Source organism: Anopheles coluzzii, chromosome 3, assembly GCF_943734685.1.
Source record: "Anopheles coluzzii chromosome 3, AcolN3, whole genome shotgun sequence".
Taxonomy (NCBI): Eukaryota; Metazoa; Arthropoda; class Insecta; order Diptera; family Culicidae; genus Anopheles; species Anopheles coluzzii.
In genome coordinates, this window is record NC_064671.1 from 52,140,258 (window position 1) to 52,195,929 (window position 55,672).

General features: G+C 42.0%; 3 protein-coding genes across 3 annotated transcripts; 1 reads left to right on the top strand and 2 right to left on the bottom strand.

Moving 5' to 3' along the window:
- The first annotated feature begins 13,585 nt into the window (after positions 1–13,585).
- LOC125907484 (uncharacterized) lies at positions 13,586–15,107 on the top strand. Its single transcript, XM_049610115.1, has 2 exons — positions 13,586–13,837; positions 14,556–15,107. Exons 1-2 carry the CDS (start codon positions 13,825–13,827, stop codon positions 14,963–14,965), a joined length of 423 nt encoding a protein of 140 aa, XP_049466072.1. The 5' UTR covers positions 13,586–13,824; the 3' UTR covers positions 14,966–15,107.
- Positions 15,108–28,078: 12,971 nt separating this feature from the next.
- LOC120959309 (uncharacterized) lies at positions 28,079–32,720 on the bottom strand. The gene is made up of 2 exons (XM_040382608.2): positions 32,277–32,720; positions 28,079–32,200 (listed from the first exon to the last, which is right to left on the bottom strand). The coding sequence occupies exons 1-2, from the start codon at positions 32,315–32,317 to the stop codon at positions 31,243–31,245; spliced, it is 999 nt and encodes a 332-aa protein (XP_040238542.2). The 5' UTR covers positions 32,318–32,720; the 3' UTR covers positions 28,079–31,242.
- Positions 32,721–44,628: 11,908 nt separating this feature from the next.
- Positions 44,629–46,058, bottom strand: LOC125907473 (uncharacterized). The gene has a single exon (XM_049610072.1). It carries the CDS (start codon positions 46,056–46,058, stop codon positions 44,640–44,642), a length of 1,419 nt encoding a protein of 472 aa, XP_049466029.1. The 3' UTR covers positions 44,629–44,639.
- Between the last annotated feature and the right edge of the window lie 9,614 nt (positions 46,059–55,672).

Sequence of the window (55,672 nt, forward strand, 5' to 3'; positions counted from 1 at the left end):
CCATACACTTGACATACAGCTGTCTCGCTCATATGACACTTCCAAGGCTCGCAAGCTCTTTAATGCGAGGGCTCTGGAGCAGTGAACTTGTATGGAGTGCGAGCCCTCGCGCGCCCTCGCAAATCGCTGTCACTTGCACTGCGGGTTATCACTACTAACGAGCATACTATTGGGTAAAGAATCATCAGCCCAAGTTTCAGTGAAAACAATCACATTAAAATCATCAGCATCGGCCGCTAGCCTCAAATCAGTACATTTTGATCGTAACCCACGAGTGTTCTGATAGTAAATACTTAGCTATTCATTTGTTTCATTTGACAACGACGGTTGTCTGGCGTGATCACCACGGGTACGCTTAACAGGGGCAGGCAGGTTATCTGGAGGCGACCGATCCGAAGGTTTACGAGAGGATCCAGTCGTTCTCGCAGGAATGAACACCGATGAAGACGATGACGGAATCGACGAGGTTGATTGAAGAGCAGGAAGCACGGAAGTAGGCTCGGAACAGGTGTCACTCAGTGGATGAGAGAGAGCCGAAGGCAGAGAAGCACTCTGAGAAGGCATGCTGGCCAAGCGTGGTGTACTCAGAGAGCCGAAGTTAGATGGATCGTTTACGGGAGCATCCAATCGGGCGACGATAGATTTAACGGTATTAGTGTTGCTTGCACTATCGATATTTTTGGCCGACTCATCTGTAAGCGTGTCGTTCACTGACACTACAGGGAGATGACGATTTTGGTAATCGATGAACTCACGGACCACGAGAGATGGAGGCCAAGTAGCCGGAGAGAGAGCTTCTTCGCGCTTGCTGGAAGGTACACCGACCTTAAACGATACGAATGACATCGTTTCGACGTTGGCGCCAAGTTTTACGAAACGACGCACCACAACGTCCGATGGAGCAAGCGCAAGTCGATTAGTAACCATGGTAATGACATGCTTATCCGTTACAGATGTGTCGAAGCGCGACATAAAAATCCACGACAATGACTGTGGCCTTGGAGCCACAAATACTGGATCATATGTACTCCCCGATCCCGTTCCTTGATGCATTGCAGGCGCAGGAGGCACTGCCGGCCAGGGAGCCGGAGGGAGGTGACGAGATGGTAGATCGAGGGGTAGTGATGTTCGGAGAGGGCACCATGCGTCTCTCTTACCATATGCAGAATCAAACGAGGCACTCTCACTAAATAGATCCTGCTTAAGACGGTGAAGCAGATCCGCTCTTATCGAGTTAATGGCGTTTCCTAGAGACAAGAAAATGCCATCCATTGAATTGACCAAGGCGGCCTCAATCTCCGGAAACAATACAGGCTTTTTCGATTTTTATTTTTTATTTTATTTTTTATTTTATTAATTGCTCGGCCACGTTGGGTTACAGCAATAGTGCTTACTGACTATAGTGTACAATTATTCACGAAGGAGTTGGAAGGAGTTTATGGTACGGAAAAGGAGCGAAGACGGGATCGGTAGACATGATAGGATATGTTGAAATCGAACAGATCAGAAGTACTATTAAAAGACGACATAGCTCTTACAAAAGGCTCATTGCGAGCAAAACGTGTACGACATATAGGTAACTGGAGACGAAAACGATAACGTAAGGTGCGACATACAAATGTAAGCGCGACAGAAGTGAAGGAGTATCAATCGTATTGAGCAATATGCCAGCGACGAAAGAAGCCTGAGCGACCGAGAGGCGGTGCTCCAACTTGGCAAGGCCTAATAAAGTGCATCTATCGTCATACGAAGGAAGCGGAATAGAGTGATGACCCAGCGACCTACGAAATACGATCCTTGTAAAACGTCTCTGGATCCTCTCAATCCTTTGGAGCAGAGATAGTTGGACAGGAGACCAGATGACACAGGCATATTCCAGTACGGAACGGACCCAACAACAATAAAGGGACTTAAGACAAAAAGGATCACGAATTTCAGTGGACATGCGACAAATATAACCAAGACTTTTGTTGGCCTTGTTGATGACATAGTCCGTGTGCTCCTTGAAAGAAAGACTCGGGTCAAAGAAGACGCCAAGATCCTTAGACAAGGACGCACGGGGAATAGGGGCATCACAGACACTATAAGCATGAGTTATACTTGTAGGAGATCGGAAGAAAGACAAGACAGAACATTTTTCAGGACACAGGACTAAACCGTTAGAAGCACACCATGTAGAGAATTTACAGAGCCAGGATTGAAGGACTAGACAATCAGCTGTAGAAGTTACAGGAAGAAAAATTTTAACGTCATCCGCATATAGCAAGAAGCCGTTAGGAGGAAGGATCGAAGTACAGTCATTGAGGAAGAGAATGAACAGTAAGGGACTAAGGACACTACCTTGAGGGACACCCGAAGAACTAAGAAAACATTCAGAGAAAGAGCCACAGATTTTAACTGCATATGAACGATTCTCAAGATAGGAGTTGAACCACGGCAATATAGAGCCACCGAAACCTAGTTTTCGAAGCTTAGCAACAAGTAATGATAGAGGTATACTGTCAAATGCTGCTTTGAAATCGGTATAGATAGTGTCTACTTGCTTACCACTAGACAGATAGTGATATAGAGAAGACAAAAAACACATTAGGTTGGTGGACACTGAGCGATTGGGCATAAAGCCGTGTTGTTCCGTAGAAATATAATTTTTTACACAAGGCATTACAGATAAATGGACAATTGACTCGAGGATTTTAGAACAAGCACAAATAATAGAAATGCCTCTGTAGTTTGATGCTAGTGTGCGGTCACCTTTCTTATAAATGGGAACAAGCCAAGCTAGTTTCCATTGACTAGGAAAAATCCCTACACTAAGCGAGCGAGAAAAAAGACGAGTGAGAATAGGAGTGAGGGTATTGCCACATTTTTTCAAAACACAGGCAGGGATGCCATCGGGGCCTGGTGAAAACGAAGTTTTAAGTTTGGATAAAGCGGATTTTACTAGGCTTTCACTAACAAAGACTGAATTACATGATATCACATCAGAGGGCGTGTAAGACAAGCCTACGTCCAAAGGAACCTTAATAGTACTAGGATCGACAAATACACTAGAGAAATGTTTGGCAAACAGGCTACATATATCAGGATTGGACGTAGCAGAGGACAGATCAAGAAACAGGGTGGATGGAAGGCTGGTAGAGCCTCGCCGAGAGTTCGCAAAACGAAAGAATGACCCAGGATCAATAGTGAAGCGCATTTGAAGACGCCGAACGTAGCGACGATACAGATGGCGATTAAGAAGACGATAAGCCTTAGCCGCATATTTATATACACAAAGATTGTGTAAAGTATTATTTAAACGGTAGGCGCGATGAGCGCGGTTTTTGTCCGATTTTAATAGACGTAAAGCTCTGTTCGACCACTTAGGATTAGGAGCGGGTTTAAGGAGAGGACAGCAGGAAGGGAAGGCGGAAGTGATTACATTAGTAAACGCTGCTACAGCTTGATTTATGTCACAGTCAGCATCAATAAAGGACCAATCGGTATCGGCTAATATACGATGAAGCTTTTGGTAGTCCAATTTCCTAAAATTGAACATACGAGCCGTAGGTATTCGTTGAGAGGATGCAGGGCGAGAGTGCGTAAGGAGCACGCTTGTCTCAAGAGCAGGATGATGATTGTCTAGCGCGACGAGTGGTACAGGTGAAGCTATGACGGGGGAGCAGCACTCCAAGAAGGCAGCATTGGCAAATAGAAGATCTAATTGTCTTCCGCGTATATTTTTTATGCCGGATAATTGCAGCAAGCCGTTTACCGACATTCCATCAAGCAGAGAAACATTTTCACGAGATACACCAGTAGGAATGAACTGATTAACGCACGATGCCGACGGTTGCCAGGAGAGTGATGGTGAATTAAAATCACCAAGTAACACCATTAGATCATTTGGTTTAAGTTTGCCAGCAACGTAACTAACACTCTCATGTAAATCGTCAAGGACTACTTCGGAAGAACGCAAATCGGGTGGGATGTAAACGGCGCCGATATAGATTGCAAGGTTTTGAAGCTTAACAATTGTCCAAACAGACTCCAGCGAGTCGAACGGCAGTGATAAAGTTGACGTGTTCAGCACGGAAGAGCAGGCAATGAGTACACCACCACCACGGCAACGGTTACTGTTGAGAGAATTTCGGTCGCAGCGATAGATGACATACGCATCCTCCGAGATAAGAGAGGACGGAATTGAGCCATCGAGCCATGTTTCAGTTAACACCAACACATCCATATCAAGCTCAGATAGAGAGAGGCGTAACTCGTCTAGTTTTGTGCGCAATCCTCTTACGTTTTGATAGTAGATGTTTAGTCGATCTATCGAAGGAATGAGATTTACGCAAGGCATCACATTGTTTGCATAGCCAGCACAGACCACAATATGCCAACAATTCACTTAACGTGGATTCAGAGACACCGGCACAGTGAGCATGGAACAAACGGCCACACACCCCCGAACACGACAAGTGTAATGGATCACCATTTGGATTAATTGCCGTAGAGCAAATTGCACAGATAGTCATTATGATAACACTGTTACACTGGAAAGCAGGCACACAACGAGTGATATCGCAAAGCAAATATGTACAAAAGTCACAAGCGATAAAATTTTGCCAGCCACAGGGCGATTAATCAAGCCGCGTTAAAACACTGGAATAAGCAGGAGCGATCAAAACCACGTCTGTGCGTCACCAAGCGGAGAGAGTGAGTCATTATAGACGGATGTAAGGAAAATAATTCTAAAATTATACGCATAACAGAAAAACGTTATAAATGCACCAGCATCTATTGGCGTTTTGGGAGAAGAAACTCCCAAAAGTCATGACAAACTAAATATAAGAATAGAGGGGAGTATGTTACAAAGAATATTTTGCAAGAAAGAAAATGCATCCAGAAGAACTTTTTGTATAATGAGCTGTATTTCTCTGATTCGTTAACCAGTTCAATATTAGTAGCTACACGCACTAAAACAAAGACAGAGTTTAACTTTACAAATGAAGTAAATACTTTGTTGGTAGCTATTGTTGAATTTTCATTTTTTAAAAAAGTTGTAAAACCAAGAACATCACATTTTTAGTTTTATTACCCCTTCTGAAGGCAGTGCAGGACTTGGAAAAGTATTGGATGAATATTGTGTGATATCAATGCTCAGGAATATGTGTAATTCCATTTTTTTTAAACAACAGATTTAAAATTTTAACCTTCAAAGACAAACAATATGTGCTGCTTTTTATTACTAATTAAGGAACTACTTTATTTCAATGTACCTGCTCTGTCTAATTATTCAAATACCTTTATTCAGTTCTTTAGAAATGTGAACTAGAAATGTGAAATGTGAACAGGAGCTTTTAATAGCATTCCTCTAAATTGTGTATGTAAATTTTTAATATTTGTACTAACTGTTAGTAAAAGTGATGAGAATCAGCTACAATTGTCCTATACAAAGCAGAAAATATTATCTTATTCAAAATTATTAAAATTGTTCATAAATTATGGAATCCCAAGCGCCACAGATTAAACTTAAACGACTGGAAAATTGAACATCCATAGAAAAAAACAATGAAAGCTCCATAGCTTCATTGGTTTGATCAATAGATGGCGTATTAAAACTGATTATTATATTGCTATCCTTTTCTTGCGATGTGTTTCGACAAGTTTCATCTTATCATCACCTATATAGCCTTCTAACCCAAGCGCCACAGATTAAGCTTAAACGACTGGAAAATTGAATATCCATAGAAAAAAAAATGAAAGCTCCACAGCTTCATTGGTTTGATCAATAGATGGCGTATTAAAACTGATTATTATATTGCTATCCTTTTCTTGCAATGTGTTTCGGAAGATTCTCTCCTTCCCTCCTTCCCTCCTTCCCTCCTTCCCTCCTTCCCTCCTTCCCTTCTTCCCTCCTTCCCTCCTTCCCTCCTTCCCTCCTTCCCTCCTTCCCTCCTTCCCTCCTTCCCTCCTTCCCTCCTTCCCTCCTTCCCTCCTTCCCTCCTTCCCTCCTTCCCTCCTTCCCTCCTTCCCTCCTTCCCTCCTTCCCTCCTTCCCTCCTTCCCTCCTTCCCTCCTTCCCTCCTTCCCTCCTTCCCTCCTTCCCTCCTTCCCTCCTTCCCTCCTTCCCTCCTTCCCTCCTTCCCTCCTTCCCTCCTTCCCTCCTTCCCTCCTTCCTTCCTTCCTTCCTTCCCTCCTTCCCTCCTTCCCTCCTTCCCTCCTCCCCTCCCTCCCACCCTTCCTTTTCTTCCACCTCCATGCATGTTATGCATCGCTAGAACTAGAACGGCGATACGATTGTTTAAATACTAAACTCCAACGGAAATCACCAGCACTGAAAAGCAAGTGAGATTAGAGTAATGGCCGTTGGTGTTGATGCCCACGTATCTGACCACACGACCATTCATATAGATTTTTGCTCGGAAAGTTAGAAGGCTATATAGGTGATGATAAGATGAAACTTGTCGAAACACATTGCAAGAAAAGGATAGCAATATAATAATCAGTTTTAATACGCCATCTATTGATCAAACCAATTAAGCTGTGGAGCTTTCATTTTTTTTCTATGGATATTCAATTTTCCAGTCTGTTGGAAACTGTTATAAGGTTCCAACAAACTGTCAGCTAAGGCGATGTTTTGTGTATGGACATAGGCATAAAAAGGGAGAAAACCGCGCAAAAGGGGATAATTGCGATAAAAACACCCAAGAGCGAAGATAACAGAGAATAAAGAAAAAACTAATTTTTTGGTGCACCCTCAGTGCTTACCTAACAAATTCACTTTGTTCTCTTTTTTTTTGGTTAGAGCGCCAGTTTCTAACATTCCAAAAAATTAGTTTAGAAACATTTCTACACTCGGCACTAAATCGCGAAACGAAAAATATCGGTAGCCACCGAAGTACCGTTAGTGTTGAATCGCGCGCGTGATAAAAAGGAAAACGTTCACTAGGTTGAGTAGTGCAAACACCATGGATTTCATGCAGTATTTACACGGAGTGGAACGGGAGAAAGCAAACATTCCCGTAGCGAGTCGGACGGCAGGACGCAATAGTTCCTTCACAACGTCCTTTGGCTCGCTCGTAATGTGTGAAGCTGTAGCAGAATCTTCACGTGAGGCGGGCACGAGCAGGTGCGTCACGGGCCGTGACGCGACACCAAGAATGCAGGTGCGGGACCACATCGCGACAGATTCGATCCATGACTCCAGGGCTGCAGTAATGACTACCGGCAACGTAGGTGAGACCTTTTCCAACTATCGGGACGTAGCGTATCGTGTCTATCGGGAATTGGTGCTTCAATTTACGCAAACGGAAGCGTTGCGTCTGCAAAACGCTGAGACTTAGCGGAAGATCCGCGAATCACAGAAAAGACAGCAACGAATAAAGCAACTAGAGCGTGAGTTAAATGATATCCGTGAGCTTGAAAAGGATGAGGAACGGTGCCCTGGAACGGTATCCTGATCAATTTGGCTACGGGCATCACGAGCCGCACGGGGACATGTTCCGGGGTCAAACCCCTTCCCCGCCGTGTATTGACCTCGACCGCAATGGTGATGCGAATCGGACGCACGTCAGTGGCGACACAACTACACACACATGCCCTGATAAACGTCATATCCGCGCAGTGATCCACAACACACACAATCTAAAATCGTTCACTAATACTACCAACGCGACATTACACACAAACAATGTCTTAGAAGACACGTACATCGAGGCTCATCACCGTTTCTGGCTGCGTCCTGCGGGGTTGAAAGATGCTACAAGTGGCGGTGAGGCCACCTTTGAAAGACAGGAATTGATCGAGGAAAGCGAAGTTTTAGAACCATCGGAGTCAGGTGCTTACTTCGAACCCTGCGTTGCAATCGAGCTCGATGAAGTCATGCCACGACTGAGCTTGAAACCATGGTCTGAGGTGCTGCAGCTAGGAGAACGAAGCACTGGAGGGGAGACATACTCGCGCGACGGCTCGAACCATGTCCCACGTTCGTCAAGGAACGGAATTTCTATCCCGGAATCCAGAGAGATTGGGAGGATGGAGTCTTCTCTGTCGTCGAGAAGGGATCCGGTCTGGTCGATCGTGAGGGATCTTGCCACTAAATGTTGCCTGCTGCAGTGCCACATTGGACTACCTCATGGAAAAATGAACGACTTGTGGCGGTATGTACGGCTGAAACAAAAGCTTAATTTAATTTCAGCAGCAGATAAAGGGAAGTCAGGATACTCATGCCAAATCATCCGTGCGTATCGTGGTACCATCCGGTGCTGGGAAACGTTTATAGACAGCTCTGCGAGTATGTGTGTGCGGTCCGGTTGCAGAAGCTGTGAGCGATTGAACCATTGCGTACAGAGGAGAGGTGTGAGGTACAGAAGCGTGGAGCGCACTGTTCTCCATACTGCGCTGATAGCTAATTCGCTAGGTAAAGTGAGAGGCGCCGTTACAAAAAGATTGTCCGCAGCGAACAAATTCATGTGTGTAGTATGCGATCCATTTATGTGTAGAAACAGTTTTGATCGGTTTAGGCACACAACAATATCGAGATGAATTGTAATCTGTCTTTTTTGTTCAGCTACACGAGTAAGCACGTTTATTTAGCGGAAGGTAAACAAACATTAGCTGACAGTCGGAATAGGAGCGTGACAACAGTTAACGTGGTCTAGTTCGGTGGTTAGAAAGAGAGCTAACTTTGTCGCACTGGAGGGGATAATGTTGAAAACTGTTATAAGGTTCCAACAAACTGTCAGCTAAGGCGATGTTTTGTGTATGGACATAGGCATAAAAAGGGAGAAAACCGCGCAAAAGGGGATAATTGCGATAAAAACACCCAAGAGCGAAGATAACAGAGAATAAAGAAAAAACTAATTTTTTGGCAACATCTTACGATTAAAACTAAAACTATCGAAGTGTTCGGCATTAAATTATTTTTCCGCTTCGTTTTCTAACAATCCAAAAAATTGCGGTCAACTATCGAGTCGAAATATCGTTTCGCGGATCTAAGTCAAAGTAAGTCGCGCGGGCGTTTCTATCGCGTAAATAAAACCTTGTGTCGTGAGTGATGAGTGAAGGGAAAGCAGAGTACGCGTCGTATGCGGAGGGTGAAACTAGCTACCGAGAGACGAGTCCAATGGTGGAAATCGAGAACGTGGCCATTGACCCTAGCGGAGCATCGTTCATCCTGGGAACATTGCGCAAGGCTGCCATCCCGTCGGAAGTAGATACCCCCGGAAGGTACATTCCTGTGTCAGGAAAATTGATGCCTTATGAGTGGGTGCAGAGTAAGGCGGGAACTTCACATCGCTTCAAATTCACCACGTCGGAAGTAGTCACCTTGAGGAGCATTCCCGAAGCGGGAAACGCAACACCTCGCAAACAGGTGCAGAGTAAGGCGGGTGAGTTGCACGGGTACGAGACGCAAAGATCGCGGGTCGGGACGGAAGGGACGCGATCCGCGCACGAAGGTCGACGATATAAAAAATACAAACTCCAACGAATGCTGCGGACACTCAATGACGAGGATGTCAAAAACGGCTTGACGGCCACGACGCAGCACACGGATTGTGACACTCCGGTGAAATTAGAAAAAGGTTTCACGATATGGTCTCGCGGCGTGGAACTTTCAATGATGAAGTGCTCAGCGAGAAAAGATGGCCCTTCGCGAACCGGAGGTCATGACCTACATAATTACAACACTCACACCAGTAAGGACTGCGCGACACAACATGTTCAAACTCTGTATTCGATCTATCTAACACATATACAGTATCTGAGCAACGCAACACATTTGCGACTTATGTTGCATATCGGATATGCTACAAACAGCAAAATATCGATACGCTTGATATATATGGTATCTTTGAGAAAAAAAAGAACATTATGAACACGCAACACGCACAAGTGAGAATACGCAGCAACCCACAGAACACTTGAAGGACACTAAACACTCAGGGTTCCAAATACAGCCTTCACAAACGGCCAGCATCGCAGAAGATGATGGTACAATGGCGTACCTTGATTGGATGAGAACAAGGAAAGCCCTTGCGAAGGTGTTGATCGCTGCATTATGGAGCTGGTTGATGGTCTACGCGGTGATAGTGACTTGTCTTCATTCCCGGCACGACCTGGTACATAAAGATTCAGAAACACCCGTAGCCTTAAGGACGAGTCTAGAGGAAACTCGTGTTCTCTGGTGTTCCATACTGCCATGAGGTCAGGAAGATGGCATCATCGCTAAAGACGATCTTCCTAAAGCAGTTGCAAAGCGACCGACGCAAATGCGAAGTGTTGAGAAGCTCAATTCGGGAACAAAGGTATGAAAAGTTGTTAACCTAAAACAAAAGCAATTTCATTTTAGCTAAAGCAGTGAACCGACGATGCATTAACTTAACCAAGGCGGGCGAACAAGAACTCCCAGCGGAGAGGAAACGAGCAGCAGCTGTTTAGGTTAAACAGGCTCCCAAGACAAAGCCCACGGCATACGTGTATATTCTGTGAGCGTTGATATGAATCTTGTAAATTAGGAATGTAAAGGCAAACTTGCGATAGCTGAGCTTTTCACATGGAAACCAAGTGATAAAAACGAGCTTTAAAACTATAATTTAAGATATTTGGATAATTCAGCATCGTCGAAAGCACATGTAATTAGCGAGCGATAACAACAACACGTAATTTTAACTAGACAAATCGGTATGAAGTGCAGCGACAGTTGAAGTAAAACGCCAGGAGAGTCAACTGCGCCACACTTGGGGGGACATTGTTGGAACCTTATAACAGCAGTTTAGGATGGTTCCAACGACCTGTCAATATTATCGTTAGGAAGAGAGAAAAGAGGAAAATAGAGGAGGAAAAGAGAGAGAATATGCAACAAAATAGCATAAAAAGGCTCCAAAGACAATCCGCGAGATTATTACCAAATAACCAGCGGAATAAAGAGACCAATTTATTGGCAACATCTTACGATTAAAACTAAAACTATCGAAGTGTTCGGCATTAAATTATTTTTCCGCTTCGTTTTCTAACACAGTCGTTTAAGCTTAATCTGTGGCGCTTGGGTTAGAAGGCTATATAGGTCATGATAAGATGAAACTTGTCGAAACACATTGCAAGAAAAGGATAGCAATATAATAATCAGTTTTCATACGCCATCTATTAATCAAAGCAATGAAGCTGTGGAGCTTTCATTTTTTTCTATGGATATTCAATTTTCCAGTCGTTTAAGCTTAATCTGTGGCGCTTGGGTTAGAAGGCTATATAGGTCATGATAAGATGAAACTTGTCGAAACACATTGCAAGAAAAGGATAGCAATATAATGATGAGTTGTAATACGCCATCTATTGATCAAACCAATGAAGCTGTGGAGCTTTCATTTTTTTCTATGGATATTCAATTTTCCAGTCGTTTAAGCTTAATCTGTGGCGCTTGGGAAGTCCTATACATTTTTCATGTTCGATGTCGTGTTCTATTGCTGCTTCAGCGCCGGGTTACATTATCTGTCAAATTGCATATAAAATTTTATCAGCGCGTTCGAGTTCATGAAGTACAGACACGGGCCTTAGTTTTCTCTGTTGAAGTTCTGGTTCTGGTTGCCATTGATTTCCATATAGAGTTTAATACATTAAGTGATTTGGGAAATGGTAATATGACTTTTTGGTCAGTATTACGAAAAAATCTGTGATTTTCGGTAGGATAAATGAAAAATCGGTAGTTTTAGGGGGCTCATCTGTGAATCGGTAGGCATATCAAAAATCGATAGGAATACAGATAAATCGGTATTTCTGGTCACTCTGATCCGGTGGCTCCCGCTACGCAAAGCGACGGAAGAAATCATGCCGTTCGGAGAATTTTATCATGCCATCTTTTTCCCTCCAACGGCAAATTTGTCAAGCAGCTTGTCGAGCTACCCGTCCCTGGCTCCGCATCATACCCCTCGCATATGCGCGCGCTGTCAATGGTTTGGATGTCAGACGGCCAATCGCTGTCAGCCGTCGTCCGCGCTTTTTCCCTCCATAGCGCCATCTCTTTCTCGCGTGTGGTCAATGATCATGAGTTGCTGTGGCGCTTAAAAGCCATTAACAAACATTGCGGCGATGAAGTTGCATTTTCACAAATCAAAAAATCGCAACGAGTTCAAACACTGCAATATAAAAATGACTAAGGAATCGCTCGTTTACGCTGGAGGGTTTGCTGTGCAACGCGCTGAACCCTAATTCGCATTGACACGTTCAGCCCGGCGCTGATTTTCATCAACTTTCCGTTCCGCCAGCATCAAGAACGCAAGCTGATTGTGAAACAAGCATCCTGGAAAGTTCACTGGTAGTTCCTGGGACATGTCATCGCGCTGAACGTGTTAAGCATTAAGCATAACTTTGTTACCCTAAGCTTTTGCTTTCGTATGCTGTAGATTTCATAGATATCCTGAGCCATCTGCGCGTGGGTGTGAGCGTATGTGTGTGTGCAACACTTTCGCCAAATGTGTTTTCTTCCGGAATGTTATGATCCATCGGTCAAAGAAAGGAAGGTGTTCATGAAAGGCGGAAAGACGAATTGAGGCCCCTGTCAATGGTAACTGATGACCGGGAGCAGGGGGTACTAGCACACAGCTGTTGGAAGATTGAACGGTATACTTAAATTGCCGACGGATGTGGGGGAGAGGGGGTGGCCATGGGACCCCTACGATCATTGGTCACAGGCCCTAAAATTGTTGTCGCCATGGGGAGGTGCAAATGGTTCTCCAGTCACGGAGCCCTAACGACCATCTTTCCGGGGGCCCTTGTCGCTAATAATCTGTCCACTTATAGACATACGGCATACTACAGACTAGAGATCTTCGGCGACCGCCTAGTCCGCCTACCGTTAGGTCCACTGCTGGTTCATGACGGTGTTTTTTTTTTATATTGGAGGTGCATCCTTCCCCCGTGTTGAGCCCAGGTTGCGTGTTTTCTCCACCCGCATTGGTGCAGAGGCGGGCGATTCTACAACGTATCACTAAGTCAACAAAGTAGTGATCGGAATCGATATTGGCTCCTCAATATGTTCTGACATTTAACAGACTCGACTGTCGTCGGCGGCTTATTAACACGTGGTCAATCTGGTTGAAAGATTCTCCATCCAGGTGCGCCCACGTAATTTTGAGGATGTCCTTCCGCGCAAATTTGGTACTTCTTACAATCAGATTGTTCGCTGCGGCGACCTGGATCAATCTACTACCATTATCGTTACTGTGCTCATGCAGACTGTGACAGCCAGTGTATTGGCGGTACATTGGCTCCCTATCGACTTTTGCGTTGAAGTCCCCTAGGACGATTATGAGGCCATGCCTGGGGCACGCATCTATGATTCTCGCGAGGCGGCCGTAAAACAGGTCCTTCTCATCTTCCTCTTTCTCTTCGGTAAAGGCGTGAACGTTTATGAGGCTTATTTAAAAGAATTTGCCTCGCATGCGCAGGGTGCATAGCCTATCGTTTATAGCCTTGAAATCCGGGGACCTACGGCGAAACCCGTTCCGAGGTGGCGGTCGTGGCAGCTGTAGTAGATGTCGTAGCATTGCTTACCACACCGGTTGTGCACACCGTTCCCTAGCCACCGAATCTCTTGTAGAGCTACGAGGTCCATGCTCAGTGTGGCTATGGCATCATTGTAGTTTAGCAACCTTATAGATCGATATTGACGTTGTACATATAAACCTTGTTATGTTGCTTGACAGATGAAAGATGGAAAAACAATAAAGAGCAATCGCATGTGGAACTACGAGGAGTCAAGACGTGCATTATACGATACTACATTTGGCGACGAGTAAAAAGAAACAAAGAGAACTAGCAGTGGAACAAAATCAGACGGCAAGATACAATGAATACGATTGGTAAGCTTACTTCGTTTTGTTGCTTCGGGAATGTGAAAGAAGGGAAATGTGATTGAAAGTACATTTGTATTGCAATTTGCTTAAATGCAGTGAACCCCGATTCAATTCGGCCTTGCGTAAAAGCTGATGAAAAATGAAGCCAATTGAAAATTTGCTTAAATGCAGGACTACCCAAGTGAAAAGTAAGGTTAAAAGAATGAACATTGCTCCCTTGTTAATTTGCTTTAAGGCAGAATACGGAAAACGTGTTGAAACAAGTTTCGCTTAAACGCCGAATCTATGTGTAACAAAGAATATGTATTGTTCCTTTATTTGCTTGAATGGAAAACATGTTGGAACAGGTATTGCTTCAATGTGGAATCCATATGTGAGTGTTTGGCACAAAGTAGAGTATTAATACATGCAAGGATGGCTTATGTATGAGTGCGCGTCTTTGTCAAAATGGGGAGTTTTTTTCTGAAAATTGCTTCAATGCAGAATTAAAAATAATAATAATAATATGATTGAAAGATCGAGTGTTCTACAATAAGTATTATGTTATTGCACCAGTGTTAGTGTGATGCAGTGTTGTCAAACTCATAATGCATAATGCAAAGCTGCATATGTGGATGTGTGAATAAACACAATCCTATTGTATTTTGACTATGTATATGAATTTCACAGACGCACACGTCTGATTTCTTCTGAATGACTATATACTGTTGTATTATTTTTACAGATCTATTTCGTTTCCCGGGGCTGACGCCTCAACCGTTTAATTATGAGGGTCACCGAGAAAACCTTGGAAATGAGTGGAAAAAATGGATTAAATCTTTCGAAATCATGCTTCGAGCATCTCGAATTAATGATGAGGAGTGGAAGAAAGACCTCCTATTGCATTTTGTGGGACCAAAGGTCCAACAAATTTATGAAACTCTGCCAGAACTACCAAGCATTGAGAAACGGGGACCTCTTTCAAATATTGAACAATATACTCCCAATATGAACAGCTACGAAGAGGCCGTTGCAAAATTAAATAATTTCTTCTTGCCGAGACAAAACCCCACCTATGAACGACACCTATTGCGGCAAATTAAACAACAACCAGGAGAGAATTTTGACACTTTTATAGTGAAATTACGCATATAAGCAGAAAGATGCGGCTTTGGCGACAAGACAGAAGAAAATATTAGAGACCAGATTATTGAAAACTGTCAGTCAGCTGCATTGCGTAGAGAGTTGTTGAGACTAGGCGACGCTAATCTCGATAAAATATTGAGTGTAGCAAAAATTCTTGAAACAGTTGCTCATCAAGAAAAATCGTTCATAGAAAGTCAGCATCAAGTTGACGATGTTAATAAAATTTATGTGTATTCTGTTCATAAAAAGAGAATTTTAGCTGAAACAAATCAAATGCAATGCCATCGTTGTGGGTATATGGGACATCTCGCCAAAGACGAGAAATGTCCAGCCAAAGGAAAAACGTGTAGTAAATGCGGCGGCATGAACCATTTTGCTAAGAGGTGTCGCACTAAAAACCCAGAACAAAGGACTTTCAAGGGTACCAAGAAATATCGACGAGAGGCAACAGAAGCTGGAAATAGAGAGTACAAACATGACACAGTAAAACATATTGATAACAATATTACGGAATACGTCTTCCATCTCACGCCATATGATAACAGCAGCGAAATGTGTTGTAAAATAGGTGGTATCCCTATAAACGCTATGATCGATTCGGGATCAAAATACAATTTAATCAGCCAAACTGTCTGGGAGCAACTAAAGTCCCAACATGTTGTTGTATCAAATCAACACCGTGATGCCACAATTACACTCAAGGCATATGGCGGACAGGTACTGCCGCTCGTAGGTGTGTTTACTGCTACAGTCACTTTAGGCTCAGCAGAAACTACTGCTGATTTCTATGTCGTGAAGGGTGATGGCAAAACTTTAATTGGGCGTGATACGGCTACTCTCATGGGAGCGTTGAAAATTACCGTTCCTGTAAATACGGTTGACAACGAAAAACATAAACTGTCGACCTTGAAGAATGTTGTGGTGGATATACCAATAAAATCAGGTTCAGTAGCTGTCGCTCAGCCATACCGTCGAATACCGGTTGCCCTGGAAAAGCTTGTCGATAAAAAGCTGGATGAACTACTGATTCAGGGAGTTATCGAGCAAGTAAATGAGCCATCTAAGTGGGTATCACCTGTAGTAGTTGTCCCTAAAGGAAACAACGATGTTCGCATATGTGTAGATATGCGGCGCGCTAACAAGGCGGTTGAGAGAGAAAATCATCCACTACCTACTTTTGAGGACTTCTTACCACATATGGCTAAGGCAAAAGTATTTTCCAGTTTGGACATTAAAAATGCTTTCCACCAGGTTAGTGCAAACGAAGGTTGATTAAGGATTGATTGCGATTTAAATACTTTTTGTTAACCTTATCTATTTGAATTACGTTGCTTATAACTCAATCGAAATATATTATATCAGAAACTAATCCTAATGAGTTTCATTTTAGGTAGAAATTTCAAAACAATCTCGGGGGATTACTACGTTCATCACACGTAGAGGGTTGTTCCGTTACACCAGACTTATGTTTGGGATAAACTGTGCAACAGAGCTGTTCCAGAAAACTATGGAACAAATTCTTACAGGCTGTGAAGGATGCTTGAATTACATCGATGACATTATTGTATACGGATCGCATAGAGATGAACATGGCAAAAGACTCACAAAGGTTCTCCAAAGGCTCAAAGAGTGGAATGTGGTGCTCAATGCGGATAAATGCGTTTACGGGGTATCAGAAATGAGAATTTTAGGGCATGTTATATCTGCAGAAGGAGTAAAACCAGACAAAGATAAACTAGATGCGATACGAAACTTCAGGGCACCAAAATCAGCAGAAGAAGTTCGAAGTTTTTTAGGTTTAGTAAATTATGTAGGAAAATGTATCCCTGATGTGGCAACCATTACACATCCATTACGACAGCTAACAGTTGAAAAGGAAAAATTTGTATGGAAATCAGAGCATCAATCAGCGTTCGAGAAACTCAAATCGTTTATGATGAGCCCATCAACACTAGGTTTTTTTTTTATATTGGAGATAGAACACAGTTAATTGCTGACGCAAGCCCTGTTGGGTTAGGAGCGGTATTAATACAGATAAATTCAGAAAGAAATCCGAGAGTAATTGCATACGCAAGCAAAAGTCTATCTAATACAGAAAAACGCTATGCACAAATTGAAAAAGAGGCCCTAGCGCTTGTTTGGGCTGTAGAACGTTTCCATTTTTATCTATATGGTCGTCAATTTGAACTTATAACAGATCATAAACCATTAGAAAAAATATTTAGCACAAAATCGAAACCATGTGCCAGGATCGAGAGATGGGTAATACGGCTGCAATCTTACAAAGCATCTGTTATTTATAGACCAGGGAAATCCAATATTGCTGATCCACTTTCACGCCTCGCGATCACAGAGACCGTAGAAGGTAAACCATTTGATAAGTTTTCTGAACAGTATGTGACATGGATTATTTCCAATGCATCGCCAGTAGCGCTACAGCTTACAGAGATAGAAAAAGCTTCAAAAGCCGATGGAACTATTCAAGCGGTTTGTCAGGGAATCGAAAAGAATGAATGGACCGAAGATACTTCGACATTCAAAATATTTTCTACTGAACTATGCTTTGCTAACAATATTCTGTTGCGAGGAAACAGAATAGTTATGCCTGCTTCATTAAGAGAAAGGACCTTACATCTAGCCCATGAAGGTCACCCAGGTATGAGCATTATGAAACAGCGATTAAGGGCCAAAGTATGGTGGCCAAAACTTGACTTACAAGTAGAACAATACGTCAGGAATTGCCGGGGATGTATGCTGGTCTCTGCAGCGCCCGCTCCAGAACCAATGAAGTGAAGAGAATTGCCATCAGCACCATGGCAACACGTGGCCATTGATTTTCTAGGACCTCTCCCATCAGGCCATTCGTTGTTAGTAGTAGTCGATTATTTCAGTCGCTACATAGAAGTAGAAATTATGAAAAAGACGGATTCTATACAGACTATAGGACGGTTAAATTCAATTTTGCACGATTCGGACTACCTCTATCTATTACTGCAGATAATGGGCCGCAGTTCTCAAGCGAAGAGTTCCTACAGTTTTGCACCACCAATAACATTAAATTGATCAGTACCACCCCATACTGGCCGCAACAAAATGGTGAAGTCGAAAGACAAAACCGATCCCTTCTTAAACGACTTGTCATCAGTCAATCAATGAATGCAAATTGGATCGAAGACCCAGATAGCAAAGCCGAAGGCCTTTGTATGGGAGCCATCGCGCTGATCAAGGCTCACTTTTTCGCGCGCATAAAGCAAAATGTGCGCGAAGGCGAAAAAAACCCGAAAGCGCTTCGTGTCCTCTCTCGTGTTTCTAGTTTTATTCTCTCTTGCATGTCATCACTCTCTCCCAGTTTTTCGGATTGAAATGAGAATTCACTCTCTTGATTGTGGCAGTCTAGCTGCTTCACACTCTTTATTCTCTTCTTTTTGCAGTTCCCACAAGAGGATTCACACATGTGTTTTCACATACTTACATACACACACACACGGTGGTTGGAAGCCTGGCGCGGCTGTTTCCAATTCTGTCTTTTCTTCTTCCCTCTTCACACCGCGCTGGAGCCCGTTTGGTGGTGCGCGTGTTCAGCCTGCTTGGTTCAGAAAAGATGTCATCAGATTTGGCGCGCCTCAACCGCGGTGTTGTATGAAGGCTGTTGATGAAAGTACACAATTAATAGACACACTTTGTTAAAAAGATTACACTTCATTTAAAGATGTGACAAACTTACCTTTGTGCTTGAGGATCAATTGAAACTTGAACGCCTGTGCACACAGTGTCACACTTTTTAAGTAGTTTGAGGAACAGCTAGCGGTAGCAGCACACATCTGAAACTTGTAATGTGCAATGTTTTAATTAGAATAAATGTCACATAACACTAGACACTTAGAAAAGGACACTTACCGAAACAATTAGATGATAACAATTCGTCCTCCGATAAAGCAGAAAGAACACCGCGGATGGCGCAGTATGGAAAGTGTTTCACGCAGGAAAAATAGTTCACGCAGCACACAAACACACACTCTCACATCCACGGTTCAGAGCACACTGAAGTCGCTCTTTGGCTTGGATGGAAAAGAGCAAACACCCTGATGAGTGCGATGGAAGAAAATGACGTGTGTTCAACAGGGATGGGTAGAATCAAACACACGAAGTGTGCAGGAGAATTCTCTTCGTGTGGCAAGAGAGAATTGATTGATGAGTGAGAACGCAACAAACGTTGTGGAATGTAGAAACGGGATAGGAATAGTAAGCGAAGGCAGTTTGTGGACATGAGGGGGTTGAAACTGGGAGAAAAAAGCTTCGGTTGCTACTTGGGGAGCTTAACAAATACCTATTAATGTATCGATCTTCTCCTCATTCAGTCTCTAAGAAAACACCGTCGGAGATGCTTTTTAATTATAACATAAGAGATAAATTACCATCTATATTTAATCCAATAGTTGAACATGAAGAAGTGGCAGACAGAGATAAGTGTAGAGTTCGCTAGGTTTCATATCGGTAGAGTTTGGTTGGTGTGACGCGTCTTCGAGCGTATTGGAGGCCCACCGTGACAATGAGATAAACCTTGGTCGGTGGTTGTTAAAAAGTAACTAGATTGACAACGCCAAGTACGGGGGAAATTAAGGGAACGCCACTCGAATGCCGGCGAGTAACTAAGGTGGAGTGATTTGGAAATATAGAGAACCCAACAATAAGGAAGCTAAACACAAAAGTAAAATGTATTCAGATAAACGAGGAAACGCAAAAGTTAGCTCAATATGCCCGGGTGACAAAGTTCTGGTCAAACGAATGCGTAAAACCAACAAACTATCATTTAACTTTGGGACAAAAGTTTTTAAGGTGGTTGAAAGGAAAGGAGGAGATGTATTAATAGCATCAAAAGAATCCGGTTTGAAATACCGGAGGCACGTATCTCATTTGCTTAAAGTTTCTACAGAAGAAGGTAACCCCCTTGCACCAGAATCAGTAGACAACGGAATGGTAGATCCGAATAACAAAGAAAAGAATGTTACTTGCAAAGATACCACAAGCAAATTAACTGATAGAAGTCTTAGCTATAAGCCAAGTAATGAGACCACAAGATCTAAAAGAACTATTCAAAAACCAAATTACTTAAACGACTATATTAGCAGTTAGAAATCCATTAGTTAGTAAGCAATACATTAACTATAAAAAAAGGAAAGTGAATGTAGTATAGTGTGGTGATTTCCGAAATATTATTTTTATTAATAACAGCTTTTTATTTTGTCCAATCGAGTAGTTGCATCCATCCTTGCTAAGATCAATTACAAGACTGACGATTTTCTTCCTCTCCTCGAAAAGCCTCCTATTTTGACACTTCCGTACGAACGGATGTATCGCATCTCGCTATCTCACTCTCTCTGCGATTAACCTGATTTTTATTTTGAATGCACCGATACTTTTCGTTAATCGCTATTCTATCGTAACTGTTTTCATCTTCTACTTAATAAACTTATATTTGTATGTTCCTATCTGATTATCTGATTATCTGATCATCATGAAATGGTTGTTACTTGCACTATTCGAATCTATGATATATATTTATTTTCCTTCCTGCTCTCGATCCCTACATTCTTCTCCTCCCCTACTCTTTATGTTTTAGTAGTTGTAGTTTCCGAATATGGGTTTGTAGAATATTATTCTTCAGTTTAATCTCTTGCTTAAATTTAATCTACTTTACTTTTTAGACTACGTATATCTTGCGATAACTTTGATTTTGTTCATGATTCTATGGCCTTGGTTTTTATGAGTAACCCAGACCATAGTAATCTCGTAAAGATTATATGAAATATATAATAAAAAATACTACCTTCTGCTGCTATTTCCTTATTTTCCTATAAGGAAAATTTTGCTTCCTCAATTTGCCTGAAGTTGTTTTTTTGTTATTTTCGTGATTTTTGGTTTTGTAATAGATGATAAAATCAGTAACAATGTTCGCCATTTACATCAATCCTGACTTCGTTTTCCCGAATATGGCGCTGATCTTGCAAAAAGCCGTATAATAGTCATGACATATTTCCTTGAATTCTTGAAAATCTCTATCTTGTTGTATATCCATGAGTCTTATTTTTGAATTCATGATCCTTGTGCTGCCCCCGCATTGCTCCATTATGTCTTCATAATAAAATGTTGTTGCTATCCTTCCATCGTGAAGACGTGATGTCGGTGTCAATTTTCCAAACTTTATTTGGCTGTCCTTACTGAAAAGAAAGGATAACGTGGATTATGAACATATGAATTTTCTAATACAATTCGTTTCTGTTAACGTTATTTTGGTTCCTGGTTTCCTCTATTTTGGTCCGTTCTTCCTGGTTCTATGTATCGCAGTAAATATTCAATTTCCGTTGAAGCTTGCTGTTCTTGTCGATTTTTCATTCTTCTGCTATTGTCATCGGAGTAGATCTTTTATATCTGTAATATACAATATAAACTGTAGTTTTTATTGATACGTTATATTGAAAAATGTGATTTTTCGATGTCTGTTAGCTGTAACCATTCCGCTTGTAATCATTTATTTTTACTACGAAGTCGTTGTGGAAAAAGATACTAGTTTTGTTTCCATTCGTGTTGGAATTCCCTGTCCTCTTTGTATTTGAACAATTTTGTTGTTCATTAGCTAACGTCGGGTTAGGTGCAGGCAATATGGCATACTACACTCAATATATTTTTAATAAAACTAATTCACATCTGTTGATACTCTAAATCATTATCCTACTCATTACTTGAGGGCACAGGTACAGTTTAAACCTGGTAATCTATTATATGTAAATTTTCTCTAAATTTGTTCTAGTTTTCGAATCTATGCCTCTCTCTAAATTATTTTAGTCATCAACATTTTTATCTAAAGCAACCTCGTTCGTTATGTGCTTTACTAGTGTTATTCTCATTTCTGTATTGCTCCATTTAAGGTTCCATTGCATTTAAACATCTAAAAAAATAAATTATATGCGCCGCGTTCGATCATATACCCTAGTTAAACCAGAATCCACGTCCTTTTTTGTACATTGTATGATGTTTATAATCTGGTATATAAACACAAAAAAAAGAAGAACTACTTCTTAGATAGCATCTACTTGCACATTATTTTTAGGAAATTTTCATTGATATTCCAATATTTTCACCATAGGATTGACGAACAGACAGTTATTCAGCAACCCCTTTATATCTATTAGCTTTGTTGTAAGCGAAAACTACGAATCCCTTGTAGACTATTCTTTTGTTGTCTCAATTCATTTCATTAATTTTAATTAATATTTCAATAATGTTGTGTCAATAACTGTTATCTTTTACTAGATGTTAAGAAGTTTATATTATTCTTTGTTCTTGAATTATATTTTAATTAACGTTATATTTTATCGATTGAGTAGTCTGATTGTTTTGTCAAACACTTGAAAATTATTAGCCAGCCATCAACTCTATCTCCAGAGTCTTATTGTGATTACCTTGCTGAAACAACTATTTAGACAAGTTCTGCACCGGTAAGGTGAATACTATAGTGACTCTAACTGGCTCTTCAATTTGCCTAATTTCTATTGGTTGTTTCACAGCTCTTTCAATTCCAGTTCATCTTAGAAAAGATCTCAAAACTGTATATTCTTAATTTGTCCACGGTAATGCCAGTAAGCGATTCTGTAAAGGCCTTATTAGTAGTTACCGATCTCTGGATGTTAAACATTTTTCTTTGCCATTACCTATTCTCAATATTAATTAAAATATCTGCCATAATTTTTTATGACAATTCAAGGATAAATAGATTAAAAAATAATTTCATACATTTTAAAGTTTTTTTTTTTAATTATGATTATTGACCATCAACTGGGTAACATTGCAAAAATCCATCCCGTTTGGATTCAAGGTTAAATGAAAGATGCTTTCTTTACAAAATATCAACTTAAAATATATAATTTTTCATGTTCATCGTAGGAATATATTCAATATGCGATCAATTTACGGCTAAATATAGAATTATTTCAGTCCAATTCCAACAATATTCCTACCCAAAAAAGATGTCTAAAGTAAACCATCTCGAGCAAAGCCACAATTGCTACTATGGATCGCATTAATAAAACCTCAATGGATGAACCCATATCCACTCTATGTATCGTGTTTGTACGTTAACACTTTAAGCGCCGCGTCATATGAAATCGCACGACGGCTTTGTTCACCGCTCAGCTCTGTATCTGACGCTCACCAATTCTCTTGATAATGAATGAGGTAGGAAAGAGAGAACGAGAACGACATGTGCTACGCCGCTTATCGAAATGAAACAAAAGAGTGATAATACTCGCACGAACAATTGTCGCTCTCATCGCTCTCTTGTCATGCGCTACGTGCTCACTCGCAAACTGTGACGTCAGGCCGGCGGTCAAAGTGTTAAATCAGTAACTCTAGAAGTTTCTCCTCTAGTCCTCCTAGTCCATGTTTTAGTTCAATGTTTGAAATGTGATATTCAAGCAAACTCAGATGAATATAATGTAAATTATGTAATCCTGGTACGTCTTACAGCATCAATAATATTTCTTTCATTATTTTTTATTATTTCTATATGTAGTGCTCCCAGAGGCGTCATTGTATAACTATTTTTTTTTTTACTTCATGTAGCCCTCCCAGAGGCGTCCATGGTTTTGTTCTTTATTGCAAGTAGAGCCCTCTCAGAGACGTCATTGGCTTTTACCATTTTTTGATTATTTATTCTTATTAATTTTCGGTCTTAATATTGTTTCTTTCATTTTTTTAAGTATAACTACATGTAGCCCTCCCAGAGGCGTCCATGATTTGATTTGTTATAACAAGTATAGCCCTCCCAGAGGCGTCATTGTATAACTATTTTTTTTTACTTCATGTAGCCCTCCCAGAGGCGTCCATGGTTTTGTTCTTTATGGCAAGTAGAGTCCTCTTAGAGGCGTCGTTGTCTTTCACCATTTTTGACTTATTTATTCTTGTTAATTTTTGAGTCATAATATGGTTTCTTTCATTTTTTAAGTATAACTACATGTAGCCCTCCCAGAGGCGTCCATGATTTAGTTCGTTATAACAAGTATAGCCCTCCCAGAGGCGTCATTGTATAACTATTTTTTTTTTTACTTCATGTAGCCCTCCCAGAGGCGTCCATGGTTTTGTTCTTTATTGCAAGTAGAGCCCTCTCAGAGACGTCATTGGCTTTTACCATTTTTTGATTATTTATTCTTATTAATTTTCGATCTTAATATTGTTTCTTTCATTTTTTTAAGTATAACTACATGTAGCCCTCCCAGAGGCGTCCATGATTTAATTTGTTATAACAAGTATAGCCCTCCCAGAGGCGTCATTGTATAACTATTTTTTTTTACTTCATGTAGCCCTCCCAGAGGCGTCCATGGTTTTGTTCTTTATGGCAAGTAGAGTCCTCTTAGAGGCGTCATTGTCTTTCACCATTTTTGACTTATTTATTCTTATTAATTTTTGAGTCTTAATATGGTTTCTTTCATTTTTTAAGTATAACTACATGTAGCCCTCCCAGAGGCGTCCATGATTTAGTTCGTTATAACAAGTATAGCCCTCCCAGAGGCGTCATTGTATAACTTTTTTTTTTTTACTTCATGTAGCCCTCCCAGAGACGTCCATGGTTTTGTTCTTTATTGCAAGTAGAGCCCTCTCGGTGGCGACATTGTCTTTTACCATTTTTTTGACTTATTTATTCTTGTTAAATTTTCAGTCTTAATATTGTTTCTCTTTTTTAAATTAAGTATCAATACATGTAGCCCTCCCAGAGGCGTCCATGATTTAGTTCGTTATAACAAGTATAGCCCTCCCAGAGGCGTCATTGTATAACAAATTCTCACTTCATGTAACCATCCTGGAGGCGACCATGGTTTTGTTTTTTTTTTATTACAAGTATAGCCCTTCCAGAGGCGTCATTGTATTTAATCTTTTTTTTTGTTGTTGAAATTATTCATTGTGGTTCATTTAACAGTATTAATATTGTTTGAACTATTATTTTATTTATTATTTCTGCATGTATCCTTCTAAGAGGCGTCCAGGGGTTTGTTCTGCATTGCAAATATAGGCCTGCCAGAGGCGTCATTGAATTTGAACATTTTATTTGATTCTGTGATTAGTTATTAGTTAGTTATTTAGTGTTTAATATTTGTTAATTTATTTATTATTACTTCTTCTAGCCCGCCCAGAGGCGTCCATGGTTTGTATGTATACATTTTTCAAAAACAGATGCGTTCATATGTCGCTCTCGAGTGAGCAAGTAGGCACTCTAGCCATATCTCAAATATCCCATTCAGAGGCGTTGATCAATTCTTTAGTACAATTTTAACCTTACCATAGGCTTAATTTCAATTGTTTCAATAGGCAATAATTTCAATTTCCGTTATTTAACACATTTTTGTTTTGTTTTTTTTTTTGACTTTTTTTAAAATTTGAACTCTTGTTTTACCATAGTGATCAATTTGCATGATCGGATTATGACCATTAACATCACAACTGTGCGATCAACTCCAAATGTCAAAATAATCTTTTGTTTGCCGTGCTTCGTCTCCCCAGAAGCAGTACCGCATGCAAATTTAACAATTCTTTACCATCAAACACAAACCGATCCGTTTTCAAAACTGCACTAAAACAATGAAACTTCCACTCCGTCACAAGAAGCAAAGAAAACAAGGAACGTACATACCAATTTTCGTCATTTCGTCGCACAATTCCACCACCAGCCATCTTCGAAATGCCGTGGCAACAATGATGCATCTATGAACCGTTTGATGCGAACGTACAGCCGGTCTCCGTATCGATTCCATTTTCTCAATCCGCTGATCATTTTTATTGTTTTCACCAGAAGCGTTCGATGTACCAACTTGCGCCATTGTGGTGATTTCCGAAATATTATTTTTATTAATAACAGCTTTTTATTTTGTCCAATCGAGTAGTTGCATCCATCCTTGCTAAGATCAATTACAAGACTGACGATTTTCTTCCTCTCCTCGAAAAGCCTCCTATTTTGACACTTCCGTACGAACGGATGTATCGCATCTCGCTATCTCACTCTCTCTGCGATTAACCTGATTTTTATTTTGAATGCACCGATACTTTTCGTTAATCGCTATTCTATCGTAACTGTTTTCATCTTCTACTTAATAAACTTATATTTGTATGTTCCTATCTGATTATCTGATTATCTGATCATCATGAAATGGTTGTTACTTGCACTATTCGAATCTATGATATATATTTATTTTCCTTCCTGCTCTCGATCCCTACATATAGCAACCTTATAGATACGTTGTATATATAAACCTTGGTATGTTGCTTGACAGATGAAAGATCCCAATTGACATTTTCGAGCACGAATAATCGGGAATTCGAGCAAATTCGAGCACCAGTTTAAGGGAATTTAGAAAAAGGCCTTTAAAATCAATTGTGACACGGCTTTTTCGTTGTTTTTGTTGTAAATTACTAGGGTAATTTTCGGAGCTGAGAGAAAACACGTCTTGTTTGGTTGGATGCAGTAACGGAAGAGAGTTTTCTTTATTCCTAATTTTGACAATATAATTCTCTCTATTTGCTATAAGATTTTGTTCTATGTTTTCATTACTAAATCCAGTTCTCATGAGAATCATCTTGCGTTGGTTCATAACAACACTCCTCCTCAACGCAAGTTCCCTTACTCTGTCGTTGTATATCTCACAGTGAAACACTTAACCCTATCAAGCTTACTAACTTCTGTATTCTAATCCTGGCTAATGGTTTAGTTAATAGATCCGCGATCATTTCTTCTGTTGAACAATAGACGCAGCTGATTTGTCCTTTCTTAATTAGATCCTTAGTAAAATGATAGCGCGTTGCAATATGCTTAGTTCTATTACTCAACTTTTCGCCTGATAAGATTTTCAAACAGCTCTGGTTGTCTTCGTGAATAATAACTTCCTGTACATCGTTTAATTCCTCAAGAAGTAATTTCAACCACAGTGCTTCCTGTATCCCTTCTGATATTGCGACAAATTCTGCTTCGGCTGTTGATAACGTTACGCATGATTGCTTTCTACAAGTCCAACTAACCGTACCGCCGTTTACTTTAAAAACATATCCACTGTTGGATTTTCTATCTATTCTGTTCTCGGCCCAATCTGAGTCACAATAGCCAATTATACCATTATCGCATCCTTTTTCGCTCAATCGTAGACGATAGTTAATGGTTCCCTTTAAATATCTCACAACTCTCTTTAACTCACACCAATCGCGTTGTGTGGGTTTACTTATCTTTTGGCTAAGTATTGATACGGCCGCCGATACATCTGGTCTCGTGTTAATCGCAATATAAAGCAATTTGCCTATTAACTGCTGATACTCCTTATTATCAGAAAGTTCGATTTCTTCTGCTTCGATCTTTACCCTGGATCAAGAGGAATACTAGAAGGCTTTGCTTCTGTTAATCCACTAGAGATAATTACATCTTTGATGTAGTTGCGCTGATTAACAAAATAATCTCCTTGCTTATTTTTCTCTACTTCTATTCCAAGAAAGAATCTTATGTCGCCCAAAATGTTAACCTCAAACGACTTTTTCAATTCAGCAAGCAATGACTCAATCATGTCAAGATTATCTCCCGCAACTATCAAATCGTCTACATATACTAAGACGTAGCACCATTCCTTTCCGCATCTTTTCCTGTACAAGCAACTGTCTGCTAAGCAATTCGTATATCCCTGGCGCTTTAGTTCTTGATCAAGTCTCTGATTCCACGATCTTGGTGATTGTTTTAAGCCGTATAGCCCTTTCTTCAATCTACAAACCTTGTTATCTTCCACTTTCACACCTTGTGGAACTTTCATAAAGATTTCTTCTTCTAAATCGCCGTACAGAAACGCGGTCTTAATATCGTACTGCTTTACCGCCATTCCCCTTTTTGCCGCAATCCCCATTAGCACACGGAAAGTCGTCTGCTCAACAACCGGTGCAAATACCTCATCATAGTCAGTTCCAAACTGCTGACTAAACCCTTGCGCAACAATACGAGCATTGTAACGCAACAAATTTCCATCCGCATCTCTCTTAGTCTTGAAGACCCATTTGCTGCCTATCGCCTTCCGTCCCGGTGGTAGGTCTACCAGTGACCATGTATTTCATTTCATTTCATTTCATTTCATTTATTTCATACAATATCCGCCATCAAGGCTAAATATAATAGACTTAAAACTAATTTAATACTAACAAATAAACAAAATAATTCATGAAAAACTAAGCCTAACTAACCTAGTCTTGACCTAGCAAAAAAGAAAAGAAAAAAAACAAGAGTAGAGCGTAGAGACTATCATAAACTTAACAAAAACAAAAAAAAGAGACTAATAGAAAACTAAGGAGAATAATTAAAGGGAATTAGAAGAAAAAATACGGTTACGGAAAGAGTTGAGAGAGGAGTCGAAATCAAAGAGATAGTAAAAGTGGTTAAACAACCTGAAACAGGACAGAAGAGGGTCATTGAAAGTATAAAGAGTATGACGTGTTTCAATTGACAGAGGATCACGTGGACGAAGAGAACGAGAGGGAACATACAGCGAGATGGACGAGAGTAAATCAGGAGCATCAGTAGCAGAAAGTAATAAGCCACCAATAAAACAAGCCTGAAACACTTGGCGGCGGAAGCTTAAGGAGTGAAGATTGAATAACTGCAATCGCGTTTCATAGGGAGGTAGTGAGGCAGCACCGAACAAACGACGAAAGGCAATCCTGGTAAAGAGGCGCTGAATGCTTTCAATTCTCGAACAGCCATCAATAGTGGGAGGATTCCAGATGATACTTGCATATTCAAGAATAGGCCTTACCAAAGCACAATAAAGGATTCTTAGGATGCTTTGATCTCTAAAAATAGAGGTAAAACGTAAGATAAACTCAAGGGTTCGATTTGCTTTTAGTAGCACCTCATCAAGCTGCAGTTTAAAGTTAAGACGACAGTCAAGTATAATACCAAGGTCACGGATGGACATAACACGAGAGAGGGAAGCGCTAGAGAGAGTATAGTTAAATAAAATAGGAGAAAGAGAGTGAGAGAAAGAAATAACAGAACATTTTTCGGGACACAGGCGAAGTAAATTGGATGAACACCAATGAGCAAATGCATTGAGGTAATGCTGAAGTCTCAGACAATCAGAAGAAGAAGACACAGGTAAAAAGATTTTGATATCATCCGCATAAAGGAGATGACCATCAGGAGGTAAAACATTACAAACATCATTGATGAACAAAGAAAACAGAAGTGGACTTAGCACACAACCCTGAGGGACACCTGACGTACAAAAAAACTCCTCAGATAAGTACGACCCGGTTTTAACCCTGCATGATCGATTACTTAAATATGAGGACAGCCAGCTAATAATGCCATCACCAAAACCAAGTTTAGACAATTTAGCTAATAATAAAGAGTGAGGTAAACTATCAAAAGCAGCATGAAAGTCGGTGTATATTGCATCAAGTTGGGTACCGGCCTCAAAAGATCTAAAAATATAGGAAATAAAAGACATGAGATTAGTTGAAGTAGACCTACCAGGCATAAACCCATGCTGTTTAGGGCTAATAGCTGAACTACAACTATGAAGTATGGTTGGAAGGATACATAGCTCAAAAGTTTTGGCTGTGGCGCAAGTTTGGGTTATCCCACGATAATTAGAAACAATGCTACGGCATCCCTTTTTGTGTACCGGAAAAAGCCAACAGGATTTCCAAAGAGCAGGAAAAACCCCAAGAGAAAGTGAAAGGTTGAAAATTTTAGCAAGGTGTGGAGCAAGCACGTCCTTACAGTTTATTAAAACAGAGGCAGGAATGCCATCTGGACCAGGAGTAAAAGAACGTTTCAACCCAAATAACACCTGTACAACTGTTTCAGAGCTAACCGAAATATCGGAGAGATTAATTAAGTTCTCTGGCGTGTAGAGTAGCCCACCCTCAATAAGGTTAGGGTCACTAACCGGTGGCTCAAACATTTGGGAAAAATGTGCAGAGAATAGCTCACAGATCTCAACAGGCGTAGAGGCAGTTCGAGAATCAAGTACCATTTCATTAGGTAACGTATTGCACCCTCTTCGAATCCTAACAAATTGCCAGAAGGATGCTGGATCAGAACGGAAACGCGATTGCAGTCTACTCGAATAGGCCTCAAAACAAGCCCTGTTGTATAGTCGATGCGCAGAGGCAGCGTACTTAAATAAACGAAAGTTGAAAGCAGATCGGTTCAGACGATACCTCCTAAGATATTTCATTCTATCCTTTTTCAGGTTGCGAAGAGTACGATTGGACCAGGGAGGATTAGGAGGGGAACGAAAAATAGGTGTACATGAAAGGAGTGCAGAGGTTAACAAAGCATTAAACGATTGGACAGCCTCGTCGACCGATGTACATTGATAAAAAAAAGACCAGTCGGAACGAGATAGAATTGAATTAAGTTTACGATAGTCTGTGAGCCGAAAATTATAACGAACTCTCAATGAATTAGGAGCAGAAGGTAATACATTCATAACCCTACTAGCCCTAAATAAAGAAGACGGTAACGCAATTTCTAGAGCAGGATGATGGGCATCCTGGGGCAGGAGCAGTGACGAAGCAGGATACACAGAACAACAAGCAGCTGCAGCAGAGTTGGAGAGCACCAGGTCCAAATAATGATTTAAATGGTTATGCACCCCGTTCAGCTGATAGAGTTCATGCAGGTTTAACATATCCAAAAAGCAGGAACTGGATGTATTCGAAGAAATATGTGGCACATAATGTCTTATAGCTGAAGATGAATCTGGCCTTACTACGGTAGAAAGCGACCACTCTGACGCAGGTTGATTGAAGTCACCCAGAAGGATAAGATGATCATTCGGTTTCATTAGCATTTATGCATCACTGATGAAAGCAGAAAGGGATTCCAAATAGTTGCGGTCGCTGCTCAAATACGGTGGTACATAAACAATCCCCACATAAAGACGAAACTTAGAAAAAGAAACACGTATACATAAAGCTTCAAGCGTGGGTTGATTAATGTTAAGTGCCACAGAAGGATATCGAACGGAACATGCAAGTAGCACACCACCCCCACGCGAACGTTCGTTGTTTAACCTGCTTCGATCACAGCGGTATATGTTGTAGTCATCACTATCATGGTCCTTGATTGGATGGAATCGATTCATTTAACCAGGTTTCAGTAAGGGCAAGCATTTCAAACCCTGATTCATTCGCAGAAAGGCGCAATTCATTGTATTTGGTGCGAAGGCCTCGAACATTTTGGTAATATATCACAAATGGGTCTATTAATTGTGAGCTATCCGTTTGGCAAACGGGCTGATCTGTGGTGAGCGGTTCGTGTTGCTGAGATTGGATTGTGATTGAAGCCCCACCCCCGGTGATAACTGAGGCGGTGTGGGAGGAAACTCCAGTTGAATAGCCTCTAGGATCTCGGTCATCTGGGATGGTGATAGAATCACGCGCTGTGGGGGTGGCGATCGATGTTCCAAAAAATGATCCGGATGAGCGGTAGTTTTTGGCACAGCTGAAGAGCAATTTTCACTATTTGTACGATGCGAAATAAGCTCAGAAGGGTCAAATCGAGCCCTTTCATGTACACGTTGCTTTGGTAGGCCACGAGCAACAAACTCCCGAACAGTAAGTGAAACTGGCCAAATAGTAGACTGCAGCGCAAGCTCCTTAAGAGATTTAGGAACACTCACTTTGAACGATATGAAGGACATCGAGTCCAGGTTCACACCCTTTTTCGTGAGACGGTAAACATTAATATCGTCCGTTGGTAGCACAGCTTTAAGCCACACACGCATATCATCAGCCGAGACATGCGATTTGATGTTCGTGAAGTATAACCATACTTTCTCGGCTATGCCCGTGTTGGTGGTGTTTTGGTTCAAAACAGGATCAGAAGATGCTTGTGTATTTGTTCGATAGTTTCCAGCACTAACATCACTAGTCGGCTTAGTACGATGATTGTAGTGGTTACAGTTGTCAGAATCATCCACAGTGTTGGTATCGTTCGCAGCTTGGATATCATCAGTGAGCTCCGTTGAGTTAGTAAATGTACGGCGAGCGGAAGCTGTTTTAGTCGTTCTGGATGTATTTGTGGCATTGAGCGACGATACATTAGTGGATGTGTGCGATCGCGATGCGTTGCTAACAGACGGCTTAGCTAATATGGGTGTTAGCGCTCGCTTATCAACGAGAGCGAGGATCTCAGGAAGCAAATCGCTCTTGATAGCCGATCTAAGAGAAGAGAGAGATGAGTCAATTGTGGTGAGAATATCTGCTTTCACCAATTCGAGTAGGGCTGCTATCTCACTTGTGAGAAGTGAATTTGTGCCAATGCGAAACTCGTGACATGTTTTGCACAACCACAACAATTGATTATTACGCCCAAGCTCACGAGTAGAATCACGGGACAACCCCGTGCAATGGGTGTGATGCTTGGAACCACAAACACCGGCACAGGACACCGAATTAGCACTATCGGTGGGTGCATTGCAGGTTGAGCACTGCATAACGATGACTCAGCACAATCTGATGAGTGACAGGAGCAGAAACGAAGCCAAACACTTTCTCGGCAAAAATGTTGAATAAACAGAAGCAGCTTTATATTAATCGAAGGCACGCACTAGCCAGTACGAACAACTCAGTAGCACCACTGTTGCAAATGTTGAGATTCCAGAAATAACACGGCAAAACAGCGTATAAAATCAGGAGCACGAGGAAGGCACATCCACTAAGTTTGACAGTCAATCTCTCTCTGAGCTCTTCTTGGATAGCATCCGTCTACTGTTTAGCATCTTCAGACTTCATAGCTTCAGCATAGTTTCTGGGATCTTCTCGCTGCGAGAAAACAACTAACGCTTCATCAGATTCGCTCTCTGGTGTCGTATAGTCCGAGTCACTCGATACGTTTTCTGCTTCGTTAGCTAATGTTGATGAAGGAACAAATTTGCGATTAATGACATAATCTTTGTACTTGCTTGGAAGTTGGTGTTGTCGTTGACTGCGCCTTGGAGTTTCATTGCTCTGATCAGACCTTGTCGGGGTTTCTTCTGTCTGACCATCCAATGCTTCTTCTGTTGGTGAAATATTAATCGGATTATTACGTGTACTATTTGACTCATCCTTTCCTTCAGCAAAAAACAGCTCCAGAAACTCAACAGGAGTTGTTTGTTCCTTGCCAAAACCTTCACATTGGACTTCATCAACGACAATAATATCACGACTGATAATTATTTCGTTGGTGGCAAAGTTAAAAACTCTAAATCCTTTTGTGTTGTGTGCATAACCAAGGAAAATGCACCGTTCGGATTTTGGATCGAGTTTTACTCGTTTCTGCTTAGGCTTGTGTACCATAACTGTAGAGCCAAATATTTTGAGATGTCCCAAATGTGGTCTTTTGCCTGACCATGCCTCCTCTGGAGTAATGTCATTTAACGCTCTCGTAGGACCCCGATTAATTAAATATACAGCAGTGTTAACTGCTTCCGCCCAAAATCGCTTTGGTAACTGCGCATCGTTTAGCATGCTCCGAACCTTTTCAACAATAGTGCGGTTTATCCGCTCCGCTACTCCATTTTGTTCTGGAGTGTATGTGCATGTCGTTTGATGACATATTCCATCACGTTCCATACTCGCTTTCATACTGGCATTTACATATTCACGACCGTTGTCACTTCTAAATATTTTTATTTGCCGACCACTTTGCCTTTGTACCATTGATTTAAACTTCTCGAATACTGTCTTTGCTTCATCTTTAGACTTGAGCATATACACAAATACTTTACGTGTTGCATCGTCTATGAAAGTCATGAAGTATTTTGACCCACCAATTGATTCAACTTCAAATGGTCCACATAGATCTGAATGAATCAGTTCTAATTTTTCTTTGCATCTTTCTTGGCTTGTAGGAAACGACTCTCTTGCATGTTTACCTTCAATGCACGCTACACAATTGTACGTGTTAGTTTGTTTAGTTTGAATGCCTTCGGCCATGCCTTTTAATTTTTGAATACTTTGGAAATTCAAATGTCGCCTGTGCCATATTTCATAGGATAAAAATGTTCTCACTCTATTTTCATTTAATCGGTATAATCCATTCTCAGCAATACCCGATGCGAACACTTCTCCATTTTCATCCAACACTTCGCATTTACGTTCTGTAAATACCACTTTGAAGCCATTTTTACATATTTTACTAACTGTTGCGGCCGAGGGGCTCCGCCGGGCGAAGGTTCCGGCTCCTACGGCTACACAGGGGAATTCTCCAAGCCTTTCAGCTAGTGCTCCTCGCTACCTCGGGAGTCTATGCAACAGAAAGGGGGATCGTTCCTTGAGATTCGGATTATTTCGGATGTTCTGAAATGAAGCTCTTAACACTTTGGCTTTTCGTTCGAATCTGATTTGGCTCCAGCTTGAGCCGCCTTTATATACGAAAAAATTCACAATTTTTCTGCACGATACTAACCCAAAATTCTACGCCTTTCCTCCCACTCCCATTCCCGTTTGTCCCCAACTCCCATCGCGCTCCCGGTTTCCATTGTCACTCCCGGCGACATCTGTTTGCACTGGCGATTCCAGAAATTCCGCATCGATCAATCCATCGAGCAATCCTTTGTGTAGACGGTACCGGTGCTGCGCGTGCTGGTAGCGACGTTCATCGTGGGGGGTACGGCTGGCGTTTCGTGGAAATTCATCGATCTTGTGTCTTTTCACTTTTTATTTTTTATTCTGCATGCACTTCGCACGCAACATTCTCCCCCACGTAATTCACAGGCGGGGATTACGCTTCTTGCTTAGTTGGTCGAAGTGCTTGGTGGGTTATTTTCCAATAACTGTTTTGCCCAATGACATGGGGCGATCTTTGTCTTCTTGCGAGGAGGCTTCGTTTCATTGTTGTCGTTGTTAGGCTGAAGCGGTCTTATTCGATTTGTACCCTGGTGTTGCTGAGATGTTGTGTGGAGAAGCAAATGTTCCTTTTGCTCTACATTTAATACGGCAACTCGGACAGCTGGTCGTTTTAATATGTTTTCTCCCACTTTTACTTCCACTGATCGTACTTGCCCATCCGGGGCCATATTCGCTTTCACAATTCTTCCTTTGATCCACTTTCCTGGTGGTGCGTTGTCATCGAACAGCACGACTATGTCTCCCACCTTTATGGGTTCTACGTGGTTAGTCCACTTATTTCGGCGTATTAGTGTTGGAAGATATTCTTTTTTCCAACGGTCCCAGAATATCTTTGAGTAATGCTGTGTGAGTTTGTACTGTTGCCTGTTTGTTGCCGAGGTTTCGTTCACTACTGGTGGTATGTGGCTGCCATTTCGTCCAATAAGAAAATGAAATGGTGTGAGTATTTCGTCTTCTTCATTTTCCAGCGGTATGTGTGTTAAGGGCCGGGAATTAAGCATTGCCTCGATTTCAATTAAAGTGGCACGAAGTGTCTCTGGAGTCGGGTGTCGGTGACTCCATTCAGTAAACATGTGCCGTAATCCTTTTTTGATGTTTTGTATTCGTCGCTCCCATACTCCACCAAAATGGGGGGCGGAAGGGGGATTGAAGTGCCATTTTATTTCGTACTTGAGCGCCGATTCATGTCCCATGCGCTTGTCGATTTCTGTTACTAATTCTCTTAATTCGCGCTCCGCACCAACAAAGTTTTTTCCGTTATCGCTGTACATGTTGCATATTTTTCCTCGGCGATTTTGGAAATTCTTCAGGCATACCATAAAACTGTCTGTGTCTAGCTTCTCGGCTAGTTCTATATGAACTGCTCTGGTATTCATGCACGAGAAGATAGCACCCCATCGTTTTTCCAACGACCTTTTTACTTGTACTTCGTTAGGTCCAAAATAGTCGACCCCTGTATTATAAAACGGTGGTGTGTATGGGTGAGCTCTGAATTCTGGGAGAGGTGCCATCAAGGGGGCTACTGGTGCAGCGGTTTTAAGAATGCACTTTTGGCAACATTTCTTTATGTTCTTTAGCACTGCTCGTAAATTCACTATCCAATATTCTTGTCGAATTGCGCCGATAACTACGTTGTCGGCCTGATGCAAATAACGTTCATGGAAATTTCTCACTAACAATTTTACCAATCTTGGTTTCTGTGGCAGTATGATTGGCGTGCGTGTACTTTGGGGAAGCGCGCTGATGTTTTCCAATCTTCCACGGGAACGCATGATGCCATCGGAGTCTAAAAATGGTGATAGCTTGTTTAAAGGACTTTGCTTTGGTACTGGTTGCCCTTTAGTGAGAGTCGCCATTTCTTCGGGAAATCCTTCCCATTGAGCGCTGCGATACATTCCATTTCGGACTGATTGGACGTCATTAGGCTGAATGGAACGTGTAAATGCTGAACGATTTCTAATAAAATCGGCAAACTTTTTCAGAATTGTTAGATGTTTTAACAATCTAGGCCACGAAGAATAATTCTCGACTGGTATAGCTGTTTCTGCGTGTTGGTACAGCTACTACGCGGCATTCTTCATTCGTTTCTACGATCTCTTTGTGTGGCCAATCTGATTCGTCGTTTCTTAAGAACGAAGGTCCATTTACCCAAATCCAATCATTTGGATATGGTTTTGTTGCAATGTCTGCTGGATTTTCTCGAGATGGAACCCATCTCCATTGGTCGGCACGAGATGATTCTAAAATTTCACCCACACGATGTGCAACAAATTGTGCGTATTTACGTCTATTTTTGAGCCAACTCAATACTACTTCCGAATCACTCCAGTATGTTATGTGTTTTACGAATAGGCGAAGTTCTTTTCTTATACTTTCGGTTAGACGTACACCCAGAACCGCAGCCTGTAACTCCAGCCTAGGAATGGACAATGGGTTAATTGGCGCCACGCGTGCCTTTCCGGCCACAAGATTAATAAAAACTGTTCCTTCCTTAGTTACAGTGCGGGCATATACGCAAGCAGCAAATGCGTTCTCAGAAGCGTCTACGAAAGTATGCAATTCTAGCGGATCATTCAAGGATTTCACCAATTGCCTCGGAATTCGTATGTGTTCGGCACTCTTTACTACGCGTAGACATTCTTCCCATTTTTCTTGTAATTCATCTGGAATGGTGGAGTCCCAATCCTTCGTTATAACATGAAGTTCTCTCATTAAAATTCTGCCAGCTATTGTTACGTGGCTTATTAAGCCCAGCGGATCGTAAACACTCATGACAAAACTTAGAACTTCTCTCATTGTTGGCCTGTCTTTTGTTACTTTGTTCATTTTGACTTGAAACCCAAAATGATCGATCGTTGGGTTCCAATGAACACCAAGTATCTTCTCGTAGTCTTGGCCCTTTTCTTCGATTTGTACTGAAGTTGTTTTTTGTTGTACACGATCTTGAGGAATTGTTTTCAGTAACTCCCCCCGGTTTGAGGTAAAATTTCTTGTGTGAAAATCAGCAGCTTTGTGTACCTCAATTACTTGTCTCACTGTTTCAATTGCATCTTCCATTGTGAAAAAACTATCGAGATAGTCGTCAACATAATGTTGTCGAACTATTGGGTCTACTGCCAGAGGGTGTGTTTCGGCGTGGGCAGTTGCGTTGGTATTCTTTACTACTTGTGCGCACGCAGGCGAACAAGTCGCGCCAAATGTCATGACTTGCATGACGTACACATCGGGACACCGGTTTTCACAATCTCGCCACAGAATACGCTGAGAGTCCTGATCTTCTTCCCGTATTCTTACTCGGTGGAACATCTCTTGGATGTCCCCTGTGACGCAGATGTTGCCTTCTCGAAAACGTAGCAAGACACCGAAAAGTGAAGCCATTTCGTCAGGGCCAGATAGTAATTGGGAGTTCAGCGAAATGTGATTTACTTCAGCAGCCGCGTCAAACACCAATCGTGGTTTCGGTATCGGTTTGTTTCGGTTGACTACAACGAAATGCGGTAGATAGAAAGTTTTTGGTGTTGTAATAGCAACCTGGCTTGGCGTCAACTTTCTCAGATAACCCTTCTGTATGTAATCTGCAAATGTGTTCTTTACCCAAACTTGCAGTTCTCTATTCTTATTCAACTGCTTTTCCAAACTTACTAGGCGTTTCAGTGCGTTTGGATAGCTATTTAGGAAGTGTGCCACTTCTGGTTTCCACAACAGTCCCACTTGATAATATCCATCCTTTTTCTCTAGCGTCTTTTCTAGAATTTTATTCGCTTGCTCTATCTCTTTGGGCACAAGAGGTTTTGTCACTTTCACTCCAAAATCTTCATTACTGAAGTATTGTTGGATCATTTTATTCATCATTTCCTCGTTTTTGTGTACCATGAAATGATCAGATCTTGTTGCCGGTTGTATGTACTCATTTCCGAATATTATCCATCCGAGTTTTGTTTTGATGGCCATCGGTTCTTCTGGACGGCCCATTCTGCGGTCTAATGGCATGATAAGGTGGCTGTGACTTAAGCCGATTAGGATGGTAGGGTAAGCGTTTGTAAACGATTCTATTTTAATGCCTTTCAGGTGTGGGTAAAGAGCAAGCAGTCTATTGGTGTCTATTGTTTGTTGTGGTAGTTGTAGATTTTTAACGGTTCGCACCTCTTTCAATAGGAATTCTTTTCCTTGATCATTTACAATCGTAAGTTGCACTCGACGACTGGTGTCTTGATCTACCGTTAGATTTTGGGTCCACGTCATTGTTAATGGATCTTGCCGGCCTTGTAAACCTAACTTGTTTGCCAAATCTTCCTCCATGAGTGTTAGTGACGATCCAGCGTCCAAGAAAGCAAACGTTTTCATAGTCACTGACCCATTGCGTACGGTTATCGGAACGATCTGGTAGTAGACACGTACGTCATTATAGTGATAATATATTGGCTGGGGCACTTCATGTAACAGAGGATGATGCCGCCGAATACATCCCTGCACACTACATACTTTGGACAATGGGCAGTTTCTTTGGACATGCTCGCTGGATAGGAGACATGTGAAACACAGATGGTGTTGGGTGGTGAATGCAATTCGGTCACTAATGTTTTTCTGTAAAAAGTTTTCACACTCTGGCAACGTATGTTGTCCTTTGCACAAGCGACAAACTGTGTGCAAGTTTTGAGCAATGTTCATTTGCTGGGAATTTCGTGGTGGTTTGCGATTGTGATATTTGTGAACATTTACCTTGTTCTGTGGTCGCTCTGTTCTTTTTGGCAGACTTCGCAATGCCTTTGATATTTGGCGCATCCAATCGTTGAACTGGTCAAGCGTTATCTCAGAATTTGCTGCCTCTAGACTGGCTTTGTGCTGTGCCCAATTCAGTTGTTTATCGATCGAAAGTTTTGCCAACAATTCATCGATCAGTCGAGGATCATTCAAGTAAGATCTTTTTCCTAAAATCTTAATATTTGTAACAAGGTTATCAAGAGCGTCAGAAAGCTCCATTATTCTCATTTGTCCTTCGACCTTTATTTTCACCACATCTTTCAATAGCTCTTTGTATACTTGGTCCGCTCTTCCAAATTGTTCTTCTAAACGACCCATGATGGCCGAAACGTTCTGCGGATCCAAGAGTAAGGCTCGTACTGCTTTTTCGGCTTCTCCCTTAACAAATCGTTGCAATCGATTCAAGTTTTCTAGCTTGCTAAAACCTGCTTCTATTGTTGTGTCTTCAAATGTCTTTTTGAAATGCGGCCAGTCTTGTGGTTTTCCATCAAATTCTGGAAGGTTTACTAATGTGGTTTTCTTGATATGTCGGCTAGCTTCCAAACTATTGTTCTGTAATACCATAGCGAGTTCTAATATGGCTTGATCTGGTGTGCCTTTCTTTTCTTCTTGTTGATATTGTATCTTGATATCTTGGCATTTTATGCACAACCATTCTTCTTCTGCGGTTGGTACCGCCGATAGTTTGGCGCAGGCCAGGTGAAAATATCGATCGCATTCCTTACATCTAACAAACGGACTATCACCGTTTGGTTCGGTACAGAGGCGACATGCGCCGTTTTTGTTCTCAACAAAATAATTGCTCTTCATTTTCACGACGATTCTACGACACACGGTCGTATGACAAAACAACATAAATTGATGCGGCTGGACACTCGGGACCACGGCGCACTTTAACGACGCGGATGGCTGGACACTCTGGCCAGAAGCACGGACTTAGCTTTCTTCCAATCCGGTCCACTTCGACAGAAGGACGTATGACAAAAACACAAATTGATGCGGCTGGACACTCGGGCGCACTTTAATGACTCGGATGGCTGGACACTCTGGCCAGAAGCACGGACTTAGCTTTCTTCCAATCCGGTCTGATGATGATGTGACGACGTCACGGATGGGCTGGACACTCCGGTTCCAGAAGCACACTCTGGGCTCGACCCTTCCGGTGCGGCTGGACACTCGGGACCACGGCGCACTTGGTAACACAGAGCACGGTAGCTACACGGCTCGTCCACTCCGGTCTAACAACGACGCGACGACACTATCTACGGTGAGGCTCTCCTCTCTGGAGCCACCAATGTTGCGGCCGAGGGGCTCCGCCGGGCGAAGGTTCCGGCTCCTACGGCTACAACGGGGAATTCTCCAAGCCCTTCAGCTAGTGCTCCTCGCTACCTCGGGAGTCTATGCAACAGAAAGGGGGATCGTTCCTTGAGATTCGGATTATTTCGGATGTTCTGAAATGAAGCTCTTAACACTTTGGCTTTTCGTTCGAATCTTTTTTTTTTTTTTTTTTTTTTTTTTTTTTTTTTTTTTTTTTTTTTTTTTTTTTTTTTTTTTTTTATTGATTTTTATAGAGACTTTGAGCCTTTCGGCTTCATTCGCCTCTTCGTAAACTACTTAAACCTAACAATCTTCTTACCCAGGGCATTTCCTCCCTGTGTAAACCTTAATCCGAGTTTGCTCGGTTACCTTAAAACTAAGCTTAAAACTAAAAGGAAGATCAGTTTATTAAATTATCAATTTAAGATCAATATTAATTTACGACACATATTATTCTGATAAACTAAATTTCTTTATAAAGGTTTGTCATACGGAGGAATTTGAGGAGTTTTCGCTGACATTTGGGGTCGGGTGATAGGATGATGTCTATGCTGGTATCAAGATGGCATAAGGCGCGTTCGGTGGTGTATCCATGGCAATCGGTGAGAATATGACGAACAGTAATGTTTACGCCACAAAAGCTGCATAACGGTGGACTGGACTTTTCTAGGAGATAGGAATGTGTAAGCCGGGTGTGTCCAATCCTGAGGCGTGATAGCACTCGTTGGTTCTGGCTGGAGTGTGTGTCTTTCCAGGCTGTTATTGATGGTTTGATGGTTCGAAGAATAGAATTTTGTTTCCGGTGCCAGGTGAGGTTCCATTTTTGGTCAACTATTGTTTTGCTCCATTTGTTGAAGTCTCTGCGGGCTATGGTTGTGTTGTTTTCTGGAGGACGGAGCCGACCCTGGTTTGCAAGTTGGTCAGCTTTCTCGTTTCCGCTGATACCCGAGTGACCAGGTATCCAGCAGAATGTTATAATCGGGGAGTTATCAAGTTGATCTAATAGTTGGATGTGCGGATCTCGGATGTTACCGTGTTCTATGGCGGCTAGAACACTGGCACTGTCGGTGAAAATAATATTTGGTTTATTAAGGCAAATACTTTCTTGCGCGGCGACTATCATGGCTATTGCTTCAGCTGAGAATATAGAGGTATGGTCTGGTAGTTTGATGGCACAACTGTTGTTGGAGGAGAAAATACCGAAACCGGCGGATTCATTAAGGACAGAGCCGTCGGTAAAGATATGATGGTGATTCTGGTATTTGCTTTGGATGAGACTGGTAAAATGATGGCCGGCGATATGGCTGCAATTTCCTGCACGTAGTTTATCTTTTAAAGACCAGTCTATTGTAGGCGGTTGACGATACCAAGGGCGTCCTCCGCGTCCGGTAAGCTTGCTGATATGGGGAAGCTGGTTGTTGGTAAGGGCAAGAAATTGTGCATTGACTCTGTTGATAAATGATTCGGCTTTGATGTCCTTCTCTAGGATGCGTCCTGCTGCTGCTGTTAATCTGTTGGTGATAATGTAATCAAAAGGAAGAAGTCCGCTCTCACAAAGTAGAGAGAGGATTGGACTGGTGCAGAAGGCTCCAGTTGAAAGGCGGATGGCTGTATGGTATATGGGAGCAATACGCTTCTCAAAGTTTTCTCGTTGGCGAGAGACAATCTCAATACCGTAGAGAATTTTGGGAAGCAGCCAGCTATTGAGGATCTGCAGAAGTGTTAGACGTGATGCACGATGTTGTCCAGCTCCTAACATCCTAAAGAGGTTCAGTCTGGTTTTTGCTTCTTTTCTTATCCGGTTGGAGTGGGGAATGAAAGTAAGTTTTGTGTCAAATGTAACACCTAATATTTTCGCTGAGTTTACATTTGGTATGATGTGGTTGTGAAGTTTGATTGGTAGTTTGCGATGAAAGCCCATTTTGCAGATATGGAGGATTTGAGATTTGGAATGGGATATTTCATGACCTGTCCACCGAGACCATTGCCTTATCTTGTCAACTCCTTTTTGGAGAAGCTGACGAGACGTGCTAACAGATCTCGATGAAGAGACCAGAATGATATCATCGGCATAGACAAAAGGTTTGATTTCATATGGAATGGAGCAAAACAGAGATTCTATACTGATAAGGAAAAGTGTAGGAGAAAGGATGGCGCCCTGAGGGACACCGTTTTCTAGAGGATATGGATTAGAAACACTATTACCGATTAGGACTCTAAATGATCTGTCTGTAAAAAAATTGTCTATGAAATTAGTGAGCCGGCCACCAAAGCCCCAAAAAGCTAGTTGAGAAAGAATGGAATGGCGCCAAGTGCGATCAAAAGCTTTGGAAATATCTATGATGGCAAAGTCTATGTGATGATCCTGGTCTATTGATTTTTGAATAGTATCATCTAATTTGGCAAAATATGTTTCCGTGCGCAACCCGCTCCGAAAAGCGTGTTGGTCAGAGCTAAGCAGGTTTCTGTCTTCTAATTCTTGCGAGAGGCGGCGATTAACCATGCGTTCTAAAACTTTACCCATGCAGCTAAGGAGGGAGATTGGACGGTAGCTATCAACGTTGTTGTTAGGTTTGTTAGGTTTGGGTATGGGGATAGTTAAACTACTTTTCCAATCATTAGGAATATTACCAGAAGACCAAATACTATTGTAAATGTTAAGAAGGGTGGATTTAGATTCTACAGGGAGGTTTTGCAGTAAGGGATATCCTATGTTATCGGGACCAGCAGATCTACCTTTACATTTCCTTAATGCCCAATGGAGTTCAGTTAATGTGAAAAGACTATTGTATCTATGTTCAGTGGCATCAGGGAAGGAAATTGGAACAGATTCAGTGTTAAGTTTATGGGTTTGAAAATTACTCGGATAATTGTGTGTGGCAGAAACATCAGAAAAGTGGATGGCAAAGGCTTCAGGTACTTCAGCAGGGGCAATGATAGTGTCCTGGGTTTTGAGAACTATTGTGGAGCTTTGTTGATTTTTACCATTCAAACAACCGACTCGTCTCCACACTTCCTTGCTAGATAACTGAGGATTAATTTCATTAATGAAATTATCCCAGTAATTCTTTTTGGCAAGACGAACTGCTTCCTTGGCAAGTCGATTGGCTGTACGAAATTCCTCAGCAAAAATTGGTGTGAAAAAATTATCCGGATTTTTGCTAGCTCGGCGGAATTTACGCAAAGCAGCTCTGCGAGCTTTAATAGCTGCAGCAACTGTTGCGTTCCACCATGGCTCACATCTTTTTCCAGGTTTTCCAGTTGTACGGGGAATACTCCGAGAAGCGGCGTATTCAATGCATGCAGTAAAGCGAGAGAGAGGGGGATTTTCATCAAGTGGAAGATTGAATATTATTTCTCTTTCATAAACTGCCCAATTGGCCTCCTCATATTTCCACCTGGGGCGGAGAAGAGGCCGCTGGGGATTTAAACTACTGTGGATTAAAAGTGGAAAATGATCACTACCATGAGTGTCATTAGAAACTGTAACTGTGAACTGCTGTGCCATAGAAGATGACACAGCGCAGTAGTCAAGTATGGAGCCTTTGCCGTTTATGGGAGAAATACGTGTAGCGGATTGGTTTGAAATTACTTCCAGACCAATTGTTTCAAAAACACAAGCAATGCTGTTCCCTCTGTTACATGAGGTCGAGCATCCCCAGGTGGTATGTTGGGCATTAAAATCCCCTAAAACAATTAAATTTTTATTAATTTGCTGAAAGGTACTAGTGAGATCGGAAATTATTGTAAAAGGGTTGATTGAATGAGAAAGATATAAACATACTATGGAGCATTGTACGGGAGAAGAAATTTCTACAACTACTGCGGGAAGATTAGTGGATATAGCTATTCTATTTGATGGAATGTGTATTAAAATGCCTACAGCTACACTATGATGAGGTATGGTTGGGTGTATGTTAGTGTACCAATTGTATCTATTAAGAGGAGAGCTAAGGAGAGAGGGAACTGTCATTACTTCTTGAAGGGTGATTATTGTTGGATCGTGTTTATTGATTAGTAGTTTTAGTTCTTCTATATTTTGGTTCATGCTTCTGATATTCCAGGATAATGCAAATATGGATGAATAGTTATTCGATTGATATGATGAATTGAATTATGTAGTAAAGGAAAAATGGATAAAAGTTAATGCTTATAATCAGAAGGATATTGTTAATATTGAAATTATAAACTAATCTACAGATTTCGTGTTAGATCTAAGAGTTTTTTTAGAGGCGACAGAGGGAGAAGGATTGGATGTGGGAGGGTTGGGGGATTGGGATGAGGGAGAGATGGGGATGATTTTTCGGGGTTGGGATTCCTCTTCCGAGGAGGGGGTGTTCTTTTGGTGGGAACGTTTCCGTTTGTTAGTGGTGTTATTTTGTTCGTCTGCGTCATTTTGTTTTACATGTTTTACTTTTTCTACTTTTTTGTCTTCATTATCTTCTTCAGTTTCTTCTTCAGTGCTTTCTTCCGTGCTTTCTTCCGTGCTAAAATCGTCTAATTCTTCTTCACTTTCATCCTCTTCAATTTCCATTTGAGATTCTATTTTCTTTTTTTCTAAACTCTTTTCAAAATTCTTGCACATTCTTTTCATAGTTTTATCCTGATCTTCGATTTTTGTTGTTAGATTAGTTACTGTTTGTGTAAGCAAAATTATCATTTTTTCTAGAGATTCATTCTTTTTCTTGAGTTCTTCAATTTGGGTGTCTTTTTCATCTACTGTGTGTGTCTGTTGTGCGTATGTGATGCGGTTTTGAATGGGACTAGAATTTATGGAATGGGTAGCATTAAGCAGAACTTTACGTGCCTCACCGTAAGAACAGTTGTTGTCGATCTTGTACTTGATGACCTGTTCTTCTTGAATGTAGCGGGGACAGGTACGAGACGTGGTGCTGTGGTTGTCCTTGCAGTTTATGCACACGGGATCTACGGTGCACTCTCCATGCGCAGGGGTACCACAGTTAGTGCAGGTAGGCGACAGTTTACAGTGAATCTGTGTATGTCCAAACTGTCCACACTTAAAACACTGCATTGGTTTCGGGTAATAGGCTCTTGTTTTTACTTGTAAAGCACCAAGGCGAATAAACTCCGGAATGGAGGTAGCATTGATTCGAAGCAGAAAAATGTTTGTTGGTACAATTTCACCATTCACTTTACGCGTAAAACGCCGAACATTCATTACTTTTTGGTCACTCAAGTTCTCCGGAATATCTTCATCACTTAATCCTTTTAGATCCGGGGCAAAAATTACACACTGAACACTATTGAGGGTCACATGAGGAGCAACTTTCACAAGGGTTCCATCAATTAACTTTGTAATTTTTTGAAGCTTCTCGAAGTGGCTTTGGTTCCTAGTTTTCAGCAAAAGCTTCTTTCCACTGTCGATTTTACGGCCAAACTCACTAAGATCACTGCCAACGGCGTCCTTGATGGTTTTACCTACGATGAATGGGTTTACGGGCAAGACAGAGTCATTTGCCATTTGAAGCACCAAATACTTTAGTTCACCATTCTCATTGTCTTTGTCCATCCATGAGGGCATAGGTCTCACTCTACGAGTGGTCCCGGGAGGGGGAAAATTCCCCCCTAAGTGGGGAGGGTCTGACATGGTGCCAGCCCAATGTAAAAATATTTCTTTTAAAACAACTATTTATTTCAATTTCAAATCACTGTTTAAATCACAGAATCACCACACCAACAAACACTTCACTGTGATACAGATATTATCCCTAACCACGTAAAACCAGTCCTGAAAAGGACTGCATTGAACGGCTAAAAGTAACACTTCACAGCAAGGTCGCACACGAAACAAAGAGGAAAAATACCGGGTAACAAATCACAGACTACAGAGCAGGAGGTATAAGAAATACGTCCGCACACTTCAGCTGTCACAAGTCGAATGTCTTTACGGAATGACCTTTACGGAATGACGTTCGAATCTGATTTGGCTCCAGCTTGAGCCGCCCTTATATACGAAAAAATTCACAATTTTTCTGCACGATACTAACCCAAAATTCTACGCCTTTCCTCCCACTCCCATTCCCGTTTGTCCCCAACTCCCATCGCGCTCCCGGTTTCCATTGTCACTCCCGGCGACATCTGTTTGCACTGGCGATTCCAGAAATTCCGCATCGATCAATCCATCGAGCAATCCTTTGTGTAGACGGTACCGGTGCTGCGCGTGCTGGTAGCGACGTTCATCGTGGGGGGTACGGCTGGCGTTTCGTGGAAATTCACCGATCTTGTGTCTTTTCACTTTTTATTTTTTATTCTGCATGCACTTCGCACGCAACACTAACTGATAGTAAATTTGTAGCTAAGTCTGGTACTTCTAACACATTTAATAAATTTACCGCACCTTCTTGGCAATTTACGGAAACTGTGCCCTTCGTAATAGCTTTCATGCTAGCATTGTTTGCCGTACTAACCTCGTGACATATGTGTTGTCTTTCCGAGAAATCTACACCTGATTTTGCCATGTGCGAACTTGCTCCTGAATCAAAGTACCATTCACATTCACTCACATCACCCATTGCCAACACAGAACTCATTGCACGTGTTTTATTATTTTTCTTGTGCTTCTGCTTTTCAGGACAATTAATCGCAAAATGCCCTAGCTTTTGGCAATTGTAGCATGTAACTTCTTTTGTGCTTCTCTTCATTGCTCCTCCCCCTTTACGCAGATTAGGATTACCTCTACTAAAGAGCGCTTCATCATCTTTGTGGCACGTGGTTTTCACTTCTTGCAAAATTTTTAACTTTATCGCATCTGCCTTCATGGCCATTCCCGATGCTTCCAATCCCATAACCATGGGCGCGTAATATTTAGGTAATCCCATCAGCAGGATTGACGAAACCCAAATATCACTCACTTCGAAGCCTATTTCTCTAAGCTTGTGGCACGTAGACATTATTGCATCAACATATGCTTCGGTCGAAGAAAAAATATTTAATTTGAACGAAACAAGCTCTTGCAATAAAGAGATACGTCTAAACACACCATCATCAGTGAACGCAGCTTTAAGCTTTTCCCAAGCTTCCTTTGCTGTATTAGCGTCCATCCCAAGGCTGTAATTGTGCTTTTCTAAGCTAAGCGCGATAGTGGACAATGCCCGCATGTCCATGTCTTTGTCTAGCGCCTTATCGTCTCTAGCCGTTACAATATCCCAGCACCGTTCTCTACACAACATCATCTTCATCGCGAAGGCCCACGAAACGTAGTTCTCCCGTCCTTTCAACTTTTCGATACCTACGTTCATTGCGAGGTTGTTGCTCCCGACCGCGTGGCCGCTTAGTGCTGCTGCTCCTGCGCTCTCTCTGCTCGGTCCTGCGGAATTCGCTTCCTCCGTGCTCATTTCTCTCGTACACAAAATTTCACTCTTTGTTCGGCAAAGTGTGGCACTTTTATCTTCGATAGAATATTAATTACTTAATTTTGGATTGGGTCTGGGCCCATAACCTGTTGTAAATTACTAGGGTAATTTTCGGAGCTGAGAGAAAACACGTCTTGTTTGGTTGGATGCAGTAACGGAAGAGAGTTTTCTTTATTCCTAATTTTGACAATATAATTCTCTCTATTTGCTATAAAATTTTGTTCTATGTTTTCATTACTAAATCCAGTTCTCATGAGAATCATCTTGCGTTGGTTCATAACAACAGTTTTCTTCTAGACTTGCTTGGAAATGATGTTTTCTATCATTATAGTTTGTCATGTAGCCATTTTATACTTAAATATTATCGATTTTTTATAAAATAACGTCACAAAAAATTTGCTTTTGTTTTTCATTAATAAATCCAAACTACTAATGTAAAATGAGCTCGACGGCATCGTTCATTGATAGAAGAAAGTCTAATTTACGAACTCACCAAATCTTAGCGCTTTCAACACACTTGATCACACACAAATCCACAATTTCAGGCGTATCGAGTACTAATCGAGCAGATATGGAAAAACAATTTCGAGCAAATGTCACTTGCAGTGGCGCGTTAAACGGTGGGCGGACTGGGCGGCCGCCAGGGGCCCCGGCAATCTAGGGGGCCCCGACATTGTGGATGTTCGACTTCGTATCGAATCTACCCCACCCCCCCCCCCCCCCCTCCCTCTGGATGGGTCTTTTACTATCTATTTCAAAAAGACTCATTTTTAATTAATTCATTTTTCCCATCGCTTCACTCACTGTATTTTGTCGAGGGCCCCGAACTGCAGAAAACCGGGGCCCCGTACTACTCAAAGCAGCACATTAAATGTTCTAAGAAATCTGCCATACTTGCATCAAAGTCGCAAGCGAAGAACGCTGCGACACGCGCGCACAGCTCAAATCAATACCTCATCATCGTTGGCGCAATATATTGGACAGAGCGAGAAACCGTCAATTTTTGCTGGTGTGGGTGGCCTGTGCACGAGACACCCAAACCCAAAACCACGCAGAGCAACTTGCTGCTAAAATGGAATGCACAGAACGCTGCGCTTAACTACCACCGAAAACCCGTTACACAACACAAGCTTACAACACACCCAAACAAAAATTTAAAGGCCCCGAAACACAATATCAATACACCGGCTCGTAGCCGGTAAAATTAGCAGGAAAAATTGACTAATATCAAGCAAGCAACGGAGCTCCAGTGGGTAGAGGTTTCATTCGAGAAACGATTCCATCGATATCGATGTGTGCGCTTTTCAATTTGGCTTGGATAAAACGTGCCTGCGCTTGGCTGGGGGCCCCTATACTTGTTTTGCAGATGTGTGCCGAAAACAGACAGCTGTTTTCACGCGAAAAATGGTATTCACATCTCAAGCCTGAGATCGTGGCGTGCCTGCTTTTAACGCAAAACTTTAAATTTTCACGCGGGGCCCTGCTCAACTTCTGTGGTCAACTGACAAATAGGGGAAATCGGGAAGGGGTGGTATTCATATGTCCAAAAAGGAACTGGGCCATGTTAACATTAAAATGATGTTTTATCACTATTTACATACAACTTTTTGCGTGAAGACAAGATAAAAAACCGTTACAGCTATACTGAAGCCAAAAGTCAAAGGTGGTTTACGGGGCCCCAACGATTATGTGGACTCTTCGATGAAGGGGCCCCGTCGGTAAGGAGGCCCCATCAATAAGGGGCCCCGTCCATTTGGTGTCTTGGTGTGGATGGTCGGTGCACGAGCTCACCAAAAAAAACGCGGAGACACTTGCTGCTAAAATCCAATGCACGGAACACAGAACAGCGCTGCGTTTAACCACAAAGAAAACCCGTTTCAACAGCCACAAGCACACATCATACACAGACCAAAATTTAAAGGCCCCTAAACAAAATTTCAATACACCGGCTCGTAGCCCGAGAAATTAGCAGGAAAAATGACACCAAGCTCGCGTTGCTTTAAAAAGTCTAGGAAGGTCGTTTGGTCAACGGTCCCGCTGCGCAAAGCGACGGAAGAAATCAAGGCGTTCTGAGAATTTTATCATGCCCTCTTTTTCTCTCCAACGGCAAATTTGTCGAGCAGCTCGTCGAGCTGCCCGTCCCTGGCTCCGCCTCATACCCCTCGCCTGAACGCGCTGCCGAAGGTTTGGATGTGTTGGTGCGTCAGACGGCCAATCGCTGTCAGCCATCGTCCGTGCTCTTTCCCTCCCTAGCGCTATCTCATTCTCGCGTGTGGTCAATGCTCTCGAGCTGCTGTGGCGCCTAAAAATGCCGTTAACAAACATTGCGGCGATGAAGTTGCATTTTAACAAATCAAACCAAAAAAGCGCAATGAGTTCAAACGCTGCCACGTAAAAATGACTATGGAATCGCTAGTTCACGCAGGAGGGTTTGTTGTGCATCGCGCAGAACTCTAATTCGCATTGACACGTTCAGCCCGGCGCTGATTTTCGCACTTTCCGTTCCACCAGCATCAAGAACGCAACCTGATTGTGAAACCAGCATCCTGGATGGGGGGGGGGGGCGGGGGGGTGGCCATGGGACCCCTACGATCATTAGTCACAGGCCCTAAAATTGTTGTCGCCATGGGGGGAGGGGAGGTGCAAATGGTTCTCCAGCCACGGAGCCCTAACGACCATCTTTCCGGGGGCCCTTGTCGTTAATACTCTGTCCACTTGTAGAGATCATCGGCGACCGCCTAGTCCGCCTACCGTTAGGTCCGCCGCTGGTTCATGACGGTGTTTTTTTTTATCGTGGAGGTCCATCCTTCCCCCTGCCTGCAGCGTATACATCGAGCAGGAGACAGTGTGGCAGTACCCCCGTCGTGGGTTCTAACCGCGTATGAACCGTCCGCCGTAGCAAGAGGTGACTATCCGGCTACGTGGTACTCAAGTCGTGAAAAGGCCGGCATGATCGCGTTGGCTATTACGCCAATAATAATAATAATAATAATAATAATAATAATAATAATAATAATAATAATAATAATAATAATAATAAAAAGAACTAAGCGTAGCAGTCCACACCCGGGTAAGAGTTTGTCTTGACTTTGTTGCTGCCGGGTCTACTGCTGTGGCGCGACAAATGCACGGAATGCACTCGACCAAAACATGAGCCTACCGATCCGAACCCATTCCAAGGCATTGCCGGTCAATCGGCGTCATGATAACTACTCCAAACCAATAAGCCACCAGATTCTGGACGGACAGGTGCAGCACCATACGCGCACCGTAATAAACAAATCCAGAATCCTCTTTTGTATGGATTCAATTCAAAATGTTGTTTCCACTTGCGTCCGCTAGCTGAATTAGAAATAAATGTGCAAAAAATCACACGCACGTTTGCTTACATCATGTGTCTTTTTAATACCCCCAACAGCAGAGCCGATCGCAAAGATGCCAATGCCAATGGTTGTGTTGTCTCTCAGGTAGCGAGATCGAAAATGCGTGGACGTTGTAGCCGCAGCGGATGAAGATGTACGCATCAGAATCAAATAGTTTTGGGGTTTCCAAACGCACGCACACACACAAACACACAAACACGCGCGCGCAAACTCACACACAAACACGCGCGCGCAAACTCGCACACGCACACACACACACACACACACACACACACACACACACACACACACACACACACACACACACACACACGCGCGCGCACACTTGCATAAACACGCGCACGCCAGCACGCACCCACGAAAGCGCGCTCGCGAGCACGCACCCCCGAAGTCGCGCAAGCACGCACTCCCCCCCCCCCCCCCCCCCCCCCTTCCCGCACGAGCGAGTACGGCTACCTTTTCGGTAGAACGGCTGGTTCAGCTTTCTTGTAGCGCATCCTCATTCAAAGCGCCGGGCGGGGTGGGGGATCGCGGCATGATAGAGTGAACGGTCACTTTCTACGCGCTGTGTGTGTGTGTGTCGAGACCCGAAAACTCGAGACAAATTTCGGCACATTAAAAAAAAAATTATAGCCACTATACATTGTGCTACATGATGCTTAGAAGGTCGTTGAAGCATCAAACATGTTCAAAAAAAAAAATATTAGATTAGTGTTAGACGTTCTCCTACGCTTGTTTTAAATAGGCTTCTTCACCCTCAATTGGCAGGGGCATCGAATGGTCTCATCAGCAGCGGCACGAAATAAAATAATCCATCAATACACCGATAACACTTTAAATCCCAATCCAGCTTCTCCCGCATCGTCCCAAGGTCACACACTAATTAATAAATGCTAACACCCACCAATAACAATACATAACCGCAATGCACATATAAGTATCAACGCATACACCACAACACCCAATCAGCTGGCGGCGGAAGGCACGGGCTGAAGCTCAAGTAAGGCAAGCCAGGGTGAAGGAGGGAGAGGAGAGGAAGAAGCGGACGAAAAAATGGGCGCCATTATTTTTTTAAATTTTTTGACCGTTTTTTTTTTGCTCCGCCGCCCGAACTGTCCGAACTGTCCGAACTGCCCGAACTGCGCGACCCAGCGCAGAAATCGCTGAAGAACAGCGCGGGAGACCAGGCCAAATCTGCGCTGGCCAGCGCAGATTTTGGTGCATTTTCTGCGCTGGAAACTGCTCGAATTTGCGCAGCGGGGTGCTTCAGTGGGTTGAGGTTTCATTCGAGAAATGGTTAAATCGATGTCATTGTGTGCGCTCTTGGCTGGGATGAACCGTATTGTTCTTGTATACGGGGCCCCTGCTACCGCTTTGCGATTTTGTGCCGAAAGCAGACAGCTGTTTTCACGCGAAAAATGGTATTCACATTCCTGGCCTGGGACAGTGGATTGTGTATGTCTTTTAATGCAAAAACTAAAATTTTCATTCTTGGCCCTAATTGAACACATCAAGTTTGTAGACCGAAGAGAAGGGGAAATGGGAAAGGTTTCAACCAGAAGGAAGGAGGGAAGGGTATAAAAATACTCAAGGAACCTATGGACCATGTTCATTTATATATATATATTTATATCGACTATTTCAATTTTTGCGAATACAACAAGACCAAAAACCGTTACAGATGTATCTACATACAGCCATACAAAGCCATAATACGAAGAACAATCTCTATTGCCTCGTCCATTTGGGACCCCGTTGATGATCCCGTCGATTGAGGGGCCCCTTCCATTTGATGTTGTCAACCTAATATACCCCCATTTTCTTCCCGGGGGTTATGTTTACAATCAGATTTACTATTACTACCAGACCTATCAGAAGCATATTTATTTTATTTTTCAGAAGCATTTTACTATCAGAGGCAGAAAACATTTGCCTTTTTAACATGTGCAATATTTTTGTTTAACATGTGCACTTTAGTTGGAAGCGTAGAACGCTCAAAACAATACCATTTCATCATCGTTGGCCCAACGCGATGGATCAAATGCATTGAACGCTACGCGCGAGTTGGGTAAAGCGAAATCCGTTACAAGAGATGCCTCACGCAAACTACACGCACATACGACATTAAAAGGCTCCGAAACCGATCTCAACACAACGGTTCGTAGCCGGAGAAATTAGCAAGAAAAATTGGCTGACACCAAGCACGCTCTTTTTATCTGTGGAGGTTTCATTCAAGAATCGATTCCGATGTCGATGTGTGCGCTTTTTAATTTGGCCTGTGTCTATGTTATCACGCAAAAACTAAGAACTCGTGCCCCGGCTAACCTTTGGGGCCCCAGTCAAAATTGTGGTCTGGACGAAGTGATGGTGGAAAGGCAAGCTGTTGAAGGGTTTGGGTCAAATTGGCAAGGGTCGACGGAAAGGAAAAATCGATATGAATGATCGCGTAAAGTTTGAACTAATTAAGCTGTCGGCAGCGGTCGGCAAAGTCCGGCTCGCCACAATATGCAGTCAGGCCCGAGAAAATATTTGCGCGATTTTGAAAGATAGGAAGATCCTATTCATTAAAAATTAACTGAACATATTTTAATAAGACAATTCATATCGAATATGAACTCTTCCAAATTTGATCATCATAACATGGATTGTCGGACCAATCAATATGGTCAAATTTGAGGAGAAATTAGAAAATAGAAACGAATAATTCCATAAAAACCTGACTGTTGATTTTACGAGAACAATGGTTACACACTATTGCTTTTAAGGATGCAACGATTTCTTGGAGCTTTTTTTTAAAGAAATGCACTATCAATTGGTCTGACCTGGCCTTACTTGTCCGTGGCCTCATAATAGTACTGAACGATAGTACGTTTGTCTCGATAATTTTTCAACTGTTAAGGATTTTGTACCATCTTCAGATATATCCTGAAAACAATTTGCAACATGGAAGGAAGGGTACATTAAGAAGCAATATTGCGATTTTGCTTAATTGTTTTGAAGTTTTTATGACTTTTGCACACTATGCTGCAGACTCTTAATTGAAGAATCTTTACAATCAATTTTAGTTATTGTAATTTAATAAAATGAATTTGAAACTTGCTTGGATGATATAATAATTTAAGAAAAACAACAATATAACCAATCGCACCAATATAACCAATTGTTTAATCCAGTTATTTTGTGTATTAACTGTAATAATATAATAATGTATGTGTAAAAAATGCATTATCCTGGCCCTCAACGCTCGATCATTTAGAAAGCAGCTGATCTAAAGCAGTGGTCTCCAACTTGTGGTCCGTGGATTACTTGAGACAAACATACTGCAATACAAGGTATTTCCAGTTACTTTCGAATGAAAATATTGTTTTTCCCGCGTGCAACAAGTTATCGCTCTGACCGGTTGAAAAGGAAGTGGCCGTAATTCGAAGCAAGACGGTACTTCAGTATTCATTGTAAAGGTAAACACCAACGTAAAAGCAAAATATTGTTTTCATGTTATGCTCACGATGACAATTTTAAATCAAATCGTCCGTATTATGAAACACGAGCTGGAAACTGTAAAGTAGGAAAGAAAATATCGTTTAGAATCATTGTTCTTGTCAATAAAAGACAAACGTAACTAGCTTAGCGAAAACGATAACTTTTCGACCTTTAACTTCTTTTGAGTATAGACAAAAAGGATAGGACTAAGCCCATCCATCAGCTGCATTTTCAGTAATTTGTTTTACTGATACTCAGTGAAACGATAAAACCATGTATTACTCAATAGCTTTCTGTAAAAAATGTAACTGCAGCCAACTTATAAAATTTGCAGTGTATGATTCATAAACCAAACCCCCCCCCCCCCTTAAAGAATTTGGTGAAGGGGCCCCGTCTATCATAACGCCTAGGGCCTCGAAGAGGCTTGACCCGCCACTGGTCACTTGGGATGGAAAAACAATAAAGAGCAATCGCATGTGGAACTACGAGGAGTCAAGACGTGCATTACACGATACTACAATCATCAATTTGTTTCAAGGCTCTGCCGTACGTAGAGTGTGTACGTTCCATGAGCCCATTTTGATCGTTGTCCTGGGACATAGCGTAGGGTCGGTATCGTTAGGTTCCTAAGCTTCCTTTTGCTTTCCGTAGTCTCAATATCCATGAGACTGGGTGACTGGCCCTGCGCTCACGTGGCCGTTTTATTTAACGTCGGGTTGACCCCCCCGACGTTCAGGTACCCGGTTTCCCAGAATACCCACCCGCCTCCTGGTTCGCCAAATGCCATCATCCGCACAAGGGGTTGGATCTAGCCAGTTTACCCAAGCTAGGATATATGGAGGCACATGTTACCACTCTGCACGACGAGGACGTGTCGGAATAGGAGTTGGATAGAAGAGCCTGTATTATCCTTCGGAGGGCTTCGGATCCCATCCCATTGCAGAGCATATAACCCAATGTTCCTATATAACCTTCATAATAACATT

Bases quoted from the DNA above. Each gene is read 5' to 3' on its own strand.
- LOC120959309 (XM_040382608.2), bottom strand. From the start codon at position 32,317: ATGTCACGAGTTTCGCATTGGCACAAATTCACTTCTCACAA. The intron at 32,201-32,276 runs GTGAGATAGCAG...CTCTTCTCTTAG, and splicing joins CACAAATTCACTTCTCACAA to ATCGGCTATCAAGAGCGATT.
- LOC125907473 (XM_049610072.1), bottom strand. From the start codon at position 46,058: ATGTCAGACCCTCCCCACTTAGGGGGGAATTTTCCCCCTCCCGGGACC.